A 72,089-nucleotide genomic window follows, 5' to 3' on the forward strand; every position below is an offset into this window, starting at 1 on the left:
GTGGCTGATGGGGTAAAGTAGGAAAATTTTCGAATGGACACTAATTCGTCGATTTGGTGGAGGATGGACTTTGCGATCCAACTACACGTGCAAAGAGCGAGCAACAATGCAATCACTAGACTACGAAGGTCTTCAATTCCTACCTAAAATCGAGAAAAGGTAAAATTATGTTTGTAATCAAGATATGCGACTATGGATGGAAGATTTATAAAAAGAGCGGTCTTGATCTGGTTATTGGACTCAAATCGAAGTACATGAAGTTGCAACAATAGGCTAACTTTGTAACTAAACAATATCTGAGTCTAGTGACGTCTATGGGGGTATTTAAGGATAAGAGGAAGGGTTTTTGGCAAGCCAAGGGGTTGGCGGCCGAAATCCATCATAGATGGGTTCTCCTCCTTAGATACGGACTCCAAAAACTGGATGGAATAATTGTTGCGTTAATAAAAATGGGCATGTCCCAAACATAGATGTGATGCAACATCATATAAAGCTATGGACGAAAATATGAAGTATGATCTTGAATATTTCATGCATGTCTCCCATGCATCAATATGGTGGTTTATAAATTCTGAAATCTCCACTTGTAGCATCATCTTCAATCCTCACGTGGTTGCAACCATGTCCATGAATGAGGATCATGCTCCAATGATTGTCCCTCTAATCTATGCTAGGTCCATCATTCTTGATTGTAACAAATTAACACATCTGATTTAGGCAACATCATATTCTCATGTATGTGAAAAATAGTTCCTAGAAATGAAAGTAAGTGACAATTGAATTGTCTTGCATGAGCTCTTGTGAAAGGTCCTTGATGAAACTGCATGATGCCCTCATGTGTGTTTTTGGTAATTAATGACAATTCATATGAACTAATGTTTGCATTGAGTTATGTTTGTAGGATTTATCCATAGACAATACTTAAACCATATGGTGGCTTCAACGTCATAATAAGAAGTTGAAGTGCTGATCAATGCATTAATCAAGGAGTGATTCAAAGATTGGTCATGATATAAGTTTGAGCCTATTGGAAGTATGTCCTGAAGAAGACGCTGGAGTGTGCTCTCATGTTTATATTCAAGACATCAACACTATGACGAAAGAAGAAATGTAGTACAAGTTCAAGATGAGCCATCTCGAAGATTCCGTATGCTTGAATATTTCCATCCATATGGTGTTCATGCATATGTGAAGACGCGCCGAAAAATAAGCTCTCCATTGTGGATTGTGGGGTAGCAATCTGTAAGATTTCATCAAGCAAGCACAGTCGAGAAAGACATTCCACCTTGCGCAGTCAAGATTGACATCATCTAGTCCAAGTGGAATGCACAAGATTAAGGTTAGTTCTTCATATGGTTTCTTTCTTACCAATCTCGTGGTACAGTTGGGAGGCCAGTTTATAAGATAGTTGGTCGTACTACCTAGAGGACTCTATAGTGAGTAACTTGATCGTATTGTTCGGACAGAGCCCAAAGGTTTGCATCCTTGCATCATATTTCTTGGTTTTTATTTGTATCTTATTCATATGGTATTTTAGAGTTTGTGCTTATTCTCATGATAAGCTCTAGTTCGCCGAAAATGGATTCTGCATGAAATACTTCTTGCGTTTCGATATTGGAGTTTTTCCGGTTCTTCGTATTGTGAGGTTTCACCTGTAGGTTCAGGAAAAATATACATAACTTGTTCTTAATATTTTCACTATTTTGGGGTATTTTTTTCATCCTCTTTCCAACAAAACTGGTTTCACCTAAATCAGAATTTTCTAATTCAAGTTGTTGTGATTTCAATATTGGAGGTTTACCGGTTTATCTTTTATAGATAGGTAAAAACTTCCATAATTTGTTTCTATACTCGCTTGATTTACTATGATGGTTCTCTTCTTGACCTTGTCGAACTTGTTTCTAGCTTCGAAATGAGCCTAAGATCATGAAAATCAGAATTCGGATGCTCTAGTTATGGTCGTTTTGGTTTCAGTTGTTTATGGATTTTATAGGGCCGAAGACTCCAGCCCCGGGATGGCCGGAGACTCTGGTCCAAAGAGTTTTTTCTCTGTTTTCAAGTTTTCCTTACTCTTTGGTGGAGGTCCAGAATCTCTGGCCATCTAAGAAAGAGGTTACGGTGTTAAGTGGCCGTGATGGTCATTTTGGGGGGGGGGCTTGTTGCTTCTTCTGTACTACCTTGAGAGCTTGCCCTAACCCTATATTCCTCCTATGATTCTTGAATACTTTTTAGGGAAAAGTGAGAGGAGATCTAGATCTACATTTGCATCAATCTATATCCTCTCTAAGTGAGGGGGACGTAGTAGATCTTGATGTTAATGTTCTTTGTGGATTTATTTTTTATTCCTATCTTATTCCTCCAATAGTTTTTGTATCATTGGGTGTATTGGTTTCAGTTCTCCGCGGTGATTCATGGAGATGAAAGTTCATGGGTATATTCTCTTCGGGAGCTTGTTTCTCTTGGGTATTTGGACCCTAGACGACTTGGTGATCTTTGTGGTGTTCTTGGCGACTCCATTAGATTGTGAAGATTCCTCAAGCATGAGGCCTTCGTGGCGATTTTTTGGGAGCCTTCAATAAATTTGTGGAGATTTCCCCAAGCTTGTACGGATTTGTGATCGCCCTCAAGAGTCCCTTACTGGATCAAGGACTTCCCGTCTTTCCTTTTAGTGTGAAGGCTTGAGGAGAATACGGTGAGACTTTCGTGGCGTTTGGTGAGCTCTGTGCCTCCACACCGCTCCCTAAGAGTGGCACTCAAAGAGGGTAAACTTCGGGATACATCGTCGACTCCGCATGTCTCGGTTATTTCTATACCATTGATCTTTACTTATGCACATTACTTTGTGATAATTTTAAATATACTGGAACACTCTAAAACAACAAGTGCCCCTCTGACATACTATCCATCTAAAACATATTTTAACAGAGGGACTACAACCCACTCCTGGGCAACGCAAGGACAAATAGCTCTGATTACGAAACACAACACAAGTTTGCATAACCCAAGTCAATATGATAACTCGATTATAATCAGGCCGAGCGTCTTAATACATATGCAAAAAAAATCATTATTCATTATTGGCCAACCATTGTTTAGAAGATTTAACTTGTATGAATCGCTTTCATGCTTAAAGTCATTCAACTTGTTACAAAACCGTAACTAAGATGAGCTCTGTGCCAACCATTGTTTAGAAGATTTAGCTTGTATGAATCGCTTTCATGCTTAAAGTCATTCATCTTTCTCGCAAAAAAAAAAATCACATTTAATATGCTAAACGTGCAAATAACTAAATGTTTAGAACTACCAGTAAAGTAAGAGCTGGACAATGCACTTTCTACAGAGGCACATCTCCACATATTTAATCACTTGGTCGAACAACTATTCACATTGATATTTATTCTATAAAGTACGCTCTATTACTTAAAAATTTAAGTATTATGTCTGGACTCTGCATATCTAGGATACACATAGCGTACGAAAACAAAAAATCAAAAGATAAAAATATGAAAGAAACGGCACACTAGTAGTAGTCCACAAGGGAACTGCATATGCGCCTATGATGATGAAGGTCCAATCCAAAGATTATGCTGGCATCCATGTTGGCTAAAAATATTCCCCTCCATATCTCCTAACCGCGTAGATACCTTCATAAATAGGTTGCGATTCTCCACACGTTGTAGAGACGATCACGGACGAAGTAAAGTTGTGCATTGGTAGATAAACTGCATGAGAGAAGAATTTTACCATTAAAAACCTTATCATTTCTACATAGCCATAGTGATCAAATAATGAAAAATGCTCCCACCATGATAAGTATCTTAAACCTATGATCCACGCCATTTAGTTAGTTGACAAATATATTTACAACGTTGTGTGGCGGGTATAAGGTAGAAAGTACTTGGATAAATGACCATATGGATCTAACAAATTTCCCCAGAAGAACAAGTGTTTAATAGTCAATATCGTGATGATAGAATACCCAGTTTTTGTAGGATAACGTTGCATAGAAAACAAAAAATTTCCTACCGCGAACATGCAATCTAGAAGACGGTAGCAACGAGGGGATTATCGAGTCTCACCCTTGAAGAGATTCCAAAGCCTACAAGATGAGGCTCTTGTTGCTGCGGTAGACGTTTACTTGCCGCTTGCAAAAGCGCGTAGAAGATCTTGATCACCGGCGCCACGAACGGGCAGCACCTCCGTACTCGGTCACACGTTCGGTTGTTGATGAAGACGACGTCCACCTCCCCGTTCCAGCGGGCAGCGGAAGCAGTAGCTCCTCCTGAATCCGACAGCACGACGGCGTGGTGTCGGTGGCGGTGGAGAATCCCGGCGGAGCTTCGCTAAGCGTGCGGGAGCTTATGGAGGAGAGGGGGGCGGCTAGGGTTTGGGAGGGGGTGGCCGGCCACTTGGGGGGTGCGGCCAGGCTGTGGTCTTGGGGTGGCCGGCCCCCTCCCCTTGGCCCTCATTATATAGGTGGAACACCCAAGAGTTGGTCTACAAGTCTTCGAATAAGATCCCAAACCAAAACCTTCCATAACTCATGAAACCTACCCAAGCTAGGACTCCCACTAGAGGTGGGAGTTCCACCTTCCTTGGGAGGGGGTGGCCGGCCCCCCTTGGGGAGTCCACTTGGGACTCCTCCCCCTTAGGGTTGGCCGGCCATGGGAGGTGGAGTCCCACCGGGACTCCGCCTTCCTTGGTGGTTTCTTCCGGACTTTTCTAGAACCTTCTAGAACCTTCCATAGAACCTTCCGAATCATTTTAAATCACATAAAATGACATCCTATATATGAATCTTATTCTCCGGACCATTCCGGAACTCCTCGTGATGTCCGGGATCTCATCCGGGACTCCGAACAAATATTCGAACTCCATTCCATATTCAAGTTCTACCATTTCAACATCCAACTTTAAGTGTGTCACCCTACGGTTCGTGAACTATGCGGACATGGTTGAGTACTCACTCCGACCAATAACCAATAGCGGGATCTGGAGATCCATAATGGCTCCCACATATTCAACGATGACTTTAGTGATCGAATGAACCATTCACATACGATACCAATTCCCTTTGTCACGTGATATTTTACTTGTCCGAGGTTTGATCTTTGGTATCACTCTATACCTTGTTCAACCTCGTCTCCTGACAAGTACTCTTTACTCGTACCGTGGTATGTGGTCTCTTATGAACTTATTCATATGCTTGCAAGACATTAGACAACATTCCACCGAGAGGGCCCAGAGTATATCTATCCGTCATCGGGATGGACAAATCCCACTTTTGATCCATATGCTTCAACTCATACTTTCCGGATACTTAATCCCACCTTTATAACCACCCATTTACGCAGTGGCGTTTGGTGTGATCAAAGTACCTTTCCGGTATAAGTGATTTACATGATCTCATGGTCATAAGGACTAGGTAACTATGTATCGAAAGCTTATAGCAAATAACTTAATGACGAGATCTTATGCTATGCTTAATTGGGTGTGTCCATTACATCATTCATACAATGACATAACCTTGTTATTAATAACATCCAATGTTCATGATTATGAAACTAATCATCCATTAATCAACAAGCTAGTTAAGAGGCATACTAGGGACTCTTTGTTGTTTACATATCACACATTACTAATGTTTCGGTTAATACAATTATAGCATGACATATAAACATTTATCATAAACATAAAGATATAAATAATAACCACTTTATTATTGCCTCTAGGGCATATCTCCTTCAGTCTCCCACTTGCACTAGAGTCAATAATCTAGATTACATTGTAATATACCTAACACCCATGGCATTCTGGTGTTGGTCATGCTTTGCCCTAGGGAGAGCTTTAGTCAACGGATCTGCTACATTCAGATCAGTGTACTTTGCAAATCTTTACTTCTCCATCTTCGATGTACTCGCGAATCGAGTGGTAACGCAGCTTGATATGCTTCAGCCTCTTGTGTGACCTTAGCTCTTGTGCATTGGCGATGGCACCCATGTTATCACAGTAAATGATTAATGGGTCCAATGCACTAGGAACCACACCGAGCTCTACAATGAACCTCTTCATCCATACCGCTTCTGATGAAGCCTCTGAAGCCGCTATGTACTCTGATTCTGTTGAAGACTTCGCCACCGTGCACTGCTTCGAGCTTGCCCAGCTTACTGCAGCACCATTCAATATAAACACGTACCCAGACTGTGACTTAGAGTCATCAGGATCAGTGTTCCAACTTGCATCGGTGTAACCGCTTACAACGAGCTCTTGGTCACCTCCATAACAAAGAAACATATCCTTAGTTCTTTTCAAGTACTTCAGGATATTCTTGACCGTTGTCCAGTGTTCCATTCCTGGATCACTTTGATATCTGCTAGTCAAACTAACAGCATGTGCTATATCCGGTCTAGTACATAGCATGGCATACATGATAGATCCTACTACCGAGGCATAGGGGATATTACTCATCCTTTCTCTTTCTTCTGCCGTAGCCGGTCCTTGAGTCTTACTCAAGACCTTGCCTGGTAACATAGGTAAGAACCCTTTCTTACTTTCGTCCATTCTAAACTTCTTTAGAATCTTGTCCAGATATGTACTCTGTGATAGCCCTATTAGGCGTCTTGATCTATCTCTATAAATCTTGGTGCCTAATATATATGATGCTTCACCAAGGTCTTTCATTGAAAAACTATTATTCAAATAACCTTTTACACTGCTTAATAGTTCTATATCATTCCCAATCAATAATATGTCATCTACATATAATATCAGGAATGCTACAGAGCTCCCACTCACTTTCTTGTAAATACAGGCCTCTCCATGACACTGTATAAACCCGAAGTCTTTGGTCACCTTATCAAAGCGTCGGTTCCAACTTCTCGATGCTTGTTTCAGTCCATAGATTGAACGCTGAAGTTTGTATACTTTGTCAGCATTTTTAGGATCAACAAAACCTTTGGGTTGTACCATATACAACTCTTCCTCAATGTCTCCATTAAGGAACGCTATTTTGACATCCATCTGCCAAATCTCATAATTAAAAAATGCAGCTATTGCTACCAAAATCCTCACAGATTTTAGCTTCTCTACAGGTGAGAAAGTCTCATCGTAGTCAACTCCTTGAATTTGTCGGAAACCCTTTGCGACAAGTCGAGCTTTATAGACAGTAATATTACCATCAGCATCTGTTTTTCTCTTGAAGATCCATTTATTCTCGACAGCCTTTCGGCTATCAGGTAAGTCTACCAAAGTCCATACTTTGTTATCATACATGGATCCCATTTCGGATTTCATAGCTTCTTGCCATTTGTTGGAATCTGGGCTCATCATTGCTTCTTCATACGTCGCAGGGTCCTCATCATTGTTATCTACAATCATGACATTTAGACAAGGATCATACCAATCAGGAGTGGCACGTTCCCTTGTCGATCTGCGAGGTTCAGTAGTTTCCTCGTTCGAAGTTTCATGATCATTATCATTAGCTTCCTCTGTTGCCGGTGTAGGCGGTACAAGTACAGCTTCCGGTACTGCGCTACTCTGATCAACGAGTATAGATTCATCAATCTCATCGAGTTCTACTTTTCTTCCAGTCACTTCTTTAGTGAGAAATTCTTTCTCAAGAAAGGTTCCGTTCTTAGCAACAAATATTTTGCCTTCGGATCTGTGATAGAAGGTGTACCCTATAGTTTCCTTAGGGTATCCTATGAAGACGCATTTCTCCGCTTTGGGTTCTAGCTTGTCCGGTTGTAACTTCTTTACATAGGCTTCGCAACCCCAAACTTTAAGGAACGACAGCTTAGGTTTCTTATTAAACCATAATTCATACGGTGTCGTTTCTACGGATTTTGATGGTGCTCTATTTAAAGTGAATGCGGCTGTCTCTAATGCATAACTCCAAAATGATAACGGCAAATCAGTAAGAGACATCATAGAACGAACCATATCTAAGAGAGTTCGATTACGACGTTCGGACACACCGTTTCCTTGTGGTGTTCCCGGCGGTGTCAATTTTGAAAGTATTCCGCATTTCTTTAAATGCGTGCCAAACTCATAACTCAGATATTCACCTCCACGATCAGATCGTAGAAATTTAATCTTCTTGTTACGTTGATTTTCTACTTCACTTTGGAATTCCTTAAACTTCTCGAAAGTTTCGGATTTATGTTTCATAAAATAGATATACCCATATCTACTCAGATCATCTGTGAAGGTTAGAACATAACGATAACCACCGCGCGATGTTACGCTCATTGGTCCGCACACATCGGTATGTATGATTTCCAATAAGTCAGTAGCTCGCTCCATCATACCAGAAAATGGAGTCTTAGTCATTTTTCCCATTAGACATGCTTCGCATCTATCAAGTGACTCAAAGTCAAGTGATTCAAGTAATCCATCAGTATGGAGTTTCTTCATGCGTTTCACTCCAATATGACCAAGGCAGCGATTGCCACATATAAGTAGAATTATCATTCAATTTAATTCGCTTAGCATCAATGTTATTTATATGCATATCACTACTATCGAGATCTAACAGAAATAAGCCATTCTTTTCTGGTGCTCGACCATAAAAGATATTATTCATAAAAATAGAACAACCATTATTCTCAGACTTGAATGAATAACCGTCTTGCATTAAACAAGATCCAGATATAATGTTCATGCTCAACGCGGGTACAAAATAACAATTATTTAGGCTTAAAACTAATCCCGAAGGTAGATGTAGAGGAAGTGTGCCGACGGCGATCACATTGACCTTGGATCCATTTCCAACGCGCATCGTCACTTCATCTTTCAGTAGTCTTCGTTTATTCCTTAGTTCCTGTTTCGAGTTACAAATATGAGCAACCGAACCAGTATCAAATACCCAGGTACTAGAATGAGAACCAGTGAGATAAACATCTATAACATGTATATCAGATATACCTTCTTTCTTCTTCTTGACAAGGCCGCTCTTCAGATCAGCCAGATACTTGGAGCAATTACGCTTCCACTGTCCCTTCTCCTTGCAGTAATAGCACTCAACATCAGGCTTAGGGCTGTTCTTAGGTTTCATAGGAGGCGTGGCAGCTTTCTTGCCACCCTTCTTGAATTTTCCCTTAGACTTGCCCTGTTTCTTGAAACTGGTGGTCTTGTTGACCATCAACACTTGGTGCTCTTTCTTGATCTCAATCTCAGCAGCTTTTAGCATGCCAAAGAGTTCAGGTAACTCCTTGTTCATGTTCTGCATATTGTAGTTCATCACAAAGTTCTTGTAACTTGGTGGCAGTGATTGAAGGACACGATTAATCCCCAGTCTGTTAGGAATCACTATTCCCAAGTCACTGAGTTTCTTCGCATGCCCGGTCATGGCGAGCATGTGCCCACTAACGGAGCTGCCTTCTTCCATCATACAGCTGAAGAAATGTTTCGATTCTTCATAGCATTCCACAGCCGCATGAGTCTCAAAAATAGCTTTCAGCTCTTTCATCAACTCATGAGGATCGTGGTGCTCAAAACGTTTTTGAAGATCGGATTCCAGACTGCACAGGATGGCACACTGAACTTGAGAGTACCGAGTTTTCCGAGTCTCGTAAACAGCTTTTACTTCATCGGTTTCAGTTTCTGCAGGAGGGTCACCTAGCGGTGCATCAAGCACATATTGCAGATTTCCGCCAGAGAGGAAGATCCTCACATGACGGAACCAGTCGGTGAAGTTGCTACCGTTGCTCTTAAGTTTTTCTTTCTCTAGGAACTGGTTAAAATTGATTGGGGACGCCATCTCTACAACATATATTTGCAAAAGTTTAGACTAAGTTTATGACAAATTGAGTTCAAATTTTAATTCAACATAATTAAAAATCTATGTGAACTCCCACTCAAAACAATATCACTCGCATTGTCTTAGTGATCACACGAACCAAATCCACCGCACCTAAGTCCGATCATCACGAGACAAGGTGTGATTTCAATGGCGAACACTCAAAGTGTTCATCATATCAACCATATGATTCATGCTCTACCTTTCGGTATCACGTGTTCCGAGACCATGTCTGTACATGCTAGGCTCGTCAAGGCCACCTTAGTATCCGCATGTGCAAAACTGTCTTGCACCCGTTGTATGTACTTGTTGATTCTATCACACCCGATCATCACGAGATGCTTCGAACCGACAAGTCTTGGTAACGGTGCTACTAAGGATGAACACTTTATTATCTTGAAATTTTAGTGAGGGATCATCTTATAATGTTACCGTCGCGATCTAAGCAAAATAAGATGCATAAAAGGATTAACATCACATGCAGTTCATATGTGATATGATATGGCCCTTTTGTCTTTGCGCCTTTGATCTTCATCTCCAAAGCACAGACAAGATCTCCATCATCTTCGGGCATGATCTCCATCATCGTCGGCGTAGCGTCAAGGTCAATGGCGCCGTCTTCTTGATTGTCCTCCATGTAGCAACTATTACAACTACTTTGAAATACTACTCAACATGAAATTTAAAGACAACCATAAGGCTCCTGCCGGTTGCCACAATACAATAATGATCATCTCATACATATTCATCATCACATTATGGCCATATCACATCACCAAACCCTGCAAAAACAAGTTAGACGTCTCTAATTTGGTTTGCATATTTTACGTGGTTTAGGGTTTTCGAGAGAGATCTAATCTACCTACGAACATGAACCACAACGTTGATACTAATGTTTTCAATAGAAGAGTAAATTGAATCTTCACTATAGTAGGAGAGACAGACACCCGCAAAGCCTCTTATGCAATACAAGTTGCATGTCGAACGAGGAACAAGTCTCATGAACGCGGTCATGTAAAGTTAGTCCGAGCCGCTTCATCCCACTATGCCACAAAGATGCAAAGTACTCAAACTAAAGATAACAAGAGCATCAACGCCCACAAAACCGTTGTGTTCTACTCATGCAACCATCTATGCATAGACACGGCTCTGACACCACTGTAGGATAACGTTGCATAGAAAACAAAAAATTTCCTACCGCGAACACGCAATCCAAGCCAAGATGCAATCTAGAAGACGGTAGCAACGAGGGGATTATCGAGTCTCACCCTTGAAGAGATTCCAAAGCCTACAAGATGAGGCTCTTGTTGCTGCGGTAGACGTTCACTTGCCGCTTGCAAAAGCGCGTAGAAGATCTTGATCACCGGCGCCACGAACGGGCAGCACCTCCGTACTCGGTCACACGTTCGGTTGTTGATGAAGACGACGTCCACCTCCCCGTTCCAGCGGGCAGCGGAAGTAGTAGCTCCTCTTGAATCTGACAGCACGACGGCGTGCTGTCGATGGCGGTGGAGAATCCCGGCGGAGCTTCGCTAAGCGTGCGAGAGCTTATGGAGGAGAGGGTGCGGCTAGGGTTTGGGAGGGGGTGGCCGGCCACTTGGGGGGTGCGGCCAGGCTGTGGTCTTGGGGTGGCCGGCCCCCTCCCCTTGGCCCTCATTATATAGGTGGAACACCCAAGAGTTGGTCTACAAGTCTTCGAATAAGACCCCAAACCAAAACCTTCCATAACTCATGAAACCTACCCAAGCTAGGACTCCCACTAGAGGTGGGAGTTCCACCTTCCTTGGGAGGGGGTGGCCGGCCCCCCTTGGGGAGTCCACTTGGGACTCCTCCCCCTTAGGGTTGGCCGGCCATGGGAGGTGGAGTCCCACCGGGACTCCGCCTTCCTTGGTGGTTTCTTCCGGACTTTTCTAGAACCTTCTAGAACCTTCCATAGAACCTTCCGAATCATTTTAAATCACATAAAATGACATCCTATATATGAATCTTATTCTCCGGACCATTCCGGAACTCCTCGTGATGTCCGGGATCTCATCCGGGACTCCGAACAAATATTCGAACTCCATTCCATATTCAAGTTCTACCATTTCAACATCCAACTTTAAGTGTGTCACCCTACGGTTCGTGAACTATGCGGACATGGTTGAGTACTCACTCCGACCAATAACCAATAGCGGGATCTGGAGATCCATAATGGCTCCCACATATTCAACGATGACTTTAGTGATCGAATGAACCATTCACATACGATACCAATTCCCTTTGTCACGCGATATTTTACTTGTCCGAGGTTTGATCTTCGGTATCACTCTATACCTTGTTCAACCTCGTCTCCTGACAAGTACTCTTTACTCGTACCGTGGTATGTGGTCTCTTATGAACTTATTCATATGCTTGCAAGACATTAGACGACATTCCACCGAGAGGGCCCAGAGTATATATATCCGTCATCGGGATGGACAAATCCCACTTTTGATCCATATGCTTCAACTCATACTTTCCGGATATTTAATCCCACCTTTATAACCACCCATTTACGCAGTGGCATTTGGTGTAATCAAAGTACCTTTCCGGTATAAGTGATTTACATGATCTCATGGTCATAAGGACTAGGTAACTATGTATCGAAAGCTTATAGCAAATAACTTAATGACGAGATCTTATGCTATGCTTAATTGGGTGTGTCCATTACATCATTCATACAATGACATAACCTTGTTATTAATAACATCCAATGTTCATGATTATGAAACTAATCATCCATTAATCAACAAGCTAGTTAAGAGGCATACTAGGGACTCTTTGTTGTTTACATATCACACATGTACTAATGTTTCGGTTAATACAATTATAGCATGACATATAAACATTTATCATAAACATAAAGATATAAATAATAACCACTTTATTATTGCCTCTAGGGCATATCTCCTTCAGTTTTTGCTTCCGTGTCAATTATCTTTTACAAGGTTCTCTTTGGTGAGTACTACTTACATGCGAAGATACCATGTGAAAATCTTAGTCTTTAGCGGGATCTTGATGCCAGATCTATACTTGACCTCAACGTCATGAATTCCGAGCTCACCTTGATCTTTCGGGCTAGAGACTATACTCTATTTAGCCAGTTGATATTTATTCTCACTATCTCCTTGTCAATAGAATATTGATCATAGATAATCCAACCTTTGTAAGATTCCCTTAGGTAACTAAAACAAAGGTATAGTACCATGTTTATTAGTGTAACATCCCATGTTTTCAATAAACAAAGCAAGAGAGAGTTCCAAAAATCCAAAAATTAGAACCAACAAAAACTTTTTCTCATCATATAGGACTATGCATATAGATCACCTTATTAATTATTTGAGTGTGCTTTTTGCCATGATGCTTGCTTGTGTGATTACACTTACTCTAAAACCCTAACCATGATCTCTTGATCATCCAAATACAAAAAAAAGAAAGGAGAAAAGAAAATATAAAAATCAACCCAACACACACATATGGCCTATGCCATTTTTGCAAATTCTTAACCTAGACCTTTTTGGTTTGCACCATTAATTGTAAATGGATACTAAACACTTATTAACACTCTTGGAATCAAAGAAACCCAATTAAAATCAAATTTGAATCAAAATTGAGCTCGCATGCAATTATGGTCACTTGTGCCATTTTTAGCCTGATGCCCACTTTGAGCCCTGATATTTAGAGATTTCCTTTCTACACTTTGCCAACTCTTTACACCTCATCCAAGACAACATCAAGGAGAACAACCTTGCCCAAAACCACCACCCCAAATTCCTTCTCAATTTCAAATGGGAAGCAACCAAAGTGGAGACTTTGAAACATATGTAAGATCATATGCAATATGTGATTTTGCAAATCAACACCATTTTGACCACCACCACCACCAATCTACTTCTAATAATATATGATTACAATCCACCAAAAATCTTTGCAAAATTCGAAAATAATTTTCTTGCGGGCATTTAATCAAACACCTTACAGGCAGGGTGTAATATTGTGCCCATGCTGGATTTTGGAGGAGACCAAGTCCACTCTGGCCCTCCTCTGATGCTCTGGCAACCCTCTCCACCTCTCTGCATCCATGCCACCACTTGCCATCGCCTCCACTTGGCCAGAGTGACAAGGGCATGACCATGCCGTGGCATGGCATGGCCACCTCGTGCCATCTCCCTCACCACTCACCTCAGCCAAGCCCTACCATGTCTAGCAGCTCCCTCTCACCTCTCTGAACACGCTCGTGCCCTTCCTTGGCCGAGACCGAGCCTGCACGCGCCAGCACAGCCACGCCCAGCAAGCTCCAGTGATGCCATGCTGCGCATGGTCGCGACGCCAGAGCGCGCCAGAGCGCGCTGCGCCTCGTCGCCTCAGCCTGTCCCTCGCCATCAGCGCCTGCGCGTCGACTCGCCTCAGCACCAGGACACCGCCAGACACTGCCACGAGCCTCCCCGTGCCCTGTCGCCGTCGAGGAGGACGACAACGACCACCACAGTACCCCTTCGACGCGTGACGCTCGTCACTGTTCTTGAACACCGAAAACTATTCTGAGCTCACTGTGACGTTCCCTGAGTCCTTCTGAGCGATGTCGTACCCTCTCCCACGCCGTTGATCGACGGGAGAGAGCAGACGCCATCGTCACCGTGACCCTCCGCCGCTACTCGAAGCTGCTATAAAAGGAGCCTTCCTCTTCTCAAATTGAGCACTCCACTCACCTCCCCTCCTCACACTGACTCGCCTCGACCACTGCTCTTGCTCGATTAGCCACCAGATAGCTCCAATTGCAAGATCGTTGCCACGCACCGTCGCCGAAGCTCGCCGGAGAAGGAGGCCGCCCCAGACGACGCCACTGCTACCATCGGCTTCCTCATCGACGACAACGTCCCTGCGCACACCTCCGACGACCGCCGGAGCTCCGACAAGCTCACCGACCCCCTACCTCCACCGCCAGTAAGTTCCCCTCTCGCCGGAGAAGAAGACCTCCCTCGGCCGTTGATCTGGCTTCTAATCGCACGGCCCTCCTTTCGCGTACCGTTTCGCTTGCTAAGCCCCACTGACAGGTGGCCCCCACGCTGTCAGCTGGCCCGTATCGATACTGGGCCGGCCCATTTCTCTCTCTCTCTGCACAGCCCGTTTAGTTCCCGCCAGCCCAACAAATTCAAATTCGAAATTCCAGAATAGATAATTTGTGCAATCTGATGTCAACTTTAAAATTTAATAGGAACAAATCTACTTAGCCAAATTTTACAAACTTTATATATTTGGAAAGATTAGAGTTTTATCTACACAATGCCACTGGTTTGAACCCTAGATCTGTTATAAAATTAAAGTAGTAAAATAAACAAGACAAGGGCTTTTCTGGCTTAGAATAATTATTAAAAATCAACCAAAAATGCTTTTGAGTTGATTCCAACTCCTATAAATCACATTTCACTTGCACTAATTGTTTCTACAAAAATATGCCATGCTTACTTTGAATGATCATGGCCTATTTTAATTAAAGTACTATATGACTATTTCTAGTCAAAGATATTGTCCGAAACTATTAATAAATCATATGGGAGTTTTTCTTCTTGGAGATATGCCCAAGAGGCAATAATAAAATGGTTATTATAATATATCTTTAAGTTTATGATAATGTTTACATACCATGCTATAATTGTATTAACCGAAACATTGATACATGTGTGTTATGTGAACAACAAGGAGTCTCTAGTAAGCCTCTTGTATAACTAGCTTGTTGATTAATAGATGATCATGGTTTCGTGATCATGAACATTGGATGTTATTAATAACAAGGTTATGTCATTATATGAATGATGTAATGGACACACCCAATTAAGCGTAGCATAAGATCACGTCATTAAGTTATTTGCTATAAGCTTTCGATACATAGTTACCTAGTCCTTATGACCATGAGATCATGTAAATCACTTATACCGGAAAGGTACTTTGATTACATCAAACACCACTGCGTAAATGGGTGGTTATAAAGGTGGGATTAAGTATCTGGAAAGTATGAGTTGAGGCATATGGATCAACAGTGGGATTTGTCCATCCCGATGACGGACAGATATACTCTAGGCCCTCTCGGTGGAATGTCGTCTAACGTCTTGCAAGCATATGAATAAGTTCATAAGAGACCACATACCACGGTACGAGTAAAGAGTACTTGTCAGGAGACGAGGTTGAACAAGGTATAGAGTGATACCGATGATCAAACCTCGGACAAGTAAAATATCGCGTGACAAAGGGAATTGGTATCGTATGTGAATGGTTCATTCGATCACTGAAGTCATCGTTGAATATGTGGGAGCCATTATGGATCTCCAGATCCCGCTATTGGTTATTGGTCGGAGAGAGTACTCAACCATGTCCGCATAGTTCGCGAACCGTAGGGTGACACACTTAAGGTTTGATGTTGAAATGGTAGAACTTGAATATGGAATGGAGTTCGAATATTTGTTCGGAGTCCCGGATGAGATCCCGGACAACACGAGGAGTTCCGGAATGGTCCGGAGAATAAGATTCATATATAGGAAGTCATTTTATAAGATTTAAAATGATTCGGAAGGTTCTATGGAAGGTTCTAGAAGGTTCTAGAAAAGTCCGGAAGAAACCACTTTGGAAGGCGGAGTCCCAAAGGGACTCCACCACCATGGCCGGCCAACCCTAAGGGGGAGGATTCCCAAGTGGACTCCCCTAAGGGGGCCGGCCACCCCCTCCCAAGGAAGGGTGGGAATCCCACCTCTAGTGGGAGTCCTAGCTTGGGTAGGTTTCATGAGATATGGAAGGTTTTGGTTTGGGGTCTTATTCGAAGACTTGTAGACCAACTCTTGGGTGTTCCACCTATATAATGAGGGCCAAGGGGAGGGGGCCGGCCACCCCAACAAGCACAAGGTGGCCGCACCACCTCAAGTGGTCGGCGCCCCCCTCTCCCCAAACCCTAGCCGCCCCACTCCTCCACTTCCCGCACGCTTAGCGAAGCTCCGCCGGGTTTCTCCACCACCACCGACACCACGCCGTCGTGCTGTCGGATTCAAGAGGAGCTACTACTTCTACTGCCCGCTGGAACGGGGAGGTGGACGTCGTCTTCATCAACAACCGAACGTGTGACCGAGTACGGAGGTGCTGCCCGTTCGTGGCGCCGTGATCAAGATCTTCTACGCGCTTTTGCAAGCGGCAAGTGAACGTCTACCGCAGCAACAAGAGCCTCATCTTGTAGGCTTTGGAATCTCTTCAAGGGTGAGACTCGATAATCCCCTCGTTGCTACCGTCTTCTAGTTTGCATCTTGGCTTGGATTGCGTGTTCGCGGTAGGAAATTTTTTGTTTTCTATGCAACGAATCCCTACAGTGGTATCAGAGCCGTGTCTATGCATAGATGGTTGCACGAGTAGAACACAATGGTTTTGTGGGCGTTGATGCTCTTGTTGTCTTTAGTTTGAGTACTTTGCATCTTTGTGGCATAGTGGGATGAAGCGGCCCGGACTAACTTTACATGACCACGTTCATGAGACTTGTTCCTCGTTCGACATGCAACTTGTATTGCATAAGAGGCTTTGCGGGTGTCTGTCTCTCCTACTATAGTGAAGATTCAATTTACTCTTCTATTGACAACATTAGTATCACCGTTGTGGTTCATGTTCGTAGGTAGATTAGTGAAGGAGATATGCCCTAGAGGCAATAATAAAGTGGTTATTATTTATATCTTTATGTTTATGATAAATGTTTATATATCATACTATAATTGTATTAACCGAAACATTAGTACATGTGTGATATGTAGACAACAAGAAGTCCCTAGTATGCCTCTTAAACTAGCTTGTTGATTAATGGATGATTAGTTTCATAATCATGAACATTGGATGTTATTAATAACAAGGTTATATCATTATATGAATGATGTAATGGACACACCCAATTAAGCGTAGCATAAGATCTCGTCATTAAGTTATTTGCTATAAGCTTTCGATACATAGTTACCTAGTCCTTATGACCATGAGATCATGTAAATCACTTATACCGGAAAGGTACTTTGATTACACCAAACACCACTGCGTTAATGGGTGGCTATAAAGGTGGGATTAAGTATCCGGAAAGTATGAGTTGAGGCATATGGATCAACAGTGGGATTTGTCCATCCCGATGACGGATAGATATACTCTGGGCCCTCTCGGTGGAATGTCGTCTAATGTCTTGCAAGCATATGAATGAGTTCATAAGAGACCACATACCACGGTACGAGTAAAGAGTACTTGTCAGGAGACGAGGTTGAACAAGGTTTAGAGTGATACCGAAGATCAAACCTCGGACAAGTAAAATATCACGTGACAAAGGGAATTGGTATTGTATGTGAATGGTTCATTCGATCACTAAAGTCATCGTTGAATATGTGGGAGCCATTATGGATCTCCAGATCCCGCTATTGGTTATTGGTCGGAGTGAGTACTCAACCATGTCCGCATAGTTCACGAACCGTAGGGTGACACACTTAAAGTTGGATGTTGAAATGGTAGAATTTGAATATGGAATGGAGTTCGAATATTTGTTCGGAGTCCCGGATGAGATCCCGGACATCACGAGGAGTTCCGGAATGGTCCGGAGAATAAGATTCATATATAGGATGTCATTTTATGTGAATTAAAATGTCGCGGAAGGTTCTATGGAAGGTTCTAGAAGGTTCTAGAAAAGTCCGGAAGAAACCACCAAGGAAGGTGGAGTCCACATGGGACTCCACCTCCATGGCCGGCCAACCCTAGTGGGGGAGGAGTCCCAAGTGGACTCCCCCTTAGTTGGGCGGCCACCCCCCCATATGGGAGGTGGAACTCCCACCTCTAGTGGGAGTCCTAGCTTGGCTAGGTTTCCCCTCCATATGGAAGGTTTTTGGTTCGGGTCTTATTCGAAGACTTGGAGACCAACTCTTGGGGATCCACCTATATAATGAGGGGCCAAGGGAGGGGGCCGGCCACCCCAAGACCACAAGTTGGCTGCCCCCCTTGAAGTGGCCGGCCACCCCCTCCCAAACCCTAGCCACCCCCCTCTCCTCCATATCTCCCGCGTAGCTTTAGCGAAGCTCCGCCGGAGTTCTCCACCGCCACCGACACCACGCCGTCGTGCTGTCGGATTCAAGAGGAGCTACTACTTCCGCTGCCCGCTGGAACGGGAGGTGGACGTCGTCTTCATCAACAACCGAACGTGTGACCGAGTACGGAGGTGCTGCCCGTTCGTGGCGCCGGAACCGATCGTGATCAAGATCTTCTACGCGCTTTTGCAAGCGGCAAGTGAACGTCTACCGCAGCAACAAGAGCCTCCTCTTGCAGGCTTTGGAATCTCTTCAAGGGTGAGACTCGATAAACCCCTCGTTGCTACCGTCTTCTAGATTGCATCTTGGCTTGGATTGCGTGTTCGCGGTAGGAAATTTTTTGTTTTCTATGCAACGTTATCCTACAGTGGTATCAGAGCCGTGTCTATGCATAGATGGTTGCACAAGTAGAACACAATGGTTTTGTGGGCGTGGATGCTCTTGTTATCTTTAGTTTGAGTACTTTGCATCTTTGTGGCATAGTGGGATGAAGCGGCTCGGACTAACTTTACATGACCGCGTTCATGAGACTTGTTCCTCGTTCGACATGCAACTTGTATTGCATAAGAGGCTTTGCGGGTGTCTGTCTCTCCTACTATAGTGAAGATTCAATTTACTCTTCTATTGAAAACATTAGTATCAACGTTGTGGTTCATGTTCGTAGGTAGATTAGATCTCTCTCGAAAACCCTAAACCACGTAAAATATGCAAACCAAATTAGAGACGTCTAACTTGTTTTTGCAGGATTTGGTGATGTGATATGGCCATAATGTGATGATGAATATGTATGAGATGATCATTATTGTATTATGGCAACCGGCAGGAGCCTTATGGTTGTCTTTAAATTTCATGTTGAGTAGTATTTCAAAGTAGTTGTAATAGTTGCTCCATGGAGGACAATCATGAAGATGGCGCCATTGACCTTGACGCTACGCCGACGATGATGGAGATCATGCCCGAAGATGATGGAGATCATGTCCGTGCTTTGGAGATGAAGATCAAAGGCGCAAAGACAAAAGGGCCATATCATATCACATATGAACTGCATGTGATGTTAATCCTTTTATGCATCTTATTTTGCTTAGATCGCGACGGTAGCATTATAAGATGATCCCTCACTAAAATCTCAAGATAATAAAGTGTTCATCCGTAGTAGCACCGTTGCCAAGACTTGTCGTTTCGAAGCATCTCGTAATGATCGGGTGTGATAGAATCAACAAGTGCATACAACGGGTGCAAGACAGTTTTGCACATGCGGATACTAAGGTGGCCTTGATGAGCCTAGCATGTGCAGACATGGTCTCGGAACACGTGATACCGAAAGGTAGAGCATGAATCATATGGTTGATATGATGAACACTTTGAGTGTTCGCCATTGAAATCACACCTTGTCTCATGATGATCGGACATAGGTGCGGTGGATTTGGCTCGTGTGATCACTAAGACAATGCGAGGGATATTGTTTTGAGTGGGAGTTCACCTAGATTTTTAATTATGTTGAATTAAACTTTGAACTCAATTTGTCATAAATTTAGTCTAAACTTTTGCAAATATATGTTGTAGAGATGGCGTCCCCAATCAATTTTAATCAGTTCCTAGAGAAAGAGAAACTTAAGAGCAACGGTAGCAACTTCACCGACTGGTTCCGTCATATGAGGATCTTCCTCTCTGGCGGAAATCTGCAATATGTGCTTGATGCACCGCTAGGTGACCCTCCTGCAGAAACTGAAACCGATGAAGTAAAAGCTGTTTACGAGACTCGGAAAACTCGGTACTCTCAAGTTCAGTGTGCCATCCTGTGCAGTCTGGAATCCGATCTTCAAAAATGTTTTGAGCACCACGACCCTCATGAGTTGATGAAAGAGCTGAAAGCTATTTTTGAAACTCATGCGGCCATAGAATGCTATGAAGCATCGAAACAATTCTTCAGCTGCATGATGGAAGAAGGCAGCTCCGTTAGTGAGCACATGCTCGCCATGACCGGGCATGCGAAGAAACTCAGTGACTTGGGAATAGTGATTCCTAACAGACTGAGGATTAATCGTGTCCTTCAATCACTGCCACCAAGTTACAAGAACTTTGTGATAAACTACAATATGCAGAACATGAACAAGGAGTTACCTGAACTCTTTGGCATGCTAAAAGCTGCTGAGATTGAGATCAAGAAAGAGCACCAAGTGTTGATGGTCAACAAGACCACCAGTTTCAAGAAACAGGGCAAGTCTAAGGGAAAATTCAAGAAGGGTGGCAAGAAAGCTGCCACGCCTCCTATGAAACCTAAGAACGGCCCTAAGCCTGATGCTGAGTGCTATTACTGCAAGGAGAAGGGACACTGGAAGCGTAATTGCTCCAAGTATCTGGCTGATCTGAAGAGCGGCCTTGTCAAGAAGAAGAAAGAAGGTATATCTGATATACATGTTATAGATGTTTATCTCACTGGTTCTCGTTCTAGTACCTGGGTATTTGATACTGGTTCGGTTGCTCATATCTGTAACTCGAAACAGGAACTAAAGATTAAACAAAGACTACGGAAAGATGAAGTGACGATGCGCGTTGGAAATGGATCCAAAGTCGATGTGATCGCTGTCGGCACACTTCCTCTACATCTACCTTCGGGATTAGTTTTAAGCCTAAATAATTGTTATTTTGTACCTGCGTTGAGCATGAACATTATATCTGGATCTTGTTTAATGCAATACGGTTATTCATTCAAGTCTAAGAATAATGGTTGTTCTATTTTTATGAATAATATCTTTTATGGTCGAGCACCACAAAAGAATGGCTTATTTCTGTTAGATCTCGATAGTAGTGATACGCATATACATAACATTGATGCTAAGCGAATTAAATTGAATGATAATTCTACTTATATGTGGCACTGTCGTCTTGGTCATATTGGAGTGAAACGCATGAAGAAACTCCATACTGATGGATTACTTGAATCACTTGACTTTGAGTCACTTGATAGATGCGAAGCATGTCTAATGGGAAAAATGACAAAGACTCCATTTTCTGGTATGATGGAGCGAGCTACTGACTTATTGGAAATCATACATACCGATGTGTGTGGACCAATGAGCGTAGCATCGCGCGGTGGTTATCGTTATGTTCTAACCTTCACAGATGATCTGAGTAGATATGGGTATATCTATTTCATGAAACATAAATCCGAAACTTTCGAGAAGTTTAAGGAATTCCAAAGTGAAGTAGAAAATCAACGTAACAAGAAGATCAAATTTCTACGATCTGATCGTGGAGGTGAATATCTGAGTTATGAGTTTGGCATGCATTTAAAGAAATGCGGAATACTTTCACAATTGACACCGACGGGAACACCTCAACGTAACGGTGTGTCCGAACATCGTAATCGAACTCTCTTAGATATGGTTCGTTCTATGATGTCTCTAACTGATTTGCCATTATCTTTTTGGAGTTATGCATTAGAGACAGCCACATTCACTTTAAATAGAGCACCATCAAAATCCGTAGAAACGACACCGTATGAATTATGGTTTAATAAGAAACCTAAGCTGTCGTTCCTGAAAGTTTGGGGTTGCGAAGCCTATGTAAAGAAGTTACAACCGGACAAGCTAGAACCCAAAGCGGAGAAATGCGTCTTCATAGGATACCCTAAGGAAACTATAGGGTATACTTTCTATCACAAATCCGAAGGCAAAATCTTTGTTGCTAAGAACGGAACCTTTCTTGAGAAAGAATTTCTCACTAAAGAAGTGACTGGAAGAAAAGTAGAACTCAATGAGATTGATGAATCTATACTCGTTGATCAGAGTAGCGCAGTACCGGAAGTTGTACCAGTACCGCCTACACCGGCAACAGAGGAAGCTAATGATAATGATCATGAAACTTCGAACGAGGAAACTACTGAACCTCGCAGATCGACAAGGGAACGTACCACTCCTGATTGGTATGATCCTTGTCTAAATGTCATGATTGTGGATAACAATGATGAGGACCCTGCGACGTATGAAGAAGCGATGATGAGCCCAGATTCCAACAAATGGCAAGAAGCCATGAAATCCGAAATGGGATCCATGTATGATAACAAAGTATGGACTTTGGTAGACTTACCTGATAGCCGAAAGGCTGTCGAGAATAAATGGATCTTCAAGAGAAAAATAGATGCTGATGGTAATATTACTGTCTATAAAGCTCGACTTGTCGCAAAGGGTTTCCGACAAATTCAAGGAGTTGACTACGATGAGACTTTCTCACCTGTAGCGAAGCTAAAATCTGTGAGGATTTTGTTAGCAATAGCTGCATTTTTCGATTATGAGATTTGGCAGATGGATGTCAAAACGGCGTTCCTTAATGGAGATATTGAGGAAGAGTTGTATATGGTACAACCCAAAGGTTTTGTCGATCCTAAAAATGCTGACAAAGTATGCAAACTTCAGCGTTCAATCTATGGACTGAAGCAAGCATCGAGAAGTTGGAACCGACGCTTTGATAAGGTGATCAAAGACTTCGGGTTTATACAGTGTCATGGAGAGTCCTGTATTTACAAGAAAGTGAGTGGGAGCTCTGTAGCATTCCTGATATTATATGTAGATGACATATTGTTGATCGGGAATGATATAGAACTATTAAGCAGTGTTAAAGGTTATTTGAATAATAGTTTTTCAATGAAAGACCTTGGTGAAGCATCGTATATATTAGGCATCAAGATTTATAGAGATAGATCAAGACGCCTAATAGGGCTATCACAGAGTACATATCTGGACAAGATTCTAAAGAAGTTTAGAATGGACGAAAGTAAGAAAGGGTTCTTACCTATGTTACCAGGCAAAGTCTTGAGTAAGACTCAAGGACCGGCTACGGCAGAAGAAAGAGAAAGGATGAGTAAAATCCCCTATGCCTCGGCAGTAGGATCTATCATGTATGCCATGCTATGTACTAGACCGGATATAGCACATGCTGTTAGTTTGACTAGCAGATATCAAAGTGATCCAGGAATGGAACACTGGACAGCGGTCAAGAATATCCTGAAGTACTTGAAAAGAACTAAGGATATGTTTCTTTGTTATGGAGGTGACCAAGAGCTCGTTGTAAGTGGTTACACCGATGCAAGTTGGAACACTGATCCTGATGACTCTAAGTCACAATGCAGGTACGTGTTTATATTGAATGGTGCTGCGATGGTGGGCAAGCTCGAAGCGGTGCACGGTGGCGAAGTCTTCAACAGAATCAGAGTACATAGCGGCCGGAGGCTTCATCGAAGCGGTATGGATGAAGAGGTTCATTGTAGAGCTCGGTGTGGTTCCTAGTGCATTGGACCCATTAATCATTTATTGTGATAACATGGGTGCCATCGCCAATGCACAAGAGCCAAGGTCACACAAGAGGCTGAAGCATATCAAGCTGCGTTACCACTCGATTCGCGAGTACATCGAAGATGGAGAAGTAAAGATTTGCAAAGTACACACTGATCTGAATGTAGCAGATCCGTTGACTAAAGCTCTCCCTAGGGCAAAGCATGACCAACACCAGAATGCCATGGGTGTTAGGTATATTACAATGTAATCTAGATTATTGACTCTAGTGCAAGTGGGAGACTGAAGGAGATATGCCCTAGAGGCAATAATAAAGTGGTTATTATTTATATCTTTATGTTTATGATAAATGTTTATATATCATGCTATAATTGTATTAACCGAAACATTAGTACATGTGTGATATGTAGACAACAAGAAGACCCTAGTATGCCTCTTAAACTAGCTTGTTGATTAATGGATGATTAGTTTCATAATCATGAACATTGGATGTTATTAATAACAAGGTTATATCATTATATGAATGATGTAATGGACACACCCAATTAAGCGTAGCATAAGATCTCGTCATTAAGTTATTTGCTATAAGCTTTCGATACATAGTTACCTAGTCCTTATGACCATGAGATCATGTAAATCACTTATACTAGAAAGGTACTTTGATTACACCAAACACCACTGCGTTAATGGGTGGCTATAAAGGTGGGATTAAGTATCCGGAAAGTATGAGTTGAGGCATATGGATCAACAGTGGGATTTGTCCATCCCGATGACGGATAGATATACTCTGGGCCCTCTCGGTGGAATGTCGTCTAATGTCTTGCAAGCATATGAATGAGATCATAAGAGACCACATACCACGGTACGAGTAAAGAGTACTTGTCAGGAGACGAGGTTGAACAAGGTATAGAGTGATACCGAAGATCAAACCTCGGACAAGTAAAATATCGCGTGACAAAGGGAATTGGTATTGTATGTGAATGGTTCATTCGATCACTAAAGTCATCGTTGAATATGTGGGAGCCATTATGGATCTCCAGATCCCGCTATTGATTATTGGTCAGAGTGAGTACTCAACCATGTCCGCATAGTTCACGAACCGTAGGGTGACACACTTAAAGTTGGATGTTGAAATGGTAGAATTTGAATATGGAATGGAGTTCGAATATTTATTCGGAGTCCCGGATGAGATCCCGGACATCACGAGGAGTTCCGGAATGGTCCGCAGAATAAGATTCATATATAGGATGTCATTTTATGTGAATTAAAATGTCGCGGAAGGTTCTATGGAAGGTTCTAGAAGGTTCTAGAAAAGTCCGGAAGAAACCACCAAGGAAGGTGGAGTCCACATGGGACTCCACCTCCATGGCCGGCCAACCCTAGTGGGGGAGGAGTCCCAAGTGGACTCCCCCTTAGGGGGCCGGCCACCCCCCCCATATGGGAGGTGGAACTCCCACCTCTAGTGGGAGTCCTAGCTTGGCTAGGTTTCCCCTCCATATGGAAGGTTTTTGGTTCGGGTCTTATTCGAAGACTTGGAGACCAACTCTTGGGGATCCACCTATATAATGAGGGGCCAAGGGAGGGGGCCGGCCACCCCAAGACCACAAGTTGGCCGCCCCCCTTGAAGTGGCCGGCCACCCCCTCCCAAACCCTAGCCGCCCCCCTCTCCTCCATATCTCCCGCGTAGCTTTAGCGAAGCTCCGCCGGAGTTCTCCACCGCCACCGACACCACGCCGTCGTGCTGTCGGATTCAAGAGGAGCTACTACTTCCGCTGCCCGCTGGAACGGGAGGTGGACGTCGTCTTCATCAACAACCGAACGTGTGACCGAGTACGGAGGTGCTGCCCGTTCGTGGCGCCGGAACCGATCGTGATCAAGATCTTCTACGCGCTTTTGCAAGCGGCAAGTGAACGTCTACCGCAGCAACAAGAGCCTCCTCTTGTAGGCTTTGGAATCTCTTCAAGGGTGAGACTCGATAAACCCCTCGTTGCTACCGTCTTCTAGATTGCATCTTGGCTTGGATTGCGTGTTCGCGGTAGGAAAATTTTTGTTTTCTATGCAACGTTATCCTACAATTAGATCTCTCTCGAAAACCCTAAACCACGTAAAATATGCAAACCAAATTAGAGGCGTCTAACTTGTTTTTGCAGGGTTTGGTGATGTGATATGGCCATGATGTGATGATGAATATGTATGAGATGATCATTATTGTATTGTGGCAACCGGCAGGAGCCTTATGGTTGTCTTTAAATTTCATGTTGAGTAGTATTTCAAAGTAGTTGTAATAGTTGCTACATGAGGTGAACAACCATGAAGACGGCGCCATGGACCTTGACGCTACGCCGACGATGATGGAGATCATGCCCGTTGATGATGGAGATCATGTCCGTGCTTTGGAGATGAAGATCGAAGGCGCAAAGACAAAATGGCCATATCATATCACATATGAATTGCATGTGATGATAATCCTTTATGCATCTTATTTTGCTTAGAACGCGGCGGTAGCATTATAAGATGATCCCTCACATTAATATCAAGATAATAAAGTGTTCTCCCCTCGTATGCACCGTTGCCAAAGTTCGTCGTTCCAAAGCATCTCGTGATGATCGGATGTGATAGATTCAACGTTCATATACAACGGGTGTAAGCCATGTTGCACACGCGGAATACTTGGGTTTGCTTGACGAGCCTAGCATGTACAGACATGGCCTCGGGACAACAGAAACCGAAAGGTTGAACACGAGTCATATGGATGATATGATCAACATGTTGATGTTCACCATTGAAGCTACATCATCTCACGTGATGATCGGTTTTGGTGTAGTGGATTTGGATCGTGTACCACTTAACAACTATGAGGGATGTTGTATTAAGTGGGAGTTCATTAGTAATTAGATTAAAACATGAACTAATTATCATAAACATAGTCTGAGTAGTATTTTTAATTAATTTTTGTAGTATTGGCATCCGCTTTCTACCATGCGCTAGTCTTGTTATTGAGATAGAAATACTGTTAAAATCTGACAAGAAACTTTACGGATTGGTACCGTATTGTTAAAGAATCAAGAATTGATTAAGTTCTATTGCAAACTTTTAGTAAACCTCACATTGTTGATTCAAAGAACTATGGTTTCAATTAGTACCTAAAGTTATCTTGTCTCCGTGAAACTTGAAAGTTCAAATATGTTTGAAAAGTAAGGAGCTGAAAATTTAGTTTTCTGAAATAATCAAGGTATGAGATATATGTGATATCTAAGACCTTATTGCAAGATGATAGAATATAATTTGGTGAGACTACATAAACTCATAAGTTTTATGGGAATGTACGAAGCTTGAAGACGCAAGGCGTCCCAATCCTCCAACTATTGGGGCACTAACAATATTCGCATATCCATGAAGTAATCATCCTTAGTATGCACCGTTGCTAAGACTCGTCATATCGAAGCATCACGTGATGATCGGGTGTTATAGATTCTACGTGTGCATACAACGGGTGCAAGCCAGATTTGCACATGTGAATACTAAGATTAAACTTTATGAGTCTAGCATGTACAGACATGGTCTCAGAAAGTCATCATGATACAATGGATAAAAATTATGAGTGAAATTGTTCATCATATTACAAGGTTACTAATAGTGAAATCCGGAACACTTGTCATATGATGATCAACTTCAAAGTAAGAACCTCAAGGTTATTGGTATTTGACCAACAAACCTAGAAGTTATTGATGTTGAAGTGTTTTTCTGAATAATGAGGAAAGCTAAAAGAGAAACTACAAAAGTTTATTGGCAGAAAGAAAGAAAAGACTAGAAAGTCTAGTTCAGGTGTATATAAATGATATACATGTCATGGATGTATTCCTCGTTTGGTCACATAATGAAATTCTTGGGTATTTGTACCATATTGGTTGGTATGAAATGTCATACAAAACAACGCAATACAAGAATACAATGGCCTAAGTGACTGACAAGGAATATGATAGGAATACACGTCTGGAACAAAATAAAGTGTTATTATGTTCGTCGTTGGCATTCTATCTAGCCCTTAGGATTTATAATAAAGAACTTAATAATTGTTATTTTGCTCTGGTCAAATGAAAACAATGAGTTGTTCAAATTATGACATTACTCCATGTACGATGGATAAGTTATTATAAATCTTAATGGTGAAACACACACACATAATACTGACGCTAAAATGCCATAAGGCAAATGAATTGAATTCCACTTATTTGTGTAACCGCCATTTAGGTCATGTTAGAAAGGAACGCATGAAGGAACTCCATGCAAATGGATTTTTGGAGTCATTTGATTTTTTGAATCGTTTGGCGCTTGCAAATCTTTTCTAAAGAGAATGACTAAAATACCGTTCATAGGCCAAGAGTTGAACGGGCAACTAACTTAGTGAAAACATACATGTTGATGTATGTGGCTCACTGGGCATAGTTGTGTGCGGGAGAATTCTTCTACTTCATGAAAACTTCCAACAATGAATTGAGTATATATATGTGGATATATTCGATAAGGAAGAAGTTTGAAACATTTGAATGGATTCAAATAAATTTCAGCATGAAGTGGAAATCATCGTAATAGAAAAGTCAAATATCTATGATTGGATCATTGGGAAAATATTTGAATTACGAGTTTTAGCAAACATCTAAGAGAGTCATGAAATTGTTCTACAACTCACATTTCTTGGAGTATCATAATGATGATATAGTATCCGAGAGATGTATCCAAACCTTGTTGGATCAATGATGAGATAAAAATTGATGCCATTATATTTTTGTGGATTATGCTTTAGTGACTACCGCTTTTACACTGAATAGAGCATCATCATGATCCGTTGAAATGACACCATACGAGTTATGGCATGGGTATGAACCCTGATAGTCTTTTCTTAAAATTTTGGTATGCATAGCATAAGTAAATAAGTTTACAACCAAAATCGGATAAATGTCTTTGTTGGTTATCCCAGAAATTTGATTGGGAATCCTTCCCACGAGACAAAGACAAAAGTGTTTGTCAATGTTTCTTATTTCCGAGAAATTGTTTCTAGCGAAGTTTTTGAGTGGGAGGACAATAGAACTTGATAAGGTTTATGAACCAGAGCATAATGATCAGAGTAGCGCAGCATCGGAATTGGTTCCGGAAGCGGCCACAACGATCATGGCTCCCATGACTACAAAGTGTTTTAGCCATGGAGATCGAAGTACATATTGAACCTTGTAGGTATGGTTTACTTTGTGATCAAATAAATGATTTGTGGACAAAGGATTGATTTTGAACAATGATAAACCAACTACAAACAAAGAAGTTATGATGGGCCCTGACTCCGTTAAAATGGCTATACGCCATGAAATCCAAGATAGATAAATACTTTTTGAAAGTAAATAGATCTATAAAATTGATGGACTTGGATGAAATATCCTTGAAGAAGCTCGACTTGTCGAAAAGTTGTTTACGACAAAGTTCAAAGAGTTGACTACGATAAGATTAGATCTTCCATAGCAATGCTTATAGTCTATGTGGATTATTCTAGTAATCACTATATATTTCTATTAAGAGATATGCTAGTAGGATGGCAAAATAACATTACTTATCAGAAGTATGTATTAAAGGTGTATACAAGATACAACCAAGAGTTTTGCTGGTCCGTAGAATACTAGATAGGTATACAAACTTCAATTGGATGAAGTAAGTATCACGGAGTTGGAATCTTCACCAGATGAAATAGTCAAAGAGTTTTTGATTTCATCAGAAATGATGAAGAGGCTTGCATTTGCAAGAAATTAAGTGGGAGTGCTGAGACATATTTATAATACTTTATGTAGATGACATATAGTTGGTTATAAATGATGTAATTATATACTTGATTAAAAAGGTTTCATTGAGAAATTAACTTCAATGAAAAGATATGGACTGAAACAAATTTAGTGTCAAGATCTATGAAGATAGATTGAAACACATAATAAGTTTAAGTCAAAGTACATAGAATGGATATTGAAGTAGTTCAATATAGAAATATTAAGAAGGTGTTCTTTTTCATGTGAAGGTTTAACAAGACTTGAGTGTATTTGACACTCGATGAGTAAAAACACATGAGTGATTTTAGATCACGAAGAATATGTACAAAATTAGATGTCCTGTGCTCTAAAGAGTTAGGAGCATATACCAGAATAATTATTGCACAAACAGTAGGAATATCCTTGAGTACTTTAGAAGAACCAAGGATATATATATATATAATTTTATATGGTGTAATGACAAACAAATCGATGTAATGTGTTGCACCGATATTAGTTTGGTCGCATATAAAAATAAATTTCAATCTCAATTAGGCTAAGTGTTGTCTAAAAGGTAGCACAATGAGATAGTAGTTGTCTATGCTAGATTTAGAAAAGTTCTAAATATTGTGACGGATTCTACAAAATAAGGCAGATTATGTCATTGTTTTGATAATGACAAAGGATGTTAAAGTCAAGAGGTTCTTTGAGAACTTGGTGTAGTTCCAACAGAGTCAGAACTTTGAAGCTATATTGTGTGTGACAATATTAGTGACATATTTCAGACCGCGGAATTAAGGTTCCACCAGAAGACCAAACATATTTAATGCCGACTCATTTGAAAATGAGTGATGCGTTGAGACGCAAATGAATTACAAAATACATATGTTTCTGAGCGTGTCAGATCCGTTGACTAAAACCTCTCCCGTGAGCAAAACATGATAAAGCACCGGAAGGCCAAGGTGTTATATCTCTACAAATGTAAACTAGATTATTGACTCTAGTGCAAGTGGGAGACTGTTGGAGATATGCCCAAGAGGCAATAATAAAATGGTTATTATAATATATCTTTAAGTTTATGATAATGTTTACATACCATGCTATAATTGTATTAACCGAAACATTGATACATGTGTGTTATGTGAACAACAAGGAGTCCCTAGTAAGCCTCTTGTATAACTAGCTTGTTGATTAATAGATGATCATGGTTTCGTGATCATGAACATTGGATGTTATTAATAACAAGGTTATGTCATTATATGAATGATGTAATGGACACACCCAATTAAGCGTAGCATAAGATCACGTCATTAAGTTATTTGCTATAAGCTTTCGATACATAGTTACCTAGTCCTTATGACCATGAGATCATGTAAATCACTTATACCGGAAAGGTACTTTGATTACATCAAACACCACTGCGTAAATGGGTGGTTATAAAGGTGGGATTAAGTATCTGGAAAGTATGAGTTGAGGCATATGGATCAACAGTGGGATTTGTCCATCCCGATGACGGATAGATATACTCTGGGCCCTCTCGGTGGAATGTCGTCTAACGTCTTGCAAGCATATGAATAAGTTCATAAGAGACCACATACCACGGTACGAGTAAAGAGTACTTGTCAGGAGACGAGGTTGAACAAGGTATAGAGTGATACCGATGATCAAACCTCGGACAAGTAAAATATCGCGTGACAAAGGGAATTGGTATCGTATGTGAATGGTTCATTCGATCACTGAAGTCATCGTTGAATATGTGGGAGCCATTATGGATCTCCAGATCCCGCTATTGGTTATTGGTCGGAGAGAGTACTCAACCATGTCCGCATAGTTCGCGAACCGTAGGGTGACACACTTAAGGTTTGATGTTGAAATGGTAGAACTTGAATATGGAATGGAGTTCGAATATTTGTTCGGAGTCCCGGATGAGATCCCGGACATCACGAGGAGTTCCGGAATGGTCCGGAGAATAAGATTCATATATAGGAAGTCATTTTATAAGATTTAAAATGATTCGAAAGGTTCTATGGAAGGTTCTAGAAGGTTCTAGAAAAGTCCGGAAGAAACCACTTTGGAAGGCGGAGTCCCAAAGGGACTCCACCACCATGGCCGGCCAACCCTAAGGGGGAGGAGTCCCAAGTGGACTCCCCTAAGGGGGCCGGCCACCCCCTCCCAAGGAAGGGTGGGAATCCCACCTCTAGTGGGTAGGTTTCATGAGATATGGAAGGTTTTGGTTTGGGGTCTTATTCGAAGACTTGTAGACCAACTCTTGGGTGTTCCACCTATATAATGAGGGCCAAGGGGAGGGGGCCGGCCACCCCAACAAGCACAAGGTGGCCGCACCACCTCAAGTGGTCGGCGCCCCCCTCTCCCCAAACCCTAGCCGCCCCACTCCTCCACTTCCCGCACGCTTAGCGAAGCTCCGCCGGGTTTCTCCACCACCACCGACACCACGCTGTCGTGCTGTCGGATTCAAGAGGAGCTACTACTTCTGCTGCCCGCTGGAACGGGGAGGTGGACGTCGTCTTCATCAACAACCGAACGTGCGACCGAGTACGGAGGTGCTGCCCGTTCGTGGCGCTGTGATCAAGATCTTCTACGCGCTTTTGCAAGCGGCAAGTGAACGTCTACCGCAGCAACAAGAGCCTCATCTTGTAGGCTTTGGAATCTCTTCAAGGGTGAGACTCGATAATCCCCTCATTGCTACCGTCTTCTAGTTTGCATCTTGGCTTGGATTGCGTGTTCGCGGTAGGAAAATTTTTGTTTTCTATGCAACCAATCCCTACATTTCTCTCATTTAAATCTTGTCACAAACATTTCAAAATGAGGTAGAGACTCTGGTCATTTAGGTCTCATATGATTTGTTTGATGATATTAAATCTTTACCATGTTAGGATTAAATTGTATGAGGTGCTCCACCTCATTTAACTCATTTTCTTAAATGATAAGTATGAAGAGGTTGACTTGGGTCAACCTAGGTCATATATTATTCATGAGAGAAATTAAATCTTAATAAGATAATGAGAGTAAATTATTTCTCTAAGTAATTAAAAGTAACACCTAAGTTAGTATGAGAGGAAATTATTTTTCTTAAATAAGAAAACACATCCACCAACTTAATAGTAATGTGTGATGCTAGCTTAAGTTGTGTGAATCATGTGTGTGCTTAGTTTAGTACATAAGTTTGGTATGATGATTGTATACCCCGTATTCATATTTTAGACGCTAGTACCGAGGAGTATCAAGAGGAGGATGAGGTCTACTTCCAAGGAGAAGAAGACCACTTTGACCAATTCCCCAACCAAGAGGCAAGATAATACTCTTTCAAAGTGCAAAGCTCACCATGAGCAAGGCATTACCCCATTTACTTTATGTTTATGATCCTATTTCCCAGTTTTAATTTACATGCTTTACTTACTCTTGTTTTATCAAAGTACTTTTTGATTAATGATTCACTTGGTTAGTATTGTATTAGTACAAGAGTATAAAAGTTAGCCTAGAAGCAAAGCAAATTACTTAGCACCCCTCATACTTAGATGCTAGTGCTAAACTAAAATTGACTACTCTAGATGGGAACATGTGTTTGTGAAATGATGATGGTGAAAACCTTGGAATGATGAGTCATTTCCATTGAAAGATTTTGAAGGTGAATATGACATGAATTTGACTTGGTGAAATGGCTAAAAACTGATGATTGAGTTGGATGCGATACCATTCCAATTTTTGAGTACCCCCACAATACCTGATTATGGGTAAGGCTTAGCTGGAAATTTATGTGTCTTAGTATGGGTTCCCTCTAAACAAGCGTCATAGAGGTTATGCCGAGGCTGCCTCCGTTGAAAGTGAAATGACGTGAATTGAGGTGAATTGTACGGCCAAGCCCTGTGCAGTTCCCGGGATAACAGTTGGTTATCACCGGGAGGCCAAGCTCATGGGGAGAGGTGCCTATACTAGGATGTGTAAGTGAAAGGTTAACGGTTGATAATCCGCGTACTGAGTTACGATTATTCGGGGTTTATCCCTGACGGATGTAATCAAATGTTGTGGCACAAGTGTGCAACCTCTGCAGAGTGTAAACCTATTCGAATAGCCGTGTCCGCGGTCATGGACAGTTGGAAAGGCCATACTGTTTCCGTCATCAGAATTTATATCTTTGTGACTTGTGAATTTGAACTTGAACGGTGAATTTGAATTTGAATCACAACAGAGTTGTGGGAATGACACTAATGTTCCCACTTGAGTTAGTTAGCACATGAGGAGTTGTTTACTAAAATGTTTCTAAACTAAAATTGGCTTTATGCAAATAACCTTAGAGCTTAGAACACTCTCAATAGCAATGTTAGTACTTACATTAGTATTAGTTTGCGAGTACTTGAAAGTACACACGGCTTTGTCCCTGGCTATTCAAATGGCCAGACTATGAAGCCGAACAGCAGTACGAGGATGACGACCAGCAGGACATCTACAACAACTAGGAGCTTCTAACGTCAAGCGTTGCCTGTGGAATAGATAGTCCACTACTACTTCGCTTCCGCTACTTATTCGTGTAATGATCAATAGATCAAGTGTTGTAATGAGACTGGATCATGTGATCCTATTTGTGTAATGACTATGTTGGTATTGTAATGAATGATGACTCTAGGCTACTTAACTATTATGTCTCGCAAAAACAATATTCCTGGGATTGCGATGAATGGCATAATAGGCATCTGGACTTAAAAAATCCGGGTGTTGACAAGTTGGTATCAGAGCCATTGTTTGACCTTAGGAGACCCTAGTTAGAAATGGACGTTCTAAAAATTTAGTTTCAAAAACGAATGAAGTATTTCTGAAAAACTAAGTCTTTGTCTTCTCTTTGAGTTCTTTGGGAAAATAAGAAGTCATGCTCTTCCTTAGAAATGTACCTAAAATTTTGCCACACTTGTTCACTTCTCTAACTTAATCCTTCACTTCACTTTCAGATGGAGCCCGTGAACACGAAGTTTTACCAGCTTGGGAATGGGGGAAGCTTGATCTTCGAGCACGACCTCAAGGCCCTGTCCGATCACCTTGATCGCCCGCACCCGGAGTTCCACGGAGTTCGGGTCACGGACCAGCCAGGAGGAGAGCTGCAGTGGATCATCACCGCTGACTTGAGGGGCAAGATGGAGCCTCCCACTTCTGAGAGGATCCTCTTCTCCTTCAGGGAGAGCAACTGGCTGGACGGACTTGCCCGCGCCCTTCAGGAGGGACTCGCACGCTTGAGCGGGATGAGCGGGGAGGCACTCAAGGACCCTCACTTTTCTCACCTCGCGAGGCGTAACTCTGCTGGAGAGCCCATGGACATGCAGCCCCACCCGGAGCTGAAGCACCATGTGGAGCATCTCGACTTCATCCTGTACCACACTCAGCAGGATCTCGACCACGCCCGTGAGTACGCCAACCAGACTCACGCCCACATCATCCAGCAAGGCGAAGCCATCAAGATGCTCGCCAAGGACCGCAGGACTCTCCGCCAGCAGCGTACCAAGAAGGATGCCACCATCACTCGCCTCTGCGAGAAGATAGCAGCACTAGAGGCCACTGTCAAGGCCCAGGAGGAGCAGATGGAGGAAGATGGAGAAGACATTCAGGGAGGAGGAGCCTTCCTGAGTGACGACGACGACTTCGAGGAGGATGAGAACACCGAGGAGGAAGACTACGAGTTCCTGGACGCCGGAGAGGATGACTACATTTCCATAGATGTAGATGAGGAGTAGTTTCACTTGTGCACTACCGTATGTGTGAGTTGTATCCCGCCCCATGTATCGTAGCTTGGAGAAGAAGGGTTCTTAAAACCCTTAGTGTGTTATCTTGTAATGTGTGTTGTTTGTTATGAATGAATGTATGTTTGTGTCATCATGAAAAGACTTCAAATTTTTAAACTTTTTAACTTACACACCAAACAAGCCATAGAGAATTTCCCTCTTATCTCATGATCTATCTCAATGCTCAGATGGCCCCTCCAACTCGCAACGCGAATCAAGATGCTATGATGCAAATGTTGCAAGTTATGCTGGAAGATAGAGAAGCAGAAAGAGCTGAAAGACAAGCCAACATTGCAGCACTTCAACAGCTTGCCAACAACAATCAAGGCCATCATGATCACCCAGGATCTAAGCTCAAAAACTTCCAGAACACAAACCTGCCAGTTTTCAGCAAGACTGAAGAACCCCTGGATGCAGATGATTGGCTCCAAACTATGGAGAACAATCTAGAAGTGGCTGGAGTTGAGGACAATGAGAAAGTGTTGTTTGCCACGCACTACTTAGCGGGACCAGCAAGAGCTTGTTGGACAAGCACCCGTGCCATGAACGCGGGACAATTCATGACTTGGGCAGATTTCAAGCTCAAGTTCAGCAAGTACCGTGTGCCCCCGGGTCTGATAAAGAAGATGAGGGATGAATTCCGTGAACTGAAGCAAGGCCGGATGTCCGTGGTGGAATACCGCGACAGATTCCTGACTCTGTCAAGGTATGCCCCGGATGAGACTGAAACTACTGAGAAAAGGAAGGAAAGGTTTCTGAACGGACTGCATGATGAGATGCAGACTGTGTTGGTGAATATCCCCTTCGCCGACCTCGAAGCCCTTGTTGACTCCGCCATCCAAATGGAGGGCAAACTGCATCAAGCCAACGAGAACCGCAAGCACCGCATGATGAATCAGAGTGGGCCCAACAACGCCCCAAGGTATCGCCCCAACTCAAGCGGAGGCTTCGCCTCCAGGAACAGCAAGCCCAATGCACAGATGTCACGTCCGGGTTATCAGAACCGGAGTGGAGGAAACCCCAGGCCAGGAGGCCACCACAACAACAACAGCAACTACAACAACAACAACAACTTTAACCGCGCTCCGCCGAGAGACCCAACAACAACAACAACAACAACAACAACAACAACAACAACAACAACAACAACACCAACACCGCTCCAAGGACTGGGAGCAACGCCATTCCCGTTGCAACCAAGGACAAGGCCACAATCACCTGCTATGAATGTGGAGTTGTGGGACACTACTTCAATGAGTGCCCCAAAAGGCTAGCCAAGATCGCCGGCAACACTGCTGCACCTGCTCAGCAGCAATGCCGTGTCTCCACCGGCAAGAAGTTCGGCCCCAACAACCCGAACAACCGTGGAGGTCGCCTCTTCCACATGAACGCCGAGGAAGCCCAGGAAGCACCAGACGTGGTGCTGGGTATGTTCTCTGTTAACTCAATATCAGCAAGAGTGTTGTTTGATTCAGGAGCATCGCATTCATTTGTTACAGAAGATTTTGTTTGCACTAGTAAGATTCAACCAAGCAGCTTGAAACATGTCATGATAGTTCAAATACCTAGGTCAACCACTAAGGCTAGAAAATTTTGCAAAGATGTACCCATCAGAATTCATGAAATAGTTTTTTATGCCAACTTGATTGTTCTGGGAACAAAAGGATTGGAAGTAGTACTGGGTATGGATTGGATGTCAAAACATCATGGATTGATAGACTGCGCCAAGAAGGCCATCACCATGACTAGTAGCACCGGAATAATAATAGAACATGTGTCTGAGAGACTACCCAGAAAGTTCACCTGCAACCAGAGTTTAGCCAAGCCAACCTTGGATCAGATCAGGGTCGTTTGTCGATACCCCGATGTGTTTCCAGATGATCTACCCGGTATGCCCCCAGATCGGGATATCGAGTTCATCATCGAGTTAATCCCTGGAACAGGACCTATAGCCCAGAGAGCCTATAGCATGAACCCCACAGAGCTAGTGGAACTCAAGAAGCAACTGGATGATATGTTGTACAAAGGTCTGATCCGACCAAGTGCGTCGCCTTGGAGATCACCAGTTTTGTTTGTGGATAAGAAAGACGGTGCCACTCGTTTGGTTACGGATTATCGTAAGCTTAACGATGTCACCATCAAAAACAAATACCCCTTGCCAAAGATAGAAGACCTGTTTGACCAGCTGACCGGTGCCCAAGTGTTCTCTAAGATTGATCTTAGGATAGGTTACCATCAACTGAAGATCCGTGCAACAGATATTCCTAAGACTGCCTTTACCACCCGATATGGATTGTATGAATACAATGTCATGTCTTTTGGATTGACCAATGCCCCCGCTTATTTCATGAATCTCATTAATAAGATCTTTATGGAATTTCTGGATAAGTTTGTCGTTGTCTTCATCGACGACATTCTTATCTACTCCAAATCAGAAGAAGAACATGAGCAACATTTGGAAGTGGTCCTAGAAACCCTTAGGCAGCACCAGTTGTATGCCAAGTTTAGCAAATGCGATTTTTGGTTGAAGGAAGTAGGATTCCTGGGACACATCTTGTCTGCAGGAGGAATTGCCGTAGATCCCGCTAAGAGCAAAACCGTTGAGGAATGGAAAGCCCCAACTACCCAGACTGAAGTCCGGGCATTTCTGGGATTAGCGGGATATTACCGCAGATTCGTGGAAGGATTTTCCAGCATCGCAAGACCAATGACACAACTGCTGAAGAAGGACAAGAAGTTTGACTGCAATGACAAATGTGAAGAAAGCTTTCAGCAACTCAAGCTCAGATTAACCACAGCCCCAATTCTGATCATGCTTGATGTCACCAAGCCATTCGACGTCTATTGTGATGCATCCAAGATTGGTCTTGGATGTGTATTGATGCAAGGAGGCAAGGTGATATCATACCTATCAAGGCAACTGAAGCAACATGAACAGAACTATCCCACTCATGACTTGGAATTAGCAGCCGTAGTTTTAGCCCTGAAGGTTTGGCGTCATTACCTCATGGGTAATCGATGCGAGATATATTCAGATCACAAGAGCTTGAAGTACATTTTCACCCAGAAGGAGCTGAATATGAGACAGCGCAGATGGATAGAATTAATCAAGGATTACGACATGGAAATTCACTACCACCCCGGCAAGGCCAATGTGGTAGCGGATGCTTTGAGCAGACTGCTGTGTCAGTTGAACTCCATGATCGCAATAGAGCAACCCAGCCTGTATCAAGAGTTTGAACAGTTTAGACTAGAGCTAGTGAGCGAAGGATTCTTAGCCAGCATTGAGCTCCAACCCACCTTGAGGAGTCAGATAAAGGAAGCCCAGAAGGGAAATGCCAGCATTGACGGAATCAAGAGTCAGATAGCTGCAGGAAAAGCACCAGGATTCACCGTAGATGAAGAAGGAGTTCTTTGGTACAACGGACGCCTGTGTGTACCGTCAGATTCAGAGTTGAAGCAAGTCATTCTGAAGGAAGCTCACGATACACTATATTCCATTCACCCCGGAGGAACCAAGATGTACCAAGACCTGAAGGAACAATTCTGGTGGCACGGAATGAAGCGAGAGATAGGAAGCTACATCGCCAAGTGTGATATCTGTCAACGAGTCAAAGCAGAACATCAACGACCCGCAGGACTGTTGCAGCCATTACAGATTCCTGAATGGAAATGGGATTCTGTCGGTATGGACTTTATCACAGGATTGCCCAAATCTAGCAGAGGAAATGACTCCATTTGGGTAGTCATCGATAGGTTAACCAAGGTTGCACATTTCATCCCCGTAAAGACCACCTACCAAGGCCCAAAGCTAGCTGAGTTATACATCTCTAGAATAGTCAGCCTGCACGGAACCCCGAAGTCAATTGTGTCAGATAGAGGATCGCAATTTTCTGGCAGAAAGTGCATGAAGGACTAGGAACCCGTCTGAATTTCAGCACAGCTTATCACCCGCAGACTGACGGACAGACCGAGAGAGTCAACCAGATACTTGAAGATATGTTGAGAGCATGTGTGCTAGAGTATGGATCCAAATGGGAAGACTGCCTACCTTATGCAGAATTCTCCTACAACAACAGTTATCAAGCCAGCTTACAGATGGCCCCCTTTGAAGCCCTGTACGGAAGAAAGTGCCGTACCCCTCTGAACTGGTCGGAAGTCGGAGATAGTCAAGTCTTCGGCCCCGATATTCTCCGAGAAGCCGAAGAGAAGGTGCACAAGATCCGTGAATACCTCAAGACCGCCCAGTCAAGACAGAAGAGCTACACCGACAAGAGACGCCGAGAGATGACATTCGAGATCGGAGATTTTGTGTATCTCAAAGTCTCACCCCTCAAAGGAATGCAGAGGTTTCAACTCAGAGGAAAGCTCGCCCCCAGATATGCCAGACCCTTCAAAGTTCTGAGTCGCCGAGGAGAAGTTTCATCTCAGCTTGAACTACCGGAAGAAATGTACGTTGTGCACAACGTGTTTCACATCTCACTACTTCGGAAGTGCCTAGAAGTGCCAGAAAAGACCGAAGTGTTCAAGAACATCGACCACAGAGCCATTGATATCAACAAGGATCTAACCTACCGTGAAGTGCCTATCCGCATACTTGAAGAAGCTTTCAGGACCACCCGCACCAGGAGTATCAAGTTCCTGAAAATTCAATGGAGCAATCACACCGAAGAAGAAGCCACTTGGGAAATCGAAGAAGATATGAAGAAGGAATACCCAGATCTCTTTAGTACCTAGTTTTCTTTAGATCTCGGGATGAGATCTTTTGTAAGGGGGAAGGGTTTGTAACATCCCAAGTTTTCAATAAACAAAGCAAGAGAGAGTTCCAAAAATCCAAAAATTAGAACCAACAAAAACTTTTTCTCATCATATAGGACTATGCATATAGATCACCTTATTAATTATTTGAGTGTGCTTTTTGCCATGATGCTTGCTTGTGTGATTACACTTACTCTAAAACCCTAACCATGATCTCTTGATCATCCAAATACAAAGAAAAAGAAAGGAGAAAAGAAAATATAAAAATCAACCCAACACACACATATGGCCTATGCCATTTTTGCAAATTCTTAACCTAGACCTTTTTGGTTTGCACCATTAGTTGTAAATGGATACTAAACACTTATTAACACTCTTGGAATCAAAGAAACTCAATTCAAATCAAATTTGAATCAAAATTGAGCTCACATGCAATTATGGTCACTTGTGCCATTTTTAGCCTGATGCCCACTTTGAGCCCTGATATTTAGAGATTTCCTTTCTTCACTTTGCCAACTCTTTACTCCTCATCCAAGACAACATCAAGGAGAACAACCTTGCCCAAAACCACCACCCCAAATTCCTTCTCAATTTTAAATGGGAAGCAACCAAAGTGGAGACTTTGAAACATATGTAAGATCATATGCAATATGTGATTTTGCAAATCAACACCATTTTGACCACCACCACCACCAATCTACTTCTAATAATATATGATTACAATCCACCATAAATCTTTGCAAAATTCGAAAATAATTTTCTTGCGGGCATTTAATCAAACACCTTACAGGCAGGGTGTAATATTGTGCCCATGCTGGATTTTGGAGGAGACCAAGTCCACTCTGGCCCTCCTCTGATGCTCTGGCAACCCTCTCCACCTCTTTGCATCCATGCCACCACTTGCCATCGCCTCCACTTGGCCAGAGTGACAAGGGCATGACCATGCCGTGGCATGGCATGGCCACCCCTTGCCATCTCCCTCACCACTCACCTCAGCAAAGCCCTGCCATGTCTAGCAGCTCCCTATCACCTCCCTGAACACGCTCGTGCCCTTTCTTGACCGAGACCGAGCCTGCACGCGCCAGCACAGCCACGCCCAGCAAGCTCCAGCGACGCCATGCTGCGCATGGTCGCGACGCCAGAACGCGCCAGAGCGCGCTGCGCCTCGTCGCCTCAGCCTGTCCCTCGCCATCAGCGCCTGCGCGTCGACTCGCCTTAGCACCAGGACACCGCCAGACACTGCCACGAGCCTCCCCGTGCCCTGTCGCCGTCGAGGAGGACGACGACGACCGCCACAGTACCCCTTCGACGCGTGACGCTCGCCACTGTTCTTGACCACCGAAAACTATTCCGAGCTCACCGTGATGTTCCCTGAGTCCTTCTGAGCGATGTCGTACACTCGCCCACGCCGTTGATCGACGGGAGAGAGCAGACGCCATCGTCACCGTGACCCTCCGCCGCTGCTCGAAGCTGCTATAAAAGGAGCCTTCCTCTTCTCAAATTGAGCACTCCACTCACCTCCCCTCCTCACACTGACTCGCCTCGACCACCGCACTTGCTCTATTAGCCACCAGATAGCTCCAATTGCAAGATCGTTTCCGCGCACCGTCGCCGAAGCTCGCCGGAGAAGGAGGCAGTCCCAGACGACGCCACTGCTACCATCGGCTTCCTCATCGACGACAACGTCCCTGCGCACACCTCTGATGACCGCCGGAGCTCCGACAAGCTCACCGACCCCCTACCTCCGCCGCCAGTAAGTTCCCCTCTCGCCGGAGAAGAAGACCTCCCTCGGCCGTTGATCTGGCTTCTAATCGCACGGCCCTCCTTTCGCGTACCGTTTCGCTTGCTAAGCCCCACTGACAGGTGGCCCCCACGCTGTCAGCTGGCCCGTAGCAATACTGGGCTGGCCCATTTCTCTCTCTCTGCACAGCCCATTTAGTTCTCGCCAGCCCAACTAATTCAAATTCGAAATTCCAGAATAGATAATTTGTGCAATCTGATGTCAAATTTAAAATTTAATAGGAACAAATCTACTTGGCCAAATTTTACGAATTTTATATATTTGGAAAGATTAGAGTTTTATCTACACAATGCCACTGGTTTGAACCCTAGATCTATTATAGAATTAAAGTAGTAAAATAAACAAGACAGGGACTTTTCTGGCTTAGAATAATTATTAAAAATCAACCAAAAATGCTTTTGAGTTGATTCTAACTCCTATAAATCACATTTCACTTGCTCTAATTGTTTCTGCAAAAATATGCCATGCTTACTTTGAATGATCATGGCCTAGTTTAATTAAAGGACTATATGGCTATTTCTAGTCAAAGATATTGGTCCAAAACTATTAATAAATCATATGGGAGTTTTTCTCTCATTTAAATCTTGTCACAAACATTTCAAAATGAGGTAGAGACTCTGGTCATTTAGGTCTCATATGATTTGTTTGATGATATTAAATCTTTACCATGTTAGGATTAAAATTTATGAGGTGCCCCACCTCATTTAACTCATTTTCTTAAATGATAAGTATGAAGAGGTTGACTTGGGTCAACCTAGGTCATATATTATTCATGAGAGAAATTAAATCTTAATAAGATAATGAGAGGAAATTATTTCTCTAAGTAATTAAAAGTAACACCTAAGTTAGTATGAGAGGAAATTATTTTTCTTAAATAAGAAAACACATCCACCAACTTAATAGTAATGTGTGATGCTAGCTTAAGTTGTGTGAATCATGTGTGTGCTTAGTTTAGTACATAAGTTTGGTATGATGATTGTATACCCCGTATTCGTATTTTAGACGCTAGTACCGAGGAGTATCAAGAGGAGGAGGAGGTCTACTTCCAAGGAGAAGAAGACCACTTTGACCAATTCCCCAACCAAGGCAAGATAATACTCTTGCAAAGTGCAAAGCTCACCATGAGCAAGGCATTACCCCATTTACTTTATGTTTATGATCCTATTTTCCAGTTTTACTTTACAAGCTTTACTTACTCTTGTTTTATCAAAGTACTTTTTGATTCATGATTCACTTGGTTAGTATTGGATTAGTACAAGAGTATCAAAGTTAGCCTAGAAGCAAAGCAAATTACTTAGCACCTTTCATACTTAGATGCTAGTGCTAAACTAAAATTGACTACTCTAGATGGGAACATGTGTTTGTGAAATGATGATGGTGAAAACCTTGGAATGATGAGTCATTTCCATTGAAAGATTTTGAAGGTGAATATGACATGAATTTGACTTGGTGAAATGGCTAAAAACTGATGATTGAGTTGGATGCGATACCATTCCAATTTTTGAGTACCCCCACAATACCTGATTATGGGTAAGGCTTAGCTGAAAATTTATGTGTCTTAGTATGGGTTCCCTCTAAACAAGCGTCATAGAGGTTATGCCAAGGCTGCCTCCGTTGAAAGTGAAATGACGTGAATTGAGGTGAATTGTACGGCCAAGCCCTGTGCAGTTCCCGGGATAACAGTTAGTTATCACCGGGAGGCCAAGCTCATGGGGAGAGGTGCCTATACTAGGATGTGTAAGTGAAAGGTTAACGGTTGATGATCCGCGTACTGAGTTACGATTATTCGGGGTTTATCCCTGATGGATGTAATCAAATGTTTTGGCACAAGTGTGCAACCTCTGCAGAGTGTAAACCTATTCGAATAGCCGTGTCCGCGGTCATGGACAGTTGGAAAGGCCATACTGTTTCCGTCATCAGAATTTATATATTTGTGACTTGTGAATTTGACCTTGAACGGTGACTTTGAATTTGAATCACAACAGAGTTGTGGGAATGACACTAATATTCCCACTTGAGTTAGTTAGCACATGAGGAGTTGTTTACTAAAATGTTTCTAAACTAAAATTGGTTTTATGCAAATAACCTTAGAGCTTAGAACACTCTCAATAGCAATGTTAGTACTTACATTAGTATTAGTTTGCGAGTACTTGAAAGTACTCACGGCTTTGTCCCTGGCTATTCAAATGGCCAGACTATGAAGCCGAACAGCAGTACGAGGATGACGACCAGCAGGACGTCTACAACAACTAGGAGCTTCTAACGTCAAGCGTTGCCTGTGGAATAGATAGTCCACTACTACTTCGCTTCCGCTACTTATTCGTGTAATGATCAATAGATCAAGTGTTGTAATGAGACTAGATCATATGATCCTATTTGTGTAATGACTATGTTGGTATTGTAATGAATGATGACTCTAGGCTACTTAACTATTATGTCTCGCAAAAACAATATTCCTGGGATTGCGATGAATGGCATAATAGGCATCTGGACTTAAAAAATCCGGGTGTTGACAATTAGTACTGAATTTATGAGGAATAATCTTCCACCTAAAGATAGTAACTTTCTTTTCTAGCTACTCAATAATTTTTGTAGTCCTTCCTCAACGTGTTTCTATTCGGCATTTGTAATTGTCCAATAATGATTCAGGATTCCCAAGTAACTGATAGGAAAATGACCTTGCCCATTACTAAAAATTTCAATGTATAGGGTGGCCTCGTCTTGCGCCCGCGCCATGCCGAAACAAAACAATACACTTTGATGGAAGTTTATTCAGTCCTAAAAGATACTCAAAAAATAATAATATTAATTTCAGATTTTTTTCCCTTTTCAAGATCATGGTCCACGATAAGAATTGCATCATCGGCGTATGGAAGGACAGATTGTCTACCATCCGTGAGATGTGGTACTAACCCTTCAATCTGAGCATCAACTTTTGCACGCTGTAAATACTTTGCTTTACAATAATATAAAAAATTGCAGTTGTTTCACCTTCAAAAAAAACATTTGCAGGCTCAATAATTATAGCTAACATATGAGCTACTATATAGAAAATCATGGTGAAGATGCACCGCCTTATCTTAATCTTTCTTTGTTGGAAGTATTTCAAAAATTATGGATTAGAATGCCCCACTCAGAAGAAAAATATTTCATTCTGAATGTTTGTTGAAGGAAAGACCACTTAACTTTATCATTAGCCTTTTTAAAAAATCAATCTTTGGAATTATTTCATTGAACTTTTTCCGATGCAACTCGTTAATTGCCTCATGCAAGAATACCACTCCCTCAAGAATGGTCGAACCACATGATCAACCACCAAATTTAGCCTTATAGTTGAGATTTTTGTGAATATTTTGAAGCTAATATTAATAAGACAGATGTGTCTATATTGTCGGATCATTTCTACTTGATTAACCTTTGGTAACAAAATAATCTCACCAAAATTTAAGCGAAATAAGTTTACTTTTCCAGCATGTAAAGCACTGAACAAATCTAGCAGCTCCACTTTGATTAACTTCCAGAAGTTCTTATAGAACTCTGCTGAGAAACCATCCGGAGTGTTGTTGTGCTTCATTTGAAAAACTGTGTTTTTCATGCATTGAGTTGGCCTGAATTTGAGGAGTTGTTTCCGCGTATGAGAATGGAGTACAATAGTATTTTTTCCAGAAGGAGAGTAACAAGAGAATAACCAGCTACCAGGAGTGATAGAATATCTTCAGCAAGCAGGTTATAAGAAGTAGGAAACTGCAGCATCTACTGCTATTTTGTAAGCCTCTGGCCAACGACATAACCTAAATTGGGATAAACAACAGTTCTAAGGAGACACCACGGCGTGGCCGGCGCGGTGAACTAATGCTTTGAATTTATCAAGGGATGGACAATATGGAATGACAAAACGAGTGTGGACTTTTGGAGGCCGAGCTACATGTAGCTCTCTATTTTTAAAGACTTTAAATTCATATTTTGAAGTTTCAAAAAAATCTGAAACAATATTCTAGAGGTAGCCAATAATGTATGCTACAAATGGTGCAAAATCTCCATGCAAACTGATTTGTATTTGAGGCTACACGAAATTAACAAAATCTGACAAAATTAGTAGTCTTGAAATGTGTACTGTTCACTATAATAAAATTTGTCAGAATTTGTTATTTTTGTGCAGCCTAGAATATAAAGTACTTTGTATAGAGATTATACACCATTGTAGTATACATCATTGGTTATCTCTAGAATTTCGATTCGGATTTTCAAAATTATGAAATACAAAATCTAAGTATTTGAAAATAAAGGGCTACGTGTAGCTCAGCCTCCATTTGAAGTTTTCCATGATAAAACCGAATATAAACTAACAGGCAGTGACAAGTGTCGTAACACAGCAGTGGCAAAATTGAGGTACAGCGGAGTGATAAAAGCCCGATAACAAAAGGGCACTACTAGGCGTCCCCCGGGATCTGATTTTCCCGACACGTATTCTTTTCGTTCTATGTAGCAACGAAAAAATGCCGCTTTTGCTTCACTTAGTGAAAAATGGTTCACCCATGAAATGAAAGAAAAATGGTAAGATCACTGGACACACCACCAAAGACTCGTCGGAGACCTCGCCGGAGAGCTCATAGCAAACAAATTGTGCTGTTGTAGCAAAAATGGATAAATTCGCAAAAAAAAAATGTAGCAAAAAATTATTGATATGTTTAAGCCGGAAAAGGCGCGGTCCAAGGTTGCAGAAACTCCATCCGCCCAAGGCAGCAACAACATCCGACGCCTAAGGTGTCAAAGAAGGCCCTCTGCCGGTAGCAAAAAAGCCGCCCTCCGCCGGTAGTAACACCGGAGGCCTAAGATAGCAAAACTGGCCTTCGCCGGTAGTAACGCCATCGGCCTAAGGCAGCAAACTTCCGGAGACGCGCGGTGCCAGCGCATGGAGGTGCTTGTAGCACCAGCAACTCCTCCGCCTGGGAGCACCTCTGCCCACCGATGGCCCAACGAGAAGGTTACTGGACGGAGATGGAGGTTGAAGGGGGAGTATGGCGGTGTCAGGCGTGTTCACCGAGATGGATGTTAGCAACCTCGGCCTTGGGAGGAGTAGGCCACGAGCGGGGCAATGAGAGGTAGAGGAGGCCACGAGCAAGGCCATGGGAGGTTCAGGACGTCGCGTCGTCAGCGGAGTTGCTAGGAGTCACCACTCCACGAGGGCGGGGGAGGGTGTTGTGGCGCCGAACATCGTCCTTGAGGGCGAGGAGGGACCAATAGCGAAGTGCAGGTGGTGTCTCGTGCGAAGGAGGCCGACACAAAGCTCAACACGGTGGCAAGATAGGTGCACAGCGGCATCGGCAAGAGAGGGGAGAGGCCGGCAGGAGAGGGGGTGACTAGTAAGAAACAAGGCCGACAGTCATGGGGGAGGAAGCAAAGTTGGTGTCTCCCATGGTAAACAGGAAAAAGGAGACGAGGATAAGAAATATGTGGTCACATAGGAGGACGTGTGGCAAACACCGGCTGATGAGAGTTGATCCCACGGCAGCGCCTCCGGAGGTCGCATCCGGAGGTTCCCCATACATCGTTTTCCATAAAGAAAAGTAAACAACACCCACACAGTAAAACAACTGTTTTCTATTTGGTGTGCATCAGAGCATCGCCCCTATATGATGATGGAAACAAGAGGCCAAAAAAATGTGATGTTGGGGAGTTACATCTGTCATAACTCAGAATGCCATACTTCTGTCCTTCGGTGCGATTCCGCATCAAAGAGACATCTACAATTCACACGGGTAGATCGCAACTTAATGCAATGTAAATAAAATCCTATAACAGAGGCGAACTATAGGAGCTCTTCTATCATGTGACAGCTTTGGAGACTCATCGTCCTTGCCTAGGATATTTCCTGGGGTGGGTACTAGACTCATCTCTTGAAGATAAATATCGGCCTCTGCGTTCCCTGATTGTGTACTCCACCTCATCATACTCATCAGGAACAAAGCTGTTGGAAAGACCAAACATAATTTTACATCCCAAGCGTTAGTGGGGAGCAATTGGTCAGTGGGAACATATGAACGTACCTCCGCTGGTCATGAAAAGGTTTAGCAATCCGGCGATGGGGAGGAACTTGAGGATTTAAATGAGTTCTAGCTATCTCACTTTGAGAGCTTGAAGGGGCTGCTGACTTTTGCTCCTAAAGAAAAAGAAAAATCAAGAATCAGAACCAAGATATGATTAAAAATAATAACGGACATTTAATATGCTTCTGGAGTTACCTTGTAGCATTCATTACAATCACACATAGCAGGAGGACTTGAAGGCAACAACTCAGGTTCCTAAGAAACAGAAGCTTCCAATAGTTAGCATCAACCAGCACCAAATCAAATACGTAGATGAAACAGTACATACCACCTCGCGATAGGGTTCCTTGCGCTGAGATGCTACTTGGGAAGTTGAAGGCGCGAGCTCATGGTCCTAAAAAACAGAATCAACATCAACATAAAAAATATCAAGATGCAGATAAAACAAAAAAGAAATGGAAACTATGCGCTTACTGTCTTATAGTAGGCCTTCTCAGATCCACTGGTTGCAGAAAATTCTTCACCATTCTGACTCTGATAGCGGTTACCAGCTTTGTCACCGCTGGAGTAATGGCCATTCTGATAAGCACTGGAGTTATGATCACCTCGAATGCATTCTGGGCAAGTTTCGCTATGTGTCCTCTCCACGTAAGAATGTCTATATTTACTCCTGCTGTATTCATCTCCTTGCATGGATGCTTCATATGCTGCATGCTTATGTTTTGGATATTTATGAGCATACCGACTCTCAACATAACCATCCCGGGTTCTGGTTCCCGGGTGCATCCTCCCATATTTATGGCCGGGGTCTGCAACCAAGCATTGAAAATGACCCTTTTTAGCAACCTTGTGGAAGAAAGAAAGAGCAACAAATTCATTTGGTGCAGATCAAAGGAAACCAACCAGGTACTGTAGAATCTCTTCTGTAGTAAGACCTGTATTCTCGCACTGAAACAGGTCTTTCTCCATCATGAACTGCCATAGGAGGCAACCTGCCAACCATAGGTTGGTGACGGTAGTTGCTATGAGCATGATTATTTGAATAAGCACGCCTTTCAGGACTAAAATGCCTGAATCTGTTCGGGTGGGGCTCTCTATCACCATAATTTTTGCCAATAAATCCTCTTCTGACGCCCAACATGTGACTATCACCTTGCCATGAATGCTTTTTGAAAGTAGGTTTTGGTCTTTGTAAGGTAGCCTTCATACGAACCTGATAATATTGAAGTAATAATTAATCATAGCTGAAGCAAATACGCCAAAAGTAGAAGTTGACCCTACATTAGAGTACGTAGAGTGGTTACCTTTGCGCTACCTTCACCAAAACGACCTTTATTGACCATATCAATGCAATCTAAAGCCGCTTGTCTTGTAGTAAAGCTGATGAAACCAAAATCTTTACGTTTTGCCGTAAACATATTTCTAGCAAGTTGTATACTATCAATTTCACCAAACTTTCCAAACTTTTCCCTCACGTCGTCTTCATCCCAATGAGGTGGTAAGCCATCCAAGAAAACAGACTTTACCTATGTTGCGTAATGAAAATATGTGGTGTTAAATGGTGAAAACGAGATAATGCAATACCTCCAAGTAACATAATCCAAAAGAAGATAAAGCTGCCTCGTTTGTGGTTGTACCTTTTCCATAATCTTATCATCTTGTGAAATTGTGTTTGAAAATGATATCTGCGCTCTAACATCAGTACCAAGATACAAATCTTTCTTCTGTAATTTAAGAAATCCAGCCACCGCATCCACATGTGAGCTGAAGTCTAGAAATGCATAGCCCCTATTTTTCCCCCTTCTATCCGGATTCTCAATTAAATTGATATCTTCGAGGTTTTCCAACTCAAAAGTTTTCAGCTTCTCAGCTAACTGTAACAGGTCAACTATTACTCAAAACAGCAAGGTGCTTGCAACAAATGCTATTATCAATTAAGGAAGAGAGCATACGTCATCTTTTGACCAATCGAAGCAGATATTTCTCAGATGAAGGGTCTCATTATCATTGTTCTTGCATATTCCACAAGTTTTTCCCTTTATCTGAAAACCACAATTAGTCATCATAATCATGTACTGCTCTATTTGGCTAGTGAAAAAAAAAATTTGTGTTCAATACATGCATCTGAAGCATTACAAAGAATTTTCATTATATTGAATAAAGCATCAGAAAGTACAATCAGCTTGACTAATGCAGTTGCTATACTATCAAAGAACATCTAATCAAGCCTAAAAACCTGACAGCTTAAAGTTTTAAATGGGGCTGCAGTACATGATCAAACAGATGTAGACATACAACGGACTATATCATATTATACTAAAAGAAGGGGAAGTACTTAACGACTGAACTGATCTAAAAGTCAAAACGGTCATCGAAATAAAAGCCAAAACAGTTGTAAATGTTGATTCACGACCGGACAATGATAACTACGGTGCTGAAGATAGCCAACTATGCCATCTGCAAGGGATTAGAAAGACATAGGGAATGAGCAGAGAGTAGTGCCGGAGAATAAGTTGGTTCTTGCTTGTACCAAAAGATTTCAATGCCCTCCCTCATACAGAGCTACCAAGATTTGACCCGAAGACTAACCCATCTACGTTACAAACTTGGAATTTGGAAACTAACCCATCTACGTTACAAACTCTAATTCCTGTTCTGATTGTACCTATTAATTAATTGACTCAACCTCTAACATACTATTGTCATAACTGCAGACTCTGTTTCCTGGTTGTCCTGGATTGCTGGGTATGCTGGCCGCTGCCGTTCAAGTTGCAGAACCTCTCCTGCCACCATCCCACTGACTCTATATTGACCATCGTTGCTGACCATATTTTGCTCTGGGTCTACTGCTGGTCACACCCCTCTCAGACAGATAGATTATCTTCAAGCTGTGGCGTGGTGACCAAGGCAGACTTCTTCTAAAGCCCCTCATGGATGGGGTGTTGCGATTCTGGCTCCACATAGCACTAGAAGTAAATTACACCTTGAAGATTGCTGGGAGTATGGCTGGCAGTATATCTGGACGTGATGCACCAACTCTCTTCCTATCACAAGAATCAAATGACACCTTGAAGATTGCTGAGAGCATGGCTGGCAGTATAGCTGGACATGATGCACCATGTTTTCCATATCAGTGGCCTGATCACTTACCTTGCATGGCAAGAGGAGAAACATTGTAGCATTTCTTTGTAAATATGTCCTCCAAACCATTCTTGTATTTATATCCAATCATCACACACCAAATTAAGACGTATCTCACTCTTTCTTCTAGCCAGACGCTCTTGGTTTGGAGATGGCATAACACATGGATAAACTGTTTCAGCCTTTTATCTATTCCAGGTGGGTGCGCCAAATAAAAAAAATGGCAAACCATGAAATCAACATCGCTTCCCCATGCATAAACTTCACGAAAAATCTAAACTGGTTTCCATGAGTAAATCATGTATGGAATTTTTTTATTTCAGACAAACTCGTGTCTGGGAACACCAAAAATGCTTGCATGTTTCCTGAACTGGAAACTGCATAAACATCTCACATTAATTTCAGAGTCCTGCCATTCTCTTTGTACTCCCGAGTCCTGAATCAAAGCTCGTATGAGCCCATCTGGTGCCATGCATGGTTGCGCCCCTGTTGAGTCTTCAATGTCCTCTCTTCCCAGTAACCTCTCTCACTGCTACGCTAGCTTGAGTCTTAATCTCCTGCCGCCACAGATTCCCATCCACCTCCATGGACAGTCCTACCTCCAGCATCATGGAGATAATTGAACCACACAAGTCCCTGATCATGACATCTTCATGACAGGACAACCAACGCTATGGCGGATGTTTGCAGTCAAGGATGGACGCCATGAGTTAGTCACTGTTGATGTTCTTCATCTCATGCCATGGTGGTCAGATCTAGCCCAATCGTTGTGAACTTTGACTAGCAGTCAAGATAACTAGATGGTGTGGTTTCTGGGACTAGGAAGGCATGGGTTATCAGAAGAATATACAATCCACTATTTCGTATCTACTTTCGACTCTTAATACCCATCCACTATTTAGCCAGGTCACATGAGAAGTTTTATAACATGAAATGCAGATACACAGCAGCCTGGACTTCAAATTTAAACTGAGCTAATAAGAACATGTGCACTAAATTTGGATCCTTGAAGTAGAACAATTAACAAAGATATGTGCAAATGGTCACAGTACTGTTTAAACTGGACAGAGACAGAGTTACATGAGCGACGTAATAATAAGGAAAACAGCTTGGACTTGGGTCTAAAGAGATGTTAAATTAAAACATCTGGACTATCATTGGACCCTCAAAGTAAAACATTTAAAAATATCAATACAAGTATCATCATTCATTTTCTTCAATTAATATCAGCTTGAATTAGAAAAGCCAGCTCAGGACTGGGCACTTATCTACTATAGGTGAGACAGTTAAATCTCTAACAAAAGGAGGAAGCAAAAAAGATTTGTAATGAGTCAAAATGTGCACTATGCCATACGAACGGAACATGTGTTTGTACAGTGAGGGCACATAATCGGGGCGATTAGGCCATATGACATTGATCACTACTAGGTTGGTTACCGGCTTTTAAAACTTTGAATGAAATCAATCCTGACTTTGTTTCTTCCAAACAGGCAACGAGGCTAAACTAGGTGATAATAATTAACACCACGAGTTTGGTTCCGTCCAATAAAATACTGCGTGATTTACCAAGAAAGACAATTAAGAGTGGTGATAATAATTAACACCACGAGTTTGGTTCCGTCCAATAAAATACTGCGTGATTTACCAAGAAAGACAATTAAGAGTGGTAAAAATGATAGGTAGGCACCTAGGAGCCGAGCATCATATGTTGCTTATGTTATTAAGATTTAATGTCAACTGGTTTTCAGTTGGCATGTTGCATCACTCTTGCCATGATATGGAGAGGTTAAAAACAGCAATCAGCTAGGAGCCTAACTAGCGAAATCTGTTATTGTTAATTTAACTAGACCAGGTTCATGTTGCGTTAATCAATACGTGGGCCCAGCAGGGACTATCCAAGTTTTGCGCTGATAATAACTATCACAGAGTTGGGTAATAACCGAACCGGAATTACCGGGTAACCGAATTTGTCGGGTAGTGAAAGCTACAAGGAAATTGCGCCAACTTTTAGGTAACGGAAACGATTAACGGTATATGCCGTTACCACGTAGACGTACTAGTTGTAAACTAAACCTTGCTGAAATCATATGCTTGTAGAAGTTTAGCACGAGACGAGGCAGCCAAATAGTATAAATTGAGTCTCAGAGGTATTGCTTGAACTCGGCTACGGCTAGTTGGATTATGACAAGTGTGTGTGGTCAGGTGGTGTTTGTAGAGGTCCTTAATAAGCCTTGCAAAGCATGGCGATGAGGAGAGTTGCTGAGTAACAGCCCTTGAACCTTTTGGCAACCACAAAATGAAAACAATTAAGAAGCTATGCTTTTGCAGGTGCTGGGCCATTTACAAATAGAGCAGCAGTTGGTTTCATCACATAGCTAGTTAGTAGCAAGCAGTGAGACTGTAGTGGTTGTAGGTGTAGGGAATACCATGGCGGTGCGTAGGTCGTTGGCGGCCCACCTCGCCTGCCAGACCTCTCTGAAGCGCACGAAGGCGAAGCCCTTGTTGTGTCTCGGGTCAGCGGGATCCCGGACGAGGCGCACCTGGTCGACCTCGCCAGCCTCGGCGAGCGCCCCCGCGACCTGGTCCTCCGTGGCCTCCCGCGGGAGGCCGAAGACGAAGACCTCGTACTCCTTGCTCCTCTTCCGCCTCCCCTCGTCCTCCCCTCCTCCCCCCGCCACCTCGACGACCTCCTTCTCGACGATGGCGTCTTCCTCGTCCTCCTCCATGATCATCTCCTGGGGATCCTCCTCCTCCTCCTCCTCCTCGACTAGCACTTGCTCCTCCTCGACTAGTACTTCTTCCTCGAGCACCTCATGGGGCTCCTCCTCCTCCTCCTCCCCGAACTCGTCCATGGCGATGTTGAGGTCGAAGAGCGGGCGGCGCGGGGGCGGCGTGGGTTGGTCCATCTCCGGCAGGCACGGCGGCTAGGGTTTGGTGGTAGCGGGGGCGGTCTCCGTTAGGATTTTGGGTGGTAGTAGTAGTGGGTTAGAAGAGTTTACCCGAGATGTGGCGATGAGATGCGATGTACGGTGCCGGGGAGGGGAGAAGAGACCAGGCGGGCGGCGTCCGTGTCCCGCAAATGAAGGCTTTCGCTAGGTGGGGCCCGGCAGTCGGTGGCAGTGGCACCACCGTCGTGCGCATACCACGACCAGCGGCCCACATGGAGGTGTAGTTGACTGCTCTTGGGAAGGTTGACTTGTGGTGTGGCTGTAACGGCGGGCGCGTGGGAGAGGAGGAGTGGTGATGCTTTCGCTTTGCTGCCAGAGGAGAGGAGAGGAGCCCGCGGTCCGGTATGACCAGGCGCCGCACACCCCCCCGGTGTGTTGTCGGGCCAGCCCAACATTCTCTCTCCTTTTATTTTATTTGTTTTTTTGTTCTACTTTTTAAAAGCTGATTCTTTTTAAAATCTGGAATTTTCAAATTTTACTCAAATTTAAATATATTAAAATTTGAACATTTTCAGATTTTTTATCTTTGGTTTGAAATTTCAACATCTTTGAATATGATCGTATTTTAGATTTGAACATTTTTTAATTTTTTGAATTTTTAATTTTTTATATATGAATATTTTTACATTTGAGCAATTTTTTGCGTTTGAACGGTTTTCAGAGTTGAGTGTTTCTCAAAATCGAATGATTTAAACATTTTCTCAATTTGAACAATTTAAAAAATTTAAAATTTTCAAATCTGAAAAGTATATATAAACAAACAGAAAAAAGAAACGTGATCGTGTGCCAAACACACTTTTCGGTAAGCAACGCGTTTTCTAAAAATACCAAGTCGGGTCTCTTGAACCACACACGCATGGCCCGTCCCTGGCCGGTTGCTTTTTCCTACGCACAAAGAGCAACGTCACAAGTCGCGCATCGGCCCGACAGCTAGAGTAGTGTGTTTGTTGTCTTTGTTGGTTGCGTTGCCTCGAGGACGAGTCTCCTCACATGTGTTTTTTTCTATCAGTTTTTCTCATAAATCAAACAATGTATGGCTTTTGACCGGGCCACTCTCTTCTATATAATTAGATGGTGGATATGACCGCCTTCACCTCAAAAAAATACGCAGGGGCTCCTGTTAAGCGGGAGGCGATGGGCGATAGCCGATTGCAAGTCGGTGGAGGGAGGGGTGCCGTCGGCACAGCATGAGGCGGGGTGGGGACGGGGTGATGGCACTACTAGCTGAATGTACTAGGACGTCGCCTAGAGGGGGGTGAATAGGCGGTGTATAAAAACTTCTACTTGAGAGCTAAACTAGGCGGAATAAAACTACACATGTGTTTACTAGTTTAGCTCAAAGCCTATCAACAAGGGGTTTGCCTAAGAGCACCAACAACCTATGCTAGCATGATGAGCAACAAGGTGATAACAAGCTAGGTATAGCACATCAAGCATGATAGATATCACAATGTAAAGCGCATAGGTAAAGGAGCTCGGGTTGAGAAGTAACCGGTGCACGAGGAGACGATGATGTATCCCGAAGTTCACACCCAAGGGTGCTACGTCTCCGTTGGAGCGGTGTGGAGGCACGAGGCACTCCAATGAGCCACTAGGGCCACCGTATTCTCCTCGAGCCTTTCCTCCAAGGGGGAAAGCCTCGATCCACTAAGGGACCCTTGAGGGTGGTCACCGAACCCGTACAAGCTTGGGCAAACTCCCAAGTATCAAGCTTGAGGCAACTCCACAACACGGAGGCTCTCAAGTACAAGGCCACAAGAGGCTACAACACGCCACAACCGGCTCCAAAACCACAAAGGCTAACACATTCCACAAAGGCAACAACACCACAAAGGTTACCACGCCACAAAGACGACAAGGCCACAAAGGCTACAACACCACAAAGGCAACAAGGCCACTAAGGCAACAACACCACTAAGGTCAACATGCCCTCTACGAACCCGAAACCCCGGAGAGAACCCAAACCGATGCACCTAATGCAATGGCTATGAACACCACTAAGATGCCCAAGTTCTTCTCTCCCAAATTCCAACAAAGTTACAAAAGCTATTGGGGGAATAAGGGAGGAAGAACAAAATAGAGGAGGAACACCAAATTACTCCAAGATCTAGATCTAGCAAGATCCCCTCACTTGGAGAGGGATTCAATTGGTGAAGCTCTAGATCTAGATCTCCTCTCTCCTTTCCCCAAAAATATGCAAGAAATAGTGGGGGGATCAAGAGGAGGAAGAAACAACTCAAGGTCAACAATGGAGGAGAGAGAATGGAGGGGAAGAAGTGTTTTGGTCGGAGGTGGAAGAGAGGTATAAATAGGGGCTCCAAAATATAGCTGTTGGGGCTGAGAAAATGGTCAGATTCGCCCCAAGCGGTACTACCGCTGTGCAAAGCGGTACTACCGTTTTTCCCAAAAACTCAGATCTGAAAAACGGCCCAAAACCGGTAGTACCGCTGTGCAAAGCGGTACTACCGCTTGAGCTGAAATCTCAAACGAATCTGAATCAAACTCGCGCGCGAGAGAGAGAGAGAGCAGGCAGCAGCACGATTCAGATCAAAGCAGCAGCAGGCGTGGCAGCATGCAATCAAGCGGGCGTGCAGCGCGTGTGGGGCCAGTTGCGGGCGAGCGGGAGCGGCGCGGCGTGCGAGGCGGTCGGGCGAGGCGCGCGGAAAGCGAGCGAACCAGCAGCAGCGGCGCTTGGGTCAACGCCCCAGGGGATCGAGCCCCACGATCGGTGGCTCTCCCGCGTGGGCAGCGAGGCAGCGACGAGCTGGGCAAGCGGGACGGCAGCGGCCCAGGTGGGGTGGCAGCGAGCTGGGCCAGGCGCTGGGCTGTGGACGGGTGAAGGGCATGGCGGCCCACTGCGGGCTGGAGGGAGCTGCCTGGCTGGGCCGGAGGCATGGCGCGGCCCATGTGCGGGAGAGGGAGTCGCGGCACGGGGTGGGCCGGATTGGCTACTGCGGCCCAAAGTGAGTGGAGGATGAAGGAAAAGGAAAAAGAAAAAACAGAGTTGGGAAGCGGTAGTACCGGGCCCGGTACCGGTTCGGTACCGGCCAGGGTCCAAGGTGTAACATCCCAAATTTCAATAAAAAGAAAGTTAGAAGAATTCCAGAGAGCAAAAATGCAAACCAACAAAAACTTTTTAAATTGCATATAGTGCCCTGCATAGGACTTGTTCATTTGATTGATATGCCATGATGATTGTTATTATGTGTATGTGCTATACTCTAAAACCCTAATGTGATCATGAGAAGATCACCAACCAAATAAATCAAAAAGAGAAAGAAATCAAATAAAAGGAAAAACCCTAAAACCCTCAAATATGGCTCTATGCCATTTTTATAAATTTTGACCCTAGACCAATTTGGTCTTCACCATTAGTTGAATAATGTTACTAAACACTTATTACAACTTTTGGAATCAAAGAAATGCAAATCAAATGGTTTTCAAATTCAATTTTGGCTCACATATGATATTGGTCAAATCTGCCAATTATAGTCTGATCACTACTTTGAGCCCCTGCAATTCAAAATTTTCAAACTAAACCTTGCTAACTCTTTGCACCTCATCCAAGACAACATCAAGGTGAACACTTTTTGTAAAGATCACCATGCCAAATTCTTTCTAGATCAAATGCTATGCTCATCCAAAGTTGCAACTTTTTATTAAGTGGAACAATCTCCCACTAATCAATTTTTGCAAATCTTGAATTACACTTTTCCACCACCACCTCCCATCATCTCTGGTCAAATACAACTCAACCAAACTATAATTCAAATCTTGCCACCTTTTGAATTCAATCAAATTTGGACAAAATTCACAATTTCCAAATATGGAACTATTTGACACTATTTGAAATAGTGATCTACCTCAACCCTAATCTACCCCAACCTACTCTAAATGGTTCCCCTGCCCCCTCTCACCCTTAATGACAAATAGAAACCCTAAGGAGAGAGGAGAGCAAGGCTAGGACATGGCCATGCCGGCCATGTCACCACCCCGACAAGCTCCCCCTCTCTCCCTTCTCCCTCAGCCCTGGCCACCTTGCCAAAGCTCGCCACCGCACACTCCTACACCTCCTAGCACCGACAGCCTCGCCCTAGCCGCCGTAGACTCGCCGGAGAAAGCGTGCCACGGTCGCTGCCAGATGTCGCTCGCGTCGCGCGTGGACACGCCCTGGACACGTGCCGCCCCATCGCCTCGCACTCGCCCAGGCCCCGCTTGCAACGAGTTGAGCATCGCCGTGCCACCACGACACCGCCAGACATGCTCACGACCAGACCCTGGACCGCCGCCGCCGGAGACGGAGAAGAAAATCCCGTGAGCGCCGCCCGACGACACGGAAGCAATGCGTCGCCCACAGACGCCGCCCGATCGTGCCGTTGCTACCTACGGCTTCGCCTGGACGAGGAGAACGCAGCCGCACTGTTGCCTAGCCCAACACCTCGCCAGAATCGCCGCGCCCATGTCGACCACCACACTGCCCCGCACCACCTGCTCGCCTCTATAAATAGAGCGTTCCCTGGAAGCAACGGAGCACACCATCTCGTTCCCCATCCTCCACTGCCTCACCTCCACCCCTTAGCCACCTCGATCGTCGCCGGAGCATGGCCAATTGCAAGATCGGAGCCGCGGAAGCCCTGGAGCAATCGCCGTTGATCCAGGCCACCTCGAGCTCCGCCACTGCTACCAGCTGCTTCGCCGTCGTCCACATCTACCTCGAGCACACTGCCCACCCTTGCTGGAGCCTCGGTGAGCCCTCCGACCCCCTAGTGCCGCCGCGCCAGTGAGCTTCTCTCGCCGGCGACGACGATGAACGAGCACCGTCCGATTGGATTCTAATCCAACGCCCCACTTTAAAACGTACAGTTTCGGGTTTTAACAGCCGCTGACGTGTGGACCCCATGCTGTCAGCAAGCCCACGCGTCTGTGGACCGTGGTGGGCTGGGGTGGGCCGTTTTAATTTAATTCGGCCCAGCTTCGTTTTCCCGCCGGCCCTTTTATTCAAATTCAATTTAATTCAAATCCAGTTAAATCCAATACTGCACCCAACTTTGAAAATCCATAGAAACAGTTTGGATTGGCCAAATTTAACAAATTTCATATTGTTGGAAAGCTATGAAAAAGATCTACAATATGCCACTGGTCCCATCTCAAAATTAGTTGTAGGATTAATCTGATAAAAAGATGAAGACAGGGACTTTTCCCTATTCAAATAATTATTAAAAATCAACCAAAATAGATATTAAGTTAATTCCAACTCCAATAGCTCACATTTGACTTACACTAATTGTTTATGCAAGAAAATGGTGTGGTCACTTTGCATGATCATGCCCTAGTTTAATTAATGGACAATATGGCTAGTTTATCTAAGTGATATTGTCCAAAACTATTATGCAAATCATATGAAGTATTATACCTCATTTAAATATTGTCCCAAATGAATTCATGTGATGTTTGGACCTCTGGCCAAACTCTCTTATATGAATTCCTTGGAGATTTAAATCATATGTAGCATTATTAAATGGTATGAGGTGGTTTACCTCATTTAAATCATTTTCTCAAATGATGATAATGAATGTTTGACTTAGGTCAATATAAGTTCATATATGATTGTTTGAGAAATTAATTCTTAAGAAGATTTCAATGAGAGGAAATTATTTCTCAAGAACCCTATGGAAACTATCATTTACATATTAAATAAAAGGAAACTATTTTTTTTCTCCTCAAGCAACACAACCAATGCACCCTAATTAGATTAATTGTGTGCTTAGAATAGTTTGTGTGATTATATGTGATGTATGGAATAGCCATTGAATTAGTTGAGTGATTATACTCGTATTTAAATTTAGACGCTAGCACCGGAGAATACCCGGAAGAAGAAGGTTGCTACCAAGAGGAGGAGGAGGAGAACTTTGAGAACTACCAAGGCAATCTAATATTCTTGCAAAGTGCAAAGCCCTTTGGGGCAAGGCACCATAGTCTTACCTTTTCTTACCATAAGCCTATCCCAAGTTTCTACATTACAAGTTTTACTTGTTGTTTTCCAAGAGTTACTTTTATAGTTAATTTTGGTCAAAGTGAAAGAAGTTACTAGAGTAGTAAAGTTGGTCTCAAGCTAGCAAAGCAAGGTAGCACCCCTCATGATTTAGAGCTAGTGCTAATGAAATAAAACTTGACTACTCTAGATGGGAACAATGTGACTTGAACTGATTTTGAAACCTTGGAATGATGAAGCATTCCATTGAATGATTTTTGAAGGTGAATATGACCAAGAGAAGATGGTGATTTTTGATAAAAATGATATTGGTTTGAATGCGATACCTTTCCAATATTGAGTACCCCCACAATACCTGATTATGGGTAGGGCTTAACTGGAAGTTTATGCTTCTTGTTATGGGTTCCCTCTGAACACACATCATTGGGGTTATGCTTGAGGCTGCCTCCGTTGTTGAGAAAAGATGTGAATTGAGGTGAATTGTATGGCCAAGCCCTGTGCAGTTCCCAGGTTGACAGTTGGTCTTCACTGGGAGGCCAAGCTCATGGGGAGAGGTGCTCATACTAGGATTTGTAAGTGAAAGGTTATGGTTGATGATCCGCGTACTGTGTTACGACGATTCGGGGTAATCCCGACGGATGAAATCAAATGTTGTGGCACAAGTGTGCAACCTCTGCAGAGTGTCAATCTATTCGAATAGCCGCGTCCACGGTTACGGACGGTTGGAAAGGCCATACAGTTTCCGATGTCAAATTCTTGAAAATGATGGTGAAATGAATGGTGAAGTGGTGAATTGAATTGAAATCACCACTTGAATGGTGGGAATGACACTAATGTTCCCACTTGAGTTAGTTAGCACTTGAATAAGCTTTTTCTCAAATACTTGTGAACTAAAATTGGCTTTATGCAAATAAACTAGAGCTTAGCAAACTTTACTAGATTTGTCTAGCACTTACCTTAGTATTAGTTTGCGAGTACTTGAAGTACTCACGGCTTTGTCCCTGGCTATTCAAATGGCCAGAGTATGAAGATGAACAAGGAGATGACCAGCAGGACGCCTACGACAATTAGGAGTCTTCCGACGTCAAGCGTTGGCCTGTGGACTAGAGAGTCCTTATATCTTACGCTTCCGCTATGAACTTGTGTTTGTTCGGTGATCAATAGATCAACTATTCGTGTAATATGGATGATGTGATTCCCCTTGTAAGACATTATGGTTTGTAATGAATGATGATTGTGATACTTAACTATTATGCCTCGCAACAACAATATTCCTGGGATTGCGATGTATGACATAATAGGCATTCGGACATAAAAATCCGGGTGTTGACACAAGGGCTCTCAGAGCCTGTTACGGTACTGGGCCGGTACTGGCCCCGGTAGTACCGCTCCACCCCTTTTTTCTTTTTCTTTATCAAATAAGAGGCAACGGTAAAATGCGTAACTTGAGCTAGGAAACTCCGATTGCGGTGAAACCAATTTTGTTGGAAAGAGGGTGACAAGAGCTACCACTACACAAGGTGAAAACATGGAAAATAGTGGGTGATGATTTTCTAATGGTCATAGAGGTGTAACCTCTCAATACGGTATATCGGGGAAATCATCACCCTCGCACATGCAACATGCGATGCATCCGGAATCCGTTTCCGATGAGCTAGAGCTTGTCATGAGAATGAACACAAGCTCTAACCCATCTCATGGATAAGAACCAAGAACAACCAAGAAACATGATGCAATGCATGCAAGGTTTGAGCACTCTCCGATGATGCGACCTACTATCCTATCGAGCACAAAACTTATCCTTGCGTGATCCTCTTGAGTCGGCAAGCTCCGTCTTCATCCTCTTCAACCTTGTACATGCCACCGTCTTCCTCCAACATACACGCCACCGTTTTCCTCCAACATACACGCCACCGTCTTCTTCGATCTTGTACGCACGCCACCGTCTTCATCCATCTTCTACGCCGTCTTCATCTCCCTTCATCTTCTATGCCGTCTTCATCTCTCTTCGACACCATCTTCATCCGTCTTCTTCATTGTACTCGATCTTCTCCATCTTGCAACCTTGAGACCAACACATGGCTATGGACACGACCTAAGATAGATTCTCAATACAACCGTTAGTCCATAGGGATTGTCATCAATTACCAAAACCACACATGGGGCAATGGACATGTTCTTACACTAGCCCTGCGGGATACAATGAAGGGGCGGGCCGCCGCCGAGCCTAGCTGAATATTGGGGACTGGGGGCACTGACAGCGGCCGCGAATGGAGGAAAGGGAGTAGAGGGCGCCACCATATGCTAGGGATGGAGTCGCAGGCCAGGGGTTGGACGCATACTTCTTCAAGTGGGGCCTACATGCCTAATTCAAATGTTATATAGGTTAACAATGTTATTTGTGTTTTGTGCAACAATGGTCAACGAGGGAATATATGGGCCCGCATAAAATGAGTCAATGATGGGCAATGATGGCGTTGCTTGGAGGATGGGTGGCAGAGGATAGGACAGTGGGTCGGGGGCATGGTGGAGGAGGAGGGGAGAGGAGTGGATCAGTGGGTTGTTGGGGTTATTGGTGACATGTTGTAATGGTTATGCGTGTGGGATGCGTCAGCTAGTGGCATGGTCAAATGGGCCAAACCACCGACTGGGGGATTGTGGGCCTGCTGTAAAATACTATTAGGACGGCATGTTAGCCCATGCAACTAGTGTTAGTTGGTCGCAGCACCAGTATTTCAGACGGGCCGGTTGTAAGGGTACATTGGCCCTAAGTGTGTTTTGATAATTAATGACAATCCTTATGGATTACTGTTTTTATTTAGTTTATATGTAGTAATACTCTATAGGTATTTCTTGTAGTCCATGTGTTGGATTCAAGTGTGGATGCCATGAAAATAATGATATACCTTGAGTATTGGCATCGTGATCTTGAGTGTTTGGTTTCAAGAGAAGAATTCAAGATATGGCTCTAAGCCGGTGTCATGATAGTCTCATGAGTTGAGCTATGGATGATTATGGTTTATAGCATGCAATCAAATGAAGAGTTCTCCATATACCTCAATATGTTATGATAGAGCATGAGGAGATACAAGGTTGACCAAGACTAAGAGCAAAGAGTGAATTCAAGTTGGTCAACACATGAAGCATAAATATTGTACCACTTTGGATCATGTGATCTTGTGGTTGGGTAAACCTTGTCAATTATGCTTCATGAGCTAACCCATTATATATGTGCATCTGTGTTGTCCATATGGGTTAGGTATTTTTCCATGGGTATGCATCAAGAGTATGATCCCATATATCCCATGACAGGATGGCATCAAGTTTGGGTGTCATCAAGGTTGAGAAGGGCAAGATCAAGATGAGCATCTCTAGAATATCACATTCTTGAAGCTTGCCATCCATTTGATGATAATGGACTTGTGAATACATGCCTTAATGAAGCAATCCCATTGTGGTGTATGGGGATAACCTTATGAGTCTTCACGAAGCAACAATGATCAAGTGAGTCATTTCGCCCTGAATGGAGCTTGAAGCGTTGTCATCAAGATCAAGCGGGGTGCACAAGGCAAAGGTATGGCCTTGCTAGTTTTTCCTTTTATCGGTCTCAAGGTGGTTGTTGGGAGACTAGGTTATAGGATAGATAGCCGCACTATCAAGAGGGGCTTTCGGTTGGGTAACTTGATCGCATCGTCTTACGGAGCTCACTCCTTTTCATACTTTGCATCCCTATATTCCTGCTGCTTCTTGGTGTTACTCTGTGTGAGGTTCTTGAGCTTGTTGCTAGCTTTTCAACAAGCCCAAGTTCATCGAAAATGGAATTTGTATGCATCTTCTATTGCGTTTTCAAGTTTGGACGTGTTTACCGTTTCTTGATGTTGGGAGGCTCCCTCTCTAAAATCATCTAAAAACGTCCTATGAGGAGTCTTAATATTTCTAACAAAATTGGCTTCATCTCATTCAAAGTTCAGAAACTTTGTCAAAGTTTAGTTCTTTCGAGAAAACTGCAGTTTGAGGGGTTCTGGCGAAATCGGCGCACAAACCGGTGGCACCGACCCTCCCGCCAGAAATTTCCGGCGCACGAAACCGGTCTCGGTTTTTCCAAAACGCGTACCAGTACGTTGTTCCGGCAAAACCGGTATGGTTCTAGCTGACCGGTTTATTTCCGACAGGAGGACCGATGGACCGATCGGGTTTCGGCCCAGGTCACGAAACCGGCTGGTTTTCCAGCTGGCCGGTCTGTGCGCCGATCTAGTCCAGCGTGAGAACTGGCGCTGCCGGTTTTACGACCGGTTTGGGTCGTAGGAATTCTTCAAATGGTTAGTTTTCCACTTTTGACTATAAATAACATTTCTTCCCCCTTGAGGAGGTAAGGTCAACCATTACACTTGCTCTCTCTCTCACTCACTCTCTCCAAATCCATTTTTGAATCTCGAAAGGTTGCTTCCTCTCCATCCCTCTCATTACTCTTGCATATTCTTGAGGGATTTGAAAGAGAAGATCTAGATCTACAACTCCACCAATCAATTCCTCCTCTCAGTGAGGGAAACCCTTGGGATGTAGATCTTGGAGTCATTTGTTGATTTCTTCCATTGTTCTTCCACTCTAGTTTCTCCATAGCATTTGTTGCTTTGGTGGGTGATGACCCACAAGTATAGGGGGTGTATCGTAGTATTTTCGATAAATAAGAGTGTCGAACCCAACGAGGAGCAGAAGGTGTTGACAAGCAGTTTCGATGAAGGATTCACTGTAAATGCTCACAGACAAGTATTCAGGGGGGTTTTGATATAGCAGATAAATAAAGTACAAGTAAGTAAAATGCGAAAGAAATAATTGCAGCGAGTGGCCTAATCCTTTTTAGCACAAAGGACAAGCCGGTTTGTTTACTTATAATGACCAAACATTCTTGAGGACACACGGGAATTTAGTCTAGTGCTTTCGCTTCATATAGCTGATTAATCTTCATTGTTTTGATAAGTGTTGTGTGGGTGAACCTATGCTAATGCACCGCCCTTCCTAGGACTAATACATACTTGTGATTATACCTCTTGCAAGCATCCGCAACTACAAGAAAGTAATTAAGATAAATCTAACCACAGCCTTAAACTCTGAGATCCTGCTATCCCTCCTGCATCGATATACCAACGGGGGTTCAGGTTTCTGTCACTCCGGCAACCCCACAATTGGCAAACGAATACAAGATGTATTCCCCTAGGCCCATAAAGGTGAATTATCATGTAGTCGATGTTCACATGACACCACTAGAAGAATAACACCACAACTTAAATATCAAACCATTGAATATTACCCAACATAATTCACTACTAACATTTAGACTTCACCCATGTCCTCAAGAACTAAACGAACTACTCACGAGACATCATATGGAACATGATCAGAGGTGATATGATGATGAATAACAATCCGAACATAAACCTTGGTTCAATGGTTTCACTCAATAGCATCAATAACAAGTAGAAATCAATACCGGGAGAGTTTCCCCTATCAAACAACCAAGATTCAACCCTAATTGTTACAGCGGTGATGAGGTGCAGCGGTGGAGACGGCGGTGATGATGATGGAGATGATGATCCCAATGATGTCCAGCTCGATGATGGTGACGATGGCATCGATTTCCCCCTCCGAGAGGGAATTTCCCCGGCAGATTTCAGCCAGCCGGAGAGCTCTTTTCTCTCTGGTGTTTTCCGCCCCGCAGAGGTGGCTGTGACTCTTCGCGACTATCCTCTGGAGCTTAGGTTTTCGGGACGAAGAAGTACGCGAAGGAGAGGAGGCCAGAGGGGGCTGTGGGCCCCCTCCCCACAAGGCGGCGCGGCCAGGCCTGGGCCCGCGCCGGCCTATGGGGGGGCCATGGCGGCCCTCCTCGGCTCCTCCTTTTGGCTATCTCTGTCTTCTGGAAAAATAAGATTTTCCATGTAATTTCCGTCAATTGCTGATCTTCCCAAATATTGCATTCTGACAGTGTTTTTTCCAGCAGAATCCTGACTCCGGTGCGCGATTCTCCAATAAACATGAAACATGCAAAATAGATGAAATAACATAAGTATCATCTCTAAATATGAAATATATCAATGAATAACAGTAAATTATGGTATAAAATAGTGATGCAAAATGGACGTATCAAGTCCCCCCAAGCTTAGACTTCGCTTGTCCCCAAGCGAAACTGAACTCGGTAAACAAGACCACATGTTTATGGAGTGAAGAGTCGATAAACCAAATACGGACAAAAAGCATCATATTAATTCACACAAGACATTCTAGTGAACAACTTCCTCATATAATTCAACTTGAAACAAGTAGAAGGTAATCAGAAATAAAGGTGCATAAGAAATCATAATTGGTGATGGCAAACTTCGTTCTTGGTCAGAGAACAATTAACAGATTGTACTTATCTGTCGAGCAGCGCTCTTATGTTAAAGCTTATATGGCACAACTTGCATACTCAATCATAATAATCTCCTCATAATCATTGATAACTTTCAAAGCTATATTCATTCAGATAAAACTTGTACTAAACAAGGAAGAGTAAAAGGCATGATTAAGTAGATTACAATATAAATAGTTTGATCACAACAACTCAATTGCTTGCTTAAGATGGAGGGAAATAGGTTTACTGACTCAACATAAAGTAAAAGATAGGCCCTTCGCAGAGGGAAGCAGGGATTAAATCATGTGCTAGAGCTTTTTCAGTTTTGAAATCATATAGAGAGTATAAAAGTAAATTTTTTGAGAGGTGTTTGTTGCTGTCAACGAATGGTAGTGGGTACTCTAACCCCCTTGCCAGATAGACTCTCGAAGAGCAGCTCCCATGATTTTTATTTATGGATGACACTCCTTCCAACCTTTTTGCTTTCACAAGCCATGGCTAACCGAATCCTCGGGTGCCTTCCAATCATTCACATACCATGAAGGAGTGTCTATTTATTATAGTTTTATTTTAGAGATGACACTCCTCCCAACCTTTGCTTTCTCAAGCTATGGCTAACCGAATCCTCGGGTGCCTTCCAACAATCTCATACCATGGAGGAGTGTCTAGAGAATTATTAATGAAGGTTTAATTAATTGGGGCTGGGAACCCCGTTGCCAGCTCTTTTTGCAAAATTATTAGATAAGTGGATGAAGACACTAGTCCATTGGTGAAAGTCTGCCCAACAAGATTGAAAGATAAAACACCACATACTTCCTCATGAGCTATAAAACATTGACACAAATAAGGGATGATAAATTTTGAATTGTTTAAAGGTAGAACATGAAGTATTTACTTGGAATGGCAGGGAAATATCACATAGTAGGTAGTTATGGTGGACACTGATGGCATAGGTTTGGGTTAGGGTTTGGATGCACGAGAAGCATTCCCTCTCAGTACAGGTCTTTGGCTAGCAAGGTTGATTAGCAAGCATAAGAGTTGAGGGAAACAAACAAATATACATGTGATGGAAACAATCATGCATCTTCCTTGTAAGCACAAACAATTTTAACTTCAGAATAATAAGCTAAGAGCTAACAAGAAAGAAAGACAATGGAATAACATATCTACATGTATTTCTCTTTTCTACTTAAACCCCAAAGTGTTGTTGCTATTGACCAATGCTAAGTTTGCCAAAACCAAATAGATTTACTCAATGCTCCCAAAGTGATACCAATACTAACAACAAGACCAATCATATAATAGAGATTGCAAACTAAAATAAGATGTGCAATATGTAAATGATAAGACTTCTCATTAATATTCCATAACGATAACTCACACCAAGGGATACATAGACAACCAACTAAAGAGAGATACTTCCACACTGCAACCCATCTTATATGATAACTTCCCTACTCATGATATGACACTACTTGACAGTAAAAAGTAAAAGATAGTGATGATGTGATACCGCGGCACTCCCCCAAGCTTGGAACAAACCAAGGGGGTGCCAATACCAATGATGAATTACTCCTTCGGCAGTGGTGGTGATGAATTCTTCCCATCATCAGACTTCCAAGGAAGAGGCTCTCCATCAACAAACGACATCTTGGTTTCGGGAATCCTGAAACTAGCAGCATAGCTTATGTGTTTAAACCTGTTTTCATACTCACAGTTTTGATTCTGAACATCATAGAGTTGAGCTTGGAGTTTGTTGGTGGTGTCGTGAAGCGAGAGGATGTCGTCCCACAGCTTTGCAGTCTCCTTCTTGTGTTCATCAATAAGTTCAGACACAATCTTGTGGAAGATGTCCACTTCACGCTCAGCCATCTTCTTGTAGTTGAAGACCTCTTGTTCTAGCCTTCCCATCCTGTCTTCCAAGCTTCCTTCTCCTTTAGGACCCTGGACATCTTTGATCTGCAACTCTCCATCTACGAGCAGCAATTCCTTGGGGTGCATCTTCAGCTCGTTCATGTACGGGTTGACGACGTCCTCAAAGAAGCTGTCCTTCGGAGTTCCTGACGAAGACATGGTGGCTCTAGATCCGAAACAGATCCTGGCAGAAAACAGCTCGAAACAAAACACGTCGAGAAAACGATATACGGACCTCCAGGGGTCCGGGGGATTATATAGCAGGAATTTTCACGACAAAAGGAAAGTACTAGGTCGAACCAGAGTCGGAGAGGAGCAACGGGGGGCCCTCCTCATCGGACGGCGCGGCCAGCCTGGAGCCCGCTCCGGCCTATGGGGGCACGCCTTCGTGCGTCTCCTCCACTCCGTTTCGATCTCGTAATTTTTCATATTTTCCAAAAACATCAAAAACATTGTTCGGAAAGTTAAACGCGGACTTTTTATTACCAGTACTATTACCTATTCAAAGTCGAACTCTGCAGAACTGTCAATTTGACCTTTGATGAAAGCTTCCGGAGTTACCACTCGAATAACATCAACATCTTCATTATAAGAATCTCCAGAGATATAATGCTTGAGCCTTTGTCCATTCACAACTTGTGTGGCATCGCCTTGCAGAGAACTAATTTTAATTGCTCCTGAACGATACACCTCCACAATGACATATGGTCCTTCCCATTTTGAGAGTAATTCCCCTGCAAAAAATCTGAGACGAGACCGATACAATAGGACTTTATCCCCAACATTAAATTCTCTTTTGATAATTCTTCTATCATGCCATTTCTTAACTTTCTCTTTAAAGAGTTTAGCATTTTCATAAGCTTCACTTCTCCATTCATCTAGAGAACTCAATTGTAGCAATCTCTTCTTACCGGCTAGTTTTGGATCTTTATTTAATTCTCTTACAACCCAATAAGCTTTGTGCTCTAGTTCTAAAGGTAAATGACAAGCTTTCCCATAAATCATTTTATAAGGTGACATACCCATGGGATTTTTATAAGCAGTTCTATAAGCCCATAGTGCTTCCTTCAATTTACTAGCCCAATTCTTTCTAAATTTATTAACAGTCTTTTGCAAGATAGATTTAATCTCTCTATTTGATAATTCTACTTGCCCACTAGTTTGAGGATGATAAGCGGGAGCAATTCTATGATTAATACCATATTTAGCAAGAGTTTTTCTAAAACCACCATGAATAAAATTAGAACCTCCATCAGTCATAAGATATCTAGGAACTCCAAATCTAGGAAAAATAATATCTAAAAGCATTCTTAAAGAGGTCTCACCATCAGCACTTTTTGTGGGTATGGCTTCCACCCATTTAGTAACATAATCAACAGCAACAAGTATATGAGTGTTACCTTCTGAAGAAGGGAAAGGACCCATGAAGTCAAATCCCCAACAATCGAATGGTTCAATAACAAGAGTATAATTCATAGGCATTTCATTGCGTCTGGAGATATTACCAACCCTTTGACATTCATCACAGGATAAAATAAACCTTCTTGCATCTTTGAAGAGAGTTGGCCAATAAAAACCTGATTGTAGAACCTTTTGCGCGGTTCTATCTCCGGCGTGATGTCCTCCATAAGCACTACCATGACACTTACTCAATATCTCTTGTTGTTCATATTCGGGAACACATCTTCGCAGAATACCATCCACTCCTTCTTTATATAAGTGTGGGTCATCCCAAAAATAATGCCTCAAATCATAAAAGAATTTCCTCCTTTGCTGAGCTGAAAAGGTTGGAGGCAAGTACTTGGAAACAATAAAGTTAGCATAATCAGCATACCAAGGACTATCTCGCGAGCTCACCTTTATAACAGCCAATTGTTCATTTGGAAAACTATCATTAACAAGAACAGGATCATAAGCAATGTTTTCCAATCTAGACAAATTATCAGCAACATGATTATCATCACCTTTCCTATCTATAATATGCAAATCAAATTCTTGCAACAAAAGCACCCATCTAATAAGCCTTGGCTTAGCATCTTTCTTTTGCATTAGGTATCTAATTGCAGCATGATCAGTATGGATTGTAACTTTTGAATCAACAATATAAGGTCTAAACTTGTCACAAGCAAAAAACCACAGAGTTTTACTAGCATAATGAATAACATTCAATTTTTTATCTACTCGCTGTCCAAGAACAGCGCCTACAGCAAAATCACTAGCATCACACATAATTTCAAAAGGTAAGTTCCAATCAGGAGGTTCAACTATAGGAGCAGTTGTTAAGGCTTTCTTTAGAGTTTCAAAAGCTTCCTTACAATCATCATCAAAAACAAAAGGTACATCTTTTTGAAGAAGATTAGTAAGAGGCTTTGAAATCTTAGAAAAGTCTTTAATAAATCTCCTATAAAACCCAGCATGACCAAGAACACTACGAATACCTTTAACATCCCTAGGATAGGGCATCTTCTCAATTGCTTCAACTTTAGCTCTATCAACTTCAATACCTCTCTCGGAAATTTTATGTCCCAATACAATTCCTTCATTAACCATAAAGTGGAATTTCTCCCAATTAAGAACAAGGTTAGTTTATTCACATCTCTGCAAAACTTTATCAAGGTTTCGCAAGCAATTATCAAAAGAATTCCCATAGACAGAAAAATCATCCATGAATACCTCTACAATATTCTCGCAAAAGCCATGAAAAATAGCAGACATGCATCTTTGAAAAGTAGCAGGAGCATTACATAAACCAAAAGGCATACGTCTATAAGCATAAGTTCCATAGGGACAAGTGAAAGTGGTTTTCTCTTGATCCTTAGTTTTAACAGCAATTTGTGAAAACCCAGAATAACCATCAAGAAAGCAAAAATGAGTATTTTTAGATAACCTTTCTAACATTTGATCAATAAAAGGTAAAGGGTAATGATCTTTCTTAGTAACTTTATTAACTTTTCGATAATCAATGCACATTCTGTACCCTACAACTACTCTTTGAGGGATGAGCTCATCATTATCATTAGGCACAACAGTCATTCCTCCTTTCTTAGGAACACAATGCACAGGACTAACCCATCTACTATCAGCAATAGGATATATAATACCAGCTTCAAGAAGTTTTAATACCTCATTCCTTACCACATCCTTCATCTTAGGAATTAGACGACGCTGATGTTCAACAACAGGCTTTGCATCATCTTCCATATTAATGGCATGTTGGCAAATAGAGGGAGAAATCCCCTTCAAGTCATCAAGAGTGTAGCCAATAGCTCCTCGGTGTTTCTTCAATATTTCCAATAACCTTTCTTCCTCAAACTACTAAGCTTAGAACTAATAATAACAGGAT

The 72,089-nt window shown here is 42.9% G+C and overlaps 1 protein-coding gene across 2 annotated transcripts; it reads right to left on the reverse strand.

Moving 5' to 3' along the window:
- Positions 1–47,905: 47,905 nt before the first annotated feature.
- LOC127333596 (uncharacterized) lies at positions 47,906–54,501 on the reverse strand. 2 transcript variants are annotated; one of them, XM_051359973.2, is made up of 10 exons: positions 53,934–54,501; positions 50,319–50,408; positions 50,004–50,240; positions 49,671–49,892; positions 49,270–49,579; positions 48,841–49,175; positions 48,698–48,760; positions 48,562–48,621; positions 48,367–48,479; positions 47,906–48,287 (listed from the first exon to the last, which is right to left on the reverse strand). In XM_051359973.2, exons 1-10 carry the CDS (start codon positions 54,411–54,413, stop codon positions 48,167–48,169), a joined length of 2,031 nt encoding a protein of 676 aa, XP_051215933.1. In that variant the 5' UTR covers positions 54,414–54,501; the 3' UTR covers positions 47,906–48,166. The 2 variants fall into 2 exon arrangements, with proteins under 2 accessions (XP_051215933.1, XP_051215931.1); XM_051359971.2 differs by having other exon boundaries at positions 48,695–48,760.
- Between the last annotated feature and the right edge of the window lie 17,588 nt (positions 54,502–72,089).

Source organism: Lolium perenne, chromosome 2 (genome assembly GCF_019359855.2).
Source record: "Lolium perenne isolate Kyuss_39 chromosome 2, Kyuss_2.0, whole genome shotgun sequence".
Lineage (NCBI taxonomy): Eukaryota > Viridiplantae > Streptophyta > Magnoliopsida > Poales > Poaceae > Lolium > Lolium perenne.

Bases quoted from the DNA above. Each gene is read 5' to 3' on its own strand.
- LOC127333596 (XM_051359971.2), bottom strand. From the start codon at position 54,413: ATGGACCAACCCACGCCGCCCCCGCGCCGCCCGCTCTTCGACCTCAAC. The intron at 49,176-49,269 runs GTTGGTTTCCTT...GCTTGGTTGCAG, and splicing joins AAGAGATTCTACAGTACCTG to ACCCCGGCCATAAATATGGG. The intron at 48,480-48,561 runs GTAACTCCAGAA...CTTTTTCTTTAG, and splicing joins ATTGTAATGAATGCTACAAG to GAGCAAAAGTCAGCAGCCCC.